At 36.5% G+C, this 70541-nt stretch overlaps 6 protein-coding genes across 6 annotated transcripts in view; 4 read left to right on the top strand and 2 right to left on the bottom strand.

The window, feature by feature from the left end:
* Nucleotides 1–5719, bottom strand: part of fosl1 (FOS like 1, AP-1 transcription factor subunit) — an 8958-nt gene extending 3239 nt beyond the window's left edge. The window contains exons 1-4 of the mRNA XM_005799485.2: nucleotides 4375–5719; nucleotides 3422–3679; nucleotides 1008–1115; nucleotides 1–906 (exon numbers count right to left, since the gene is read on the bottom strand). The exon at nucleotides 1–906 is cut by the window's left edge and continues 3239 nt beyond it. Of these exons, the coding sequence (XP_005799542.1) occupies nucleotides 376–906; nucleotides 1008–1115; nucleotides 3422–3679; nucleotides 4375–4491 (1014 nt within the window). The 5' untranslated portion in view covers nucleotides 4492–5719 and the 3' untranslated portion in view covers nucleotides 1–375. The remainder of the gene's footprint in view (nucleotides 907–1007; nucleotides 1116–3421; nucleotides 3680–4374) is intronic.
* A 4470-nt stretch (nucleotides 5720–10189) lies between these two features.
* On the top strand, nucleotides 10190–19828 carry yif1a (Yip1 interacting factor homolog A, membrane trafficking protein). The gene is made up of 9 exons (XM_005799484.3): nucleotides 10190–10285; nucleotides 10641–10689; nucleotides 12726–12970; nucleotides 14281–14385; nucleotides 15963–16041; nucleotides 16124–16181; nucleotides 16269–16424; nucleotides 17109–17202; nucleotides 19049–19828. Exons 2-9 carry the CDS (start codon nucleotides 10659–10661, stop codon nucleotides 19205–19207), a joined length of 927 nt encoding a protein of 308 aa, XP_005799541.1. The 5' UTR covers nucleotides 10190–10285; nucleotides 10641–10658; the 3' UTR covers nucleotides 19208–19828.
* Nucleotides 19829–20570: 742 nt separating this feature from the next.
* On the top strand, nucleotides 20571–27663 carry LOC102220151 (forkhead box protein N2-like). Its single transcript, XM_005799546.3, has 5 exons — nucleotides 20571–20713; nucleotides 22410–23003; nucleotides 24216–24337; nucleotides 25952–26007; nucleotides 26384–27663. The coding sequence occupies exons 2-5, from the start codon at nucleotides 22422–22424 to the stop codon at nucleotides 26722–26724; spliced, it is 1101 nt and encodes a 366-aa protein (XP_005799603.3). The 5' UTR covers nucleotides 20571–20713; nucleotides 22410–22421; the 3' UTR covers nucleotides 26725–27663.
* Nucleotides 27664–28682: 1019 nt separating this feature from the next.
* LOC102227330 (atlastin-3-like) lies at nucleotides 28683–43610 on the top strand. The gene is made up of 14 exons (XM_014468933.2): nucleotides 28683–28851; nucleotides 31213–31417; nucleotides 32363–32497; nucleotides 33780–33884; nucleotides 33960–34010; nucleotides 35171–35227; nucleotides 35333–35425; nucleotides 35501–35639; nucleotides 37073–37200; nucleotides 37277–37333; nucleotides 38486–38557; nucleotides 38646–38837; nucleotides 40791–41030; nucleotides 41804–43610. The coding sequence occupies exons 2-14, from the start codon at nucleotides 31214–31216 to the stop codon at nucleotides 41864–41866; spliced, it is 1536 nt and encodes a 511-aa protein (XP_014324419.1). The 5' UTR covers nucleotides 28683–28851; nucleotide 31213; the 3' UTR covers nucleotides 41867–43610.
* Nucleotides 43611–46313: 2703 nt separating this feature from the next.
* Nucleotides 46314–53554, top strand: cfl1 (cofilin 1). Its single transcript, XM_005799482.2, has 4 exons — nucleotides 46314–46463; nucleotides 50992–51302; nucleotides 51377–51453; nucleotides 52593–53554. Exons 1-4 carry the CDS (start codon nucleotides 46329–46331, stop codon nucleotides 52703–52705), a joined length of 636 nt encoding a protein of 211 aa, XP_005799539.2. The 5' UTR covers nucleotides 46314–46328; the 3' UTR covers nucleotides 52706–53554.
* A 2555-nt stretch (nucleotides 53555–56109) lies between these two features.
* On the bottom strand, nucleotides 56110–60842 carry LOC102219887 (serine protease 23-like). Its single transcript, XM_023328168.1, has 2 exons — nucleotides 60612–60842; nucleotides 56110–57540 (listed from the first exon to the last, which is right to left on the bottom strand). Exon 2 carries the CDS (start codon nucleotides 57527–57529, stop codon nucleotides 56396–56398), a length of 1134 nt encoding a protein of 377 aa, XP_023183936.1. The 5' UTR covers nucleotides 57530–57540; nucleotides 60612–60842; the 3' UTR covers nucleotides 56110–56395.
* Between the last annotated feature and the right edge of the window lie 9699 nt (nucleotides 60843–70541).

Below are 70541 nucleotides of genomic sequence, written 5' to 3'. Positions count from 1 at the left end.
AATATTATGACTTTATTCTCGTAATATGTGATTATTCTCAAAATTTAATTCTCTTATTTTCTTAGCATGGCCCTAATACTCCGTCGTACTGTTGTATGTGTGTTTGGGTTCATGTGATTGAAACTTTTCTGAAACTGATCTCTTGTGTGCGATATTTGTGTTTTAAAATCGATGTAGGGGAGATATTTGTTTTATAAAAACCCGGCTACGTGTGCACGAGGCCTTGAGAGTCAGCTGAGATCAGAGATTAAATAACGAAGCAGCTGATCGTCTTGAAATGCCTAAAACAGTCATCGTCCTTGTTTCCATCAGCGTTTCGCAGAGATCCTGCGTTTGGGCTGGAACCGGAACCAGTTGTAGTGTTTCGTCGGGCGATCACAGGGTGAGAATGGTCGGCGAGTGCAGGGAGTGATCCGACTGGTCGCCACTGCTGCTGCTGCGCCGATGGGCGACTCCGCAGGGCTGCTGGGCCTGAGGGTGCAAGGCCTGATGGGACACGGCGGGCGCTGCTGCTTCTGACGTGGAGGACGGATACGTGAAAACCATGCCGGCGGAGAAGGACAGCAGGGACGGCGTCGATATGAGGACCGGGGTGTGGAGCGACTCGGACTCGGAGGCGACGACCGAGGCGGTGGATGCCACCGGTTTGGCCGGGATTATTATCTTCGGTTTGGGCTTCTCTGCCTTTTTTGTGAAGGGTCGCGGAATGATGGATTCCTCTGGTTCCAGTTTGATGGCTCCCAAAGAGGAAAGTGAAGGCGTGTCATCAGAATCGGAGTCAGAGTCGTCTATTTTGCAGATGGGACGGTGGGCTTCCAGGACCAACTCGAGCTTCTCCTTCTCCTTCTGCAGTTCAGCTATTTCTTTCTGCAGACGTGACTTCTCGTCCTCCAGCTGATCGGTTTCCTGCTCCGGAAGGGAGGACAATCAAGTTCATTCATGCCTGACTCAGGTATTTGCACTTTTTAGGAATTAAGTGTTATGACACCTGTAAAATCTTTACTCACATTTTGTAATGAGTCAGTCAGCTCACGGCGGCGATTGCGACATTTTGCTGCTGCCATTTTATTCCTTTCCCTTCTGATCCTGCGTCTTTCCAGTTCTTCAAGTGACAACTGTGATTAAAAAGAGAAGTACAAACTATTACATATCAGAAACTAGGTTACAGAGTTGTTAAAAAGTATTTACGCCCTTTCAGGTTTCTTCTGTGTTTGCTTTTTTGTATCACTTACATGTTTCAGACCTAAACCTGGCTGACATCATTTAAACTTTTAAAAGATGCCAACCTGGTTTTATGGGTAAAGTATTTACCTTAAAAGTGTTTTTTGTTAATAGAGTTAAAACTGGACGATAACATATCACGGTATAAGAGTTTCAAGTTGATATGAATAATTATTGATTAGTTTTTTGTTTGAAATATAATATACATAAATTACTCTAAAGTTGTTGTACTTATTTTCTATTTTCACTCCGCTCCATCCTTTTTGTTTTTGTTTAAAAGTAAGAACTGATAGTGACAAAACCTTCAACTGCTGCAAGATGCTCAGCAAGTTGTTGCTAGGTAACCAAAGAGCGAGTGAGTTGCCAGGTAACCAAAGAGTGAGAGAGTTTGTTGATTCCACCAACCTTCCTTGGCCATTCAGAAGCAGATTTGTTACGTTTAAAGTCATAAACTGATTTCTGGACAGAATATTTCCTAAAACTCAAGATGAGAAGAGCTTTGTCTTTTGGTGCTGTGGAACTTTACTAAAATGCCATTTGTGACTTTCTTTTTTTTCATCTAGTTGTGATTTTTTTTTTTTTCTAGATATTTTATCCTAGATATTTTCTTATAGGTTCCATTTAGGTGATGATACTTTTGATTACAAAGTAATCAGGTGTGAGTTGGTACAGAGAAATTAAACTCAACTTTGTAAAACTGTGGCAAAATAGCAAGAGGAGCAATTGCTTTCAGTGCCAAAATTGTCAAGTCAAAAAATATTTTTACCTACTCAACAATAAAGTAGTCAGATTTGTTCTAAATTATTCTAGATCCAAAATTTAAAAAGGGCTTTGCAGGTTTGCCTGCAAAAATTTAGCAAATCTTCTAAGTATCAGTTGGAACAAAAATTAGCTCAATCTAGTTAATTCTAATCAATAAAATCTGGATTTTTCTGTGAGAAATGCTTGCTTGTTTTAGCCAAATTTTTCAAATGAATCAAACTCAGATTTGGGTGCAGTAAAGTTGCTGGATAGATGTGGAGAAGGCAAAAAGCCTACTTATTTAAAGACAAGTAATTAGTGTTGTTTCCAACATTTTCTATAATCAGAAGATTTTAATCTGAAACATTAAAATGTGACAAAGAGCAAAAACAGAAGAGCTGAATGATGAGTTGCATTTTCTTGCTTCTGTATCATATAAGTGGAGAATTACCACCACCATGTGTGGACTCTGAGTCATAACAATCATGGCGGCTGAATAACTCAGTATCGTCTTCTTTTTGTGCTTGTAACGTGACAAGTCTGGCTTTATCCGACACCCTACTGAATAATTACAGTTGCACCCTATATTTCCTGCCCTTTTGGGTCCATGACTCACGCTCAGACCCCTAGGGTGAGTCAAGATGAGTCACAGAAAATGACTTGCCCATGTGAGTCACATGACTGTGTACTTCCTGTACCATAAAATCGCGGCTCTGTGACGTGGATGTGTGCCAATCAGCAAGTGCCCGCTGAAAATGAGAAATTGCTAAATGAATGAAGCTCCAAGGGTTAAAAGTTGCAATAAGAGGGATCCACGTTTTAGATTTCCTCTGACATCTGGAAGCTTTTTGTTTCACGTGTAAACAATAACCATAAAGTAAACAGAGGATGTTTACATTAGGGAATAAAAACTATTCAAGAGCTTAGAGATGTTCTCAACAGTTTCTCAGCCAAATCTATTTCTAAATTACTGAAATTCAGAAAAAAGTGACTCTGTGTGACACAATGCTACAGGATGTTACATGATGGTTACACAGAAATGACTGAGTCACTGGTCACACCTCTGACCTCCTTAACTCCCAGATATCTTATTTTTACTACTAATTCAATACATAGCTGCTTTTACATTACAAATATGTACAAAACTTTGTCGGAAAACACAATTTTGCAATTGCAGTGTTTCCATTAAAAATCCGACATGAATAAGTCATTAAAAACATAATGAGCTATGATCCTCCTACCACTTCCTGTTTTCTTCTTCTCCGTGGTTTGTGCCAGTAGCATCAGCCAGTTGTTGATTGTGTGATGTGAAAAAAGTGTTTCCATTGTAGTTTTGTGTAATAAATCAATTTTGACGCGGTCAAAAAACTAATTGATTTATTTTTATTGGTGTGTTGAAAGCTAATTTATTATCAAATGTACAGCTAAATGCTGTAGTTTCTGACCGTCTCAAACCTACCTGCTCATCATTCCTGCGCCTTGTGGCCGGTGGGGTATTAGCAGCTGCCCTTATGACCCCGGGTCTGATGAGATGGGACTGGGAAAGCGGCGGACCCATTGGCCGGGTCCCCACGATGGATGGGTAGGGCGGTACTGGTGAGCGCGAAGGTCCTGGAGGATGCATGAGCGAGGGCTGGACCAGCCACTGGAGGTCCTGGTTTGTCGTGATGGCATTCAGGCTTGGGACAAAGTGGCTGCTGCCTGCCATTGTAAATTTCTGGAATAATAATAATAATAATAATGAATAAACATGGTTATGTAGCAGAAAACTAAAAACAAAGTGACAAAACAGACTTTGTCACTTTGTCATTATACATAAAAATTGCTATAGTCATCACAGGTGGGAAGTATAACTACTTCAGCATATTTTTACGTAAGTAAAAGTTAAAAGGAGCCGTCCAAGAAATTGCTCAAGTAAGGGTAAAAAAGTATTTGGTAAAAAGTTTACTAAAGTAAAAATATCTCTCTAATGCTATAAATTATTAATCATTTAATATTTAAAAATGACATAATCAGACAGACAAAAATAAAAAGCCAAGTGGAAATTAGAATGAAAATATCAATAATTAATATAAGTAATAAAAAATAAAATCAGGTGAGAGAACATTTTTCCAAATCAGTTTCCTTCAATAGAAAACTTATGAAACTTTAACAAAAACTTCAGGTGTGTGTCAGAGAGTCTAGAAATTGTACTCAAGTAAATGTAATTGAGTAAATATAACTAACTAGTTACTACAAAACTCTGATAGTCACACACTAAAATTACAAAACATCTCTCTGTTATATATTGTTTTTTATGTAACACATTAAAGAATTTCTACATTAAAAGTACTTAAACCTCTAATTCCTCCTGTATGTGTAACCATGTTCAACCTCTGACCTTGTAGCCCAGTTTGGTGAGCGCACACCTACCTGCTCCTGCTGTGTGGTGGAAGTGCTGGTGCTTCCCAGTGATGCGGAGTTTGACCCGGACAGGTTGCCTCCGTACACCGGGTTGCCTCTCCCTTGACTCTCGAAGTTTCGATACATCCTCTCCGGCTTTCTGTGAAACGGCAACCTAACCCAATCCCCGTTGTGTGTATATATAACCTTTAGATCGTAGCTTTCGGGATGAGTCTTGTAGGTTAATTCAAACTCTGGGGGCAAGCCCACTGTATTGCCGTAAGTCGGTAGAGTCCAAACGAGATCGACCCGAAGGGGAGCAAGGAAGGGAAAAAGTGTTTGACTTTTGTTTAAATCGAGCTAAAACGTCCGAAAGTTGTCCAAGCCGCACCTCCCGCCTCCTAGTCATCTATGTAGAATCGGAAGTCTGGGAGTAATTGTCAAGTTGTAAACCCTTAAAGCCGGAGAATTGGTTTGCCACGCCCCTCCGCGCTTTACGGGAAATAGTGTTGTCTGGAATCTCTCACGAACTCAAGCCACGTGGGGCTGACGTCACTCCCCATATATGGTGAGTTTCCTCCCCGCAACTACAAACAGGGATTCCTCAGGCGGCGTCACCTCATGGTCAAAACTAGCTGTTTTGTTTCTCCTGTTATCAAACGTACAAGTCGAAATGTTATTATATTTCCAGCTGCCTTCTGCTGTAACCGGCTCACACAGGAAACAGCCAGTTTCCAAAGGCGAGACCAACTGTTAGTGAGTGAAAGTGAGATGATATGTTAATTTAATAGCTTTACATGTAGCTAGAATGCTGTAATTTAAAAAATACATCTGTATATAAAATTTTCGTTTTGAGTATTTCTTGAGGTTGTTAAATGGGTTTGTTTTTCCTTCAAAGAGAGACATTTACATTCTTACACAACATGAGTAATTTCTAATTTCCTCCTAAAACTTTTCACAAGAGTGCTCCTATATTTTTAACAGCCTTAGGGTACATTTTTATCATTTTCTTTCTCTTCGGAAATCCACTCCATCTTGTTAGCTCATGTATACATAACACAGAAAAATACATATGTATTAAAAAAAAAACATATATATTTACGTTATTATGCTGAAAACTATAGAACATTAAGGTAATGATAATGTTTGGACACAAGTATAAACATGTAAATGTAATGTATTAGTATAAATATACCCTATAAATACATATAAACAAAAAATAAACAGTTAAGCTCAGAAATTATTCTTGTTTGTTAGTGTTGTGTGGGAGATTACACAAGTATAATCCAAATTTTAATACAGTGTTTAAATTAGCAACAAGAGTAATATAATAACAACAATATCAATATTTCATTTAATTTTAATGGCTATCTTGTTTTTCTTGATTTTTATTTGTAATCTATATTGTTTTATTTTAATATTATTTTTAATATTTATTTATTTAAATAAATAAATATTAAGTTTATTAATCTTTGTCTTTAACAAAGACAAAGATTTTTGGTCCATAATAGAGGTAAAAAAAATTAGGAATAAAAAAGGTTAATCTATTGTTATCATTATTAAATATTAACTTGTAAATTATTATAAAGCATTTAAAGTTAGTATGAATTTATGTGGATTCATGTGAGGCGCGGTGCAATTTTAAACATGTAAATACTCATCATGTGAACAACATATATGTGATAAAAGGTTCCCATAATGTCATAAATAAACCTATATGTGTATTTTGACTGAATCCACGTTGATCTGAGACTGTACAGTCAGGCAGAGAGCTGAGCACGTGCCTGTAAAACTTCAGTTTTTTTGGCCGCCACTTTCACTATAAACCACATCAATAAGCACACATTCTTGTGGAAATGAGTCACCCAAATGGCGCAAAGCAGCTCAGTTACTTCACCACTGGTTTTACCACATTTCCCTTTTTTTAAAATACATGTAAGCATGTTATAGTAGCTAGTAAAGATTAAAATTTTGCAAACTGCAGATTTGGTAAGCTTAGTCTGTCACAGCAGCTGCTGACCTTGCAGTCCCTCAGGGACAGAGTTCCCGGCATCGGCTGGTCTGACCTGTGGTTGACTGCTGCACTCATGTCTCGTGTTACTATTAACTCCAGTCCTGCAAAGTTCGAACAACAGTTGTTAATATTTTATGCTGGAGTCACATTTTTTATTCTTTACATTGGAAACAACAAGTGGGACCTGTAGCTTTTTGTCTCTGGGTTAAAAAGTTTCAGGTTTAAACATTGTTAAATCAGAACATGCAGGGTGATTTGTTTGTAATATGCTGAAAGGTGTCATAAAAAGTAAAATAGGGTAAAGGTGAGCGTAAGGTGAGTCAGCTGTGAGGAATTCACTCATGAGACATGTGAAGTGGTGACATGCCACGACATGTCTTTTTCCTATTACACCTATTACACCTTCAGTTTCCCTCTGGTTTTATCCACTACCCTTAATTTTATTAGGAAATCCAGCTCTAACTTCCTTAATTAAATGTTTAGGTTTTTAGGGGGTGAAACTCTGACTAACTTCCTTATTCTTTGTTTCTGTTTTGAGTTTCCTCTAAAAATTTAACATGATCCGAGGTGGAGAATAAAGGAAGCTTGGATTCCTTTGCAGTTTACTCATCTAGAAATCTCTGCATGTTGTCACATAACTCATCCCACACCCACCCACGCCTTCATCCCACCCACACAAACATGCTGCCATGCCACAGATTAATTTATTAAGCAGGATAGGTGTCTAAAGTCACGCCATGCCACCTTTATGCTTACGCATTACAAAGAAAAAAAAGATTATCTGTAATCTTAAGGTGAAGTCCGAACATGAATATACTGACTGTGCCTTAAATCTACATTATTCACAATGTCATATTACACTATCTAAAATATGACACACTTTTAGTTTATAGAAATATTTATGCCAATGACAAGAATAAATTGGATAAAATTTACAATAAACTGCCCCAAGTAGCAAAGTAAGACTTCCGAGAAGCCGTAAGTTGAAACCTAAATTTAAAGTAGCAAAAATGAAACTGTCTTACTCTTGAGAAAAAACCTCAGCATCTTTCCAGAATTAGCCGCTGCGCCAAAGTTGAAGCTTGACAAAAAATTTCCAGCTGCCTGGATGGACAAGAGGAAAAACATCTGGATAAGAGATTTATTTGAGATGATATAAAGATTGAGCAATTTGACCACAACTACAAGAAGTCTTGCATATTTCCAGGAGTTTAAAGTTGAAGCAAAGTGATGGCAGTGTCATGCTGTGGTGGTGTGTTACCAACATGGCTGCTGGTGCAAAGAAAGAAAGTGGACCGAATAAAGAAAACGATTCATTTTAACTTTTTCAATTTCATCTCAAGTTTTCACTGCAAAAACACAAATCTGACCAAATATCTTAGTACCGTTTAAATAATAATAATAATAATAATAATAATAATAATAATAATAATAATAATGATAATAATAATAACAACTTATTTAAACTTAGCTTTCAAGCAACTTTTCAGTAAGAAAGAGGAGCTTGTTTTAAGTTAACAAATCCTTAATTTAGATGAAAAAGTTCTAGTTTCACTGGCAGATTTTTTCACTTTTAACTGGGAACATTTTTGATTATAAGTGACCTAATCTGCAATTCAAACTAACAGTTTTTAATTTTTTATTGGCTTAAAACAAGCTGCTATATCTTGCTGAAAAGTTACTTCTAAGTTAATTTTGTTATATTTCACTTGTGCTAAGATATTTGCACTAGAAAATAGACCAGAAATGCTTTTTGAATGTAAAAACTCTTATTTGTCTTTAAAAGCTTTGTACTGGAAGCCAAAAAAAAAATTTAAATTTTGCCAAGACTAAACATCGAGTGAATTAATCCAGAACTTTGTTGATGAAAATAAAAAGTGTGATGTCAAAGTGCAACGTCCTAAGAAATGTTTTATAAAGTATTTATGAGTATAAACAGCACCCTACAAAAGTACTAGAGTCTTTTCAATATTTACATTTATGATATTACAACCACAAACCTTAATGAATTTAACTTTAGTTTCACATAATAGCTCAGAATAAAGAACTGTATAATAATATTTAAATGTTTTAATGAAGTTCCAGTTTGATTCTAGTTATCAAATAATGCAACAATTAATTTTATTATCCAAACTGATTAAAAGGTTTTCTATCAAATAAAACCCAGACGATTGCAGCAAGTATCAGGTATCAAAAGTTTAGTAAATTACAATTTGAGGCTGGATTTGTGGAATAATAAAAAATATGAGAAAAACAACTTGTTCAAATAAATTACTTAAGCTGTTATTTGCCAGTGAAAGTGGGTGCAAATATTTGCCTTTCTGTCAGTTAGTTTGATGGAAAAGTCATGTCCTACGTACTGGAAAATGTTCTAATTACATCCGAATGAAAAGTGGGTGATCCATTTTCAATTTCCCCATTTCATCTTTGTTCCTCTCACTTTGAAGCTCCTCTCTTTACCTTTTATTGCATCGCTGTTAGTTAAATAGTCTGATTCTTTCTCCCATTAGTTGTTTTCCCTCAGGCTTTAAAAGCTGCAGTTCTCAAACCACTGCTGGAAGAGAACAGTCTGGGCAAGTCGCTGTTCGAAAATTACCGGCCAATCTCCAACAAAGTGACTGGAAAAACTCTGTTTAAAGGTTTGACTGGTGTCAGTTGGTACATTAAATAGAAGGGGTCCCAGGATTAAACCTTGGGTTACTCCTGCTTGTTCCAAAGAGTAGTTATCTACTCACACAAAGGAAATAGGCAGAAGTCACATATGGAGGATCCCAAGGTTCAAACCTGGGACCCCTTCTATTTAATACCTACATGCTCCCACTGGTTCAGGTTATAACAAATAATAAGATTAGCTAATATAACTATCAAGATGACACACAGTTCCACATTACAATGTCACCAGGAGACTATGGACCCATTCAAGCGTTGAGCTACGTAGAACAAATCAATACATGGAATTGCCACAACTTGTTCCAGCTGAACAGAAACAAAACTGAAGTTATTATTATTGGACCTAAAGAGGAACAGCCGAGAGTCAGCACACAGCTTCAATTATTACAGTCAGAAACTACAAACGGGAATGACATCTGGGTGTAATGATGGACTCAGACCTGAACCTTCAGCGTCACATAAAGACGGTTACAAAATCAGCCTTCTATCACCTGAAGAACATTTCTAAACTTTCATAAACTCATACGTGTGTTTATCTATAGTCACATTGATTACTCCAACAGTGTCATGGAGAAGCGACATACAGTATTCATGTTTCTTTTATCTGGAACAAACTTCCAGAAAACAACAAAACAGCTGAAACACAAAGCTAAAAATCTATTTTTAAGAGTTGCCTTTGTTTAGTAGAGGTTAACACTGATTATATATTTGATGTAAATTCACTTGATTATTTTTAATGATGGCATTTGACAAACTGTAATATTTATCACTTGTTTTATAATCGGTGACTACTATGTTTTTATGAACTACCTACCTACAAATAAATTTGACTTCCATAAAACTGGAAAACTGCTGAAACACAGAGTCCCTTTAAATCAAGACTGAAGTGCTGTTTGATTAATAACAACTGGAAAACTGAATAATTTTAGCACATTTCATTATTTATTTATCTTTATTTTGTCACTGTAATATCATGAAAGCAGCATGCCTTGTTCTTTAAATGTGCCAGATACAAATAAACTTGAGTCTCTCCAAATCTTACATTACAAAATGTGCGAAAGGTCCACAGGACGCTACTTTATGTCCCGTACCACTGAACACAGAGTTACATTAGATGTGTACTGTTGTTTGTATTATTCAGTGGGGAGTTGGATAGTTTCTGCCACGCAGGCAGACAGATGTCAACCAATCGCAGTGAATGGGAGGGATTAGCTCCGTTAGCCACGTAGCTTGTAGCCTCTACCGTTAGCTTTGCAGGTAAGTACTCCTCCCTGCCGTGCAGTCTTTTTTAATACTAAATAATTTATTTAAACGTAAACTACGCTTTTATGAACGGTGCTGATGAGGCTTACTCACCCGTCTTCTCGGACGTGAAATAAAAAAAGCGAAGTAATATGACGTTAATATTAGCTTGTCTGTTAGCATCCACTTTCAGCAAGAACAAGTTCGGAGCAACACGGAAAATTAATCATATGTACATAAAAAAATAAGGTTGTGTCGGTTTAAAAGTCGGAATTAAACTCTTAACAGTTAGATAACCTACAATTCACCTGGAGTAAGTGAGAAAGGTAGCCTAGCTACTAGCTAACGTGTTACTGTTTTTAATTTGAAGCTAACGTCTCCTGGAGTCATGGATCTGCCTCATCAAGGCTTCAGAGCAAGTAAGTGGAAATCTGAATCACCGACTGTTGTTTTACTTCTTTGCAAGATTTTACTGAAAAATCCAGTCATAGTATCTACTTCCTTTTTAACGTGTGTTCATTTGAGTAATGACGTATTGCTAAAGATCAGTTTTACGTAATTTTTACCGCAAGTGATGCTGTGGATGGTAAAGGTAAAAATGTATAGATATACGTTTGCAGTTTGCACATGATCGTCATTAGGGCGAAGTTTCCTGCCTTCATGGAAATGGTTTGAGACAAATCATGTGTTAAAATCTAAGCAAGTGATTTCAACATCTTTTGATTTAAACAGATGATTGAATTTCTGTTAAAAAACTAAACATAAATAAATAAATACATAAATGATATAAAGTTTGTTGGATATATGAGCGAAATGTAGCTATTTGAAAACTTAGACTTCCTTCTGTTAAAATTAATCAACTATAGCCAGTATTTAATAACCAATCTAGACAGATTTTGTTTCTTTTTATAAATTTAGCATAATTTAACATCTGAAAGCGTCTTGCAAGACTTCTTCTCGCCACCATGAATCATCTCGTACCCTCTCACCAGCTAACTTCACAGTTAGTCACAAAAAGATCCATTTCCTATCAATAAGATGCAACACAGTCTGATCATAAATGACTAACAAAAATGATACTGTCAATTTACTGTATAAATGCCTTTGTTTGTTGTAATTTTATAATTATGTGTTACAGATAATGTTGGGCGATACAGACTTAAAGTTTTATCTCAATATTTTGCTATGGGATAACAATAAAAGTGACAATAAGAACTATTTATTTCTACTTTTTCATGACTGTGACTTTGTGCCACAGCAATTATAGTCCCACAAACATAATTACTGCTCTTGTAAAACATTCCCTTTTATTGGTAATGCACTTCTCTGAGACACCAGTCACATAAAAAAGGGTGATTTGTATCACTCAGCTGCACACAGTATTTTCAAATTTATTGGTCTTTATTGATGTTTTTTATTGAACAAACAGTGGAGAAAATAGAAAATCTATGAATCCTGACAAAAAGTAACATTTTGGGAGGTTATAAGCATCATTAATTGTGAGTTATTGTAACAGTGATAAATCAAAATTTGGTAATTTATTTGAAGGGGTGTGCAAAAGACTGACAAAACACCTGTTACAAACATGAAGGAGTCTTCATCAATGTCTACGATTGCCTCCATGAAGTGTTATTTGGTAAATAAAGACACTTTTAATGTAAAGTTGACATTTGTAATCTACTTTTAATGCAAGTTTTAATGGAAATTTGCATTAAAAGTGCCATTATTTACTGAATAATGCAAAGTTGACACATTTAATGGACATTTAATGCAACTTTTGGTGCAACTTTGCATTAAAAGTGTCATTATTTACCAAATGACGCTAGTAACAGCCTTATGCACACCCCTTCAAATAAAATGTTACCAAAAATTTCTATCATGACAACAAATTTATCACAATAACTGATACACTTCAAAAACTCAGTCTTGTCTTGAGTATTTTTTTCTAGTTTTCTAGTACAAATATATTAGTACACTTCAAGTAAAACAAAACTAACTTACAAGTAACTTTTCATCAAGAAATATGGGCTTATTTAAGGTCAATTATTCCTTAATATTGATGAAAACGTACCAGTTCCATTGGCAGATTATTTCACTTATAACAAGACATTTTCCCATATAAGAGAAATAATCTGCTAATGAAACAAGTATTTTTTTTTGTTAATGTTAGGAAAAGATTGACTTAAAATAAACTCATTTATCTTGCTGAAAAGTTACTTAGAAGTTAGTTTTGTCTTATTTCAAATGTGATAAGATATTTTCACTAAAAGCCACACCAAAAAAAGTAAATTTTTGAAGTGTACAGATAATAAAAACTATAAATTCTGTATCATAAATAAGCATATGCTGGAGAAGTTATTCCAAAGCTTTTATTGCACCTGAGCAGGGCCACGGCTGATCTATCAGCGTCTTAGAAGAAGGAAAACTGAACTGCGTTGTGTCCGTTTGTCTACAGCGAAGCAGAGAGCGCGTGCAGCACCCTCTGCAGGAGACGCGGTGTTGTTTGACGACACCAGCTCAGCAGCGCCTGGAATGAACAGCCAGGGCTTCTACACGCCCGCTTACAACATGGCGGGACCCTCGAACGACCTGCAGGGAGCGCCGGGAGTCAACAACCTGTTCGCCGACCCGATGGCCAGCGCCGCCATGATGTATGGCTCGTCCTTAGCCAATCAGGGGAAAGACATAGTGAACAAGGAGGTGAGGGACGTCAGCATGACTGATTCAGCCGTTTATAGCTTCAGAGATTTTACTGTTTTTAAAGCTTCTATGTTCTTCATTAATCTGCTTATTATTTACATTGGCAATATAAGGCAAATAAAGTTTTAGTTTCCACTAAGAGCATGTTTCCCTATTTTTCTTTACAAAAATATATAATGAATCCAAGTGATTTTTGAGAATTTAGACGACTTTCATAAATTAGGAAGACGATACTTTTCTTCAAAACTGCCAGAATGATGTATTCATTAAACTATAGATTACATCCATTTCTTTAGAGGTGACTGGATTATTATTTTTTAAATTAAGTATCTTGGAGATTATGTAGTGTTCTTAAATTTACAGGTAATAAAAAGTTTTTTCATGCTCTGTTTCCATTGGGACTGAAACTATTAATCAGATTAATTGTGAAATAATCATAAACTAATTTAGTACCGTAATAGATTACTTGTTAACTGGGGTCAAAGAAGGGTAATTTACTGAAAGAACAGAATATTCAGAGCAGCTATTTGCCCAAAATTATACAAAAATATATACATTTTTTAAGATAAAAGAAAAAATAGTCTGTAATTATTTTCTACCTAAACTCTTCAAGTGGCTTAGACGTAGCTTCACCTGGTTCTTATTCTGTAAAAAATATCTACTATTCAGCATTTTTTTGCTATCCAGTTATCAATCAATTAATCCAATATATAATCACCGGATCGTTCCTCCACCATACTGATGTTGAGTCAAACAGAAATGACTTTAAGTATTATTTTTAGCTAAAGATTCTTCCTTTGCTACAAATTATCAGGCTATTTTATTGTATTTTGGGCAATAAAATGTTTATTTTTCTATTTAAAAAAGGAACCATTTTGTTCTTATCTAACTAATTGTTGGAATAATTGATAGATAGATAAATAACTAAAATAATGGCCACTTGTTTCTCTAATCCCCATAGAACTGTGAATCACCATAATTAAGTTCCTGAAATAAATTTGCTCTTCAGTAGTATTATTATATTTATTGGATGTATATTACATATTAGTACAACCAAAAGTAGTTTCATTTTTCTGAGTTATTCAAAGGACAGCTGATTTAAAAAAGAAAAAGTTTGTTAATATTTACCTAAGGTTGAAGATAATGGTTGAACCTTCGTGATTACTTTAAACCTGCGCTGTTCTGCTTGGTTAGAAGTTTAAAAGCAAAGGAGTTTACTTCCTTTTGTTTAAATAAATGACTCATTTCTGTCCATTCATCTCTGCAGACTTCCAGTTTGTGTTTGTTAATGTTTACACTCTGCGTTTCAGATTAACAGATTCATGTCTGTGAACAAGCTGAAGTATTTCTTCGCAGTGGACACCAGATACGTCCTGAAGAAACTCATGATCCTCATGTTCCCCTACACACATCAGGTAATCTGATTACACCTGGCCGCCCTCCACGTCACGCCCAGCGATAAAACAAAACGCTCAGTACTTCGTTATCCAGGGTTGTTTTATTTTTCAATGTTTATTACACTGAAACTAGACAAGACAATCTGCCTCCTTATCACTGCTGTTCATGAACATTTATGGGATGCGATTATTGAGTATTTAGAAGCACTCAGAGTTTATTTATCCTTATTATGAGACGTAACATTTTATAAAGTATAAATGATGCAAACTCTTCTGAAAAAGACAAAGATAAAATGTTTTCTGCGTCTTTTAAAACGTTACAACAGAAGTTTAATCAAATGTGTATTAAAGATTTCATGAACTTCTGCTGATATTTCTGATCTTCATAACTGCATTTATCTTATAAATCTTATAAAAAGTAAAGATTTACTCCTGTAGCAACTTTTACAGACATGCAGTTGAAACCAGATATTTAGATGCACTGAATAAAAAGACTTTTTCTTTCTGCCAGTCTGAAGTTAAATCAGACCAAACTTTTCTTGTTTTTGCTTAGTAACACTCAAACAGATTAAAAGACTGAAAGATTAAAACGTTTGTAAACTTTTGAATTAGAAGAAAATTACAAAAAAATTATTAAAAAATATTCCCGCCAAGTTTTCTGGCATTTAGCAAATAGAAATAATTTTGGTAACTCTAAGATAAAACAAGAAAAGTTTGGCCTGATTTAACTTCAGACAATGACAAAAAATGTGTGTATTTTTATTTATTGTATGTAAATACCTGATTTCTATTCAGACACTTATCGTACAGCCGTAGTTTAATTATTATTCCCGAGTTCAGTTTATAAATCTCCACATGGTTAAATGTTGTCAGCAAACAGATTATATTTTACATTTTTATGTTGATTTCAGACTAAATAATCTCCCTTAAATCTGCTCTTTTCTCATAAATTGATATAAAACACAATAATTGCAGTTTTGAATAGGAATGCCCCAAACTGAAAAGGTTGGGCCGATTTTTAATATGGCTGTTATAGCAGATAACCGATATTTACTGATGTTATATTCATTACTTACATTTTTCTGTCCTTTCAAAAGTGAAATAAACAAATAACGGGGTTAGATTGTAGATAGATAGATAGATAGATAGATAGATAGATAGATAGATAGATAGATAGATAGATAGATAGATAGATAGATAGATAGATAGATAGATAGATAGATAGATAGATAGATAGATAGATATTAATTGGGCTAAACCTAAATGAGTCTGTTTATTATTCATAAATTGTAGAAATGTTGGTTTTGTATTTAGTTTATGGAGAATGCTTAAGAACACAGTGATGTATCAAACATAGCAGAAATTAGTCTTCACAAATACGTTTCTGCGGTTTAGTTAATGTTTAAATTAATAAATAAAATATTACAGAAAAACAAATAATTACAAAAATAATGTGCTTCAAAATGTTTTCCTTTTTCAGCAGAAATCTTCAAATTGCTTTCAAATATGTTGTCTTGTCAACTAAAATCACCTTTTATTTTTCACATCGTCTTGCTAAATTAAGTTTTCTTCTTCTGTGGTGGTTTTGTCTGTAGGACTGGGAGGTCCGGTACCATCGCGACACTCCACTCACTCCAAGGCAAGACGTAAATGCGCCTGATCTTTACATACCCAGTAAGTTGTGTGTAAACACACAATCAGGACCAGGAAATTCTGCGATGTTTGTTTATTTAACATTTATTCCTCTTTCTCACAGCCATGGCTTTCATTACTTACATTTTACTGGCTGGAATGGCTCTTGGTATTCAAAAACGGTGAACATTTCTCTCTTTTTTTCACTGTTTTTATGCTGGTTTTGTGTCAGATGAGCTTAATCAGGATTGTCTGTTGACTGTGTGCAGGTTCAGTCCAGAGGTTCTGGGACTGTGTGCCAGCACCGCCCTGGTTTGGATCATCATTGAGGTTCTGGTCATGTTGCTGAGTTTGTATCTGCTGACCGTACACAGCGACCTTTCAACCTTTGACCTCATCGCCTACAGTGGATACAAATATGTTGGGTAAATACACATTTTAATGCTCATATTTTAAATGTATTAAATCAGGTATCCATCAAAACGCTATTATAACCTCTTTTATAGTCACATCTGAAACGATTAATCGATTATTGAAATAACTGTCAACTAATTCAGTTATTGATTAATCGATTTTTAACTGCGATTTGATGAAAGAACAACCCACTCAGAGCCAAAACTGTACAACAAAAGATATATTTTGGATTTAAGAGAAAGAAGAAAAAAGACATTTTTCTGTAAATATTTTCCTCCAGTGGCAAAGTTTTAGCTTCACTCAGTTTGAATTCTGTAAAACAAAAACACAGAAAAAACCTTTTGATATCCAACATCAGTCAACTAAAAAATGATGTTAAGTTAAACATAAAGGCCTAAGCTAAAGGAAAGCCACAGTACTGAATAAAATATTTATTTCCTTATTTTAAAAAGAAGTTGAATTATTTATTTATTTGCATTTTAATTTGTTTCTAATATTGTATAAAAAAAACCTTAATGATAAATTAAAAATTTGCAGAACGTACCAGTTTTAAAAATCGGATTAATTGATTAATCATCAGAATAATTGCGAACTAAAATAATCGTTAGTTTCAGCCCTGGTTCTATTATTATTTCTATTTCTAGTTTTTATTTCTAGTTAATTAATTTGTCTTTGTGTGTTTGTATTTTACCCAGAATGATCTTCACGGTGATGTGTGGCTTAATGTTCGGCAGCGACGGATATTATGTTGCCCTTGCCTGGTCCTCTTGTGCCCTGATGTTCTTCATTGTAAGTATTAATACCTGCATTTTCACCTAACACACCAAATATGGCCTTAAACACTAAATACAAACTTTATTCTATTATTTTAAGTGTTTAGAAAATTAAAACAAGTTGTAGTAAGTGTTTTAGTCTCTTTGTGTTGTTTACTGCAGTGTTATTACATAATAATAACACAGAAGTTGTTTAACCCGCCAACCAGGCAATAACTGAAAAATATCACCAAAGTGGGCGGAGCCAAGAGACACGGAGGGGCGTGGCCAAGTGAGACGTGACAAGTTGAAACGTTGTAACCAATTGGAAAAGTTAACTGCAGGAGCCATCCCTCAACCTATAGACTGCAAAATCAAGACCGTTTTCATGCCAAATTTACACAAAAATGTCACAATTTGCACAGAATTACAAAGATAGAACTCTTTAACAACCAATATGGACAGTTTATCTGAAATAAAATGTTGATTTGTGGTTTAGTTACTCTTTAATATTTGGTGTCGGCCAATCTCTCAACATGATTTTGCTAAACTTATTTACTTTGGTCACATTTATTGCATTTTAATATGACTGAACGTACTGTAAAGCTGCTTTCCTTCACTTTCTTGTATTGTTGTCAGAAAGCAACTAAAACATTGATACTTAGAAAAGGAAAAAAATAATAAAATTTCATAAATGTTGGTTGGGAAAGTGATTGTTATTGTCTAGCATTATGCTGAACGGCTTTTGATTTTTTTTTTTTTTTGGCAGACTCGGGTTAGGTTTTGTGACTTGGCATTTATAAAGGGTGACAGATGGAGTCCCGCAAGGCTCCATTCTTGGGACACTTTAATTCTTCATGATTTGAATCTAAAATGCAGTGTACAAATACAGTCACTGTTCCTTTAAGACAATGCTTTCAACCCCGGTCATTTTCAACTGATAGCATTATTTTAAAGGCATCTGCTGATTTTTAGTTAGATTTTCATGTGAGATTATCACAAAAATACTGTAAATGGCAGCAAGAAATACAAGAATATACAGACTTTTGTAACAGAACGACAACATGAAGGGCAAAGCTCCAGAGTTTGTCCTTTAGGGTAAATAATTTGCTTCAGGTTCAAGTTTTTATTTAGTTTACAAAAGCACCCACATGCCATTTTAATGTGCTTAATTGCACTTTGGATAAATCCATCGACCTCTGGACAAATTCGGTGCATCTACTCCCTAAATGTTGTCAGCAGTTCTCTACTTCCCCCCAGCTGCACTTTTTCTGTTTTCTGTTTTACATGGATAGGAAATCTGTGTCCTCTTCTGGCAGCTTCAGGTATTGCATTTGTATATTGATTAAACCTGCTTTGAAGGGATAACGTCAAAACTGAGCACTTGTTGAGATCCAGCCAAGCTGGTTAATGCACTGTAAAATATCAAAGAGCTTAAGTTTCTAGTGATTCTTTGAGAATCTAATCTCTGCTTTGTGTGAAATAAATTCCTTAATTTGTAAGAATCTGGGCAAAAGTCTTAAGGAATCTTATTTCCAAATACAACTCTGGGTTATTATTGAGTAAATCCAGAAATTTTACTTTAGGAAGAGTAGCAATACTTCATAACAAAACTACTCAAGTGAAATTAAAAAGTACATTGTAGTAAAAAATACTCCTAAAAGTAAATTTTTTTTATATCTACTCAACTGTGGGTATGATAGAACTTTACACCAATGTGATGGTTAAATAACAGATTACATACAATAAATTTATTTGTTGTTTAGTTTATATGTCTATTTATTTATTCAACAATGAAGTAGCAAAAAGTGCTTTTGGATTAAAAGTGCTACTTACTAAAAGTGTTTGATTAAAATGTGATTGATTAATTACAAACCCCGCAGGTTCGATCTCTGAAAATGAAGATCCTGCCCTCCATCTCCTCGGATTCGATGGGAATGGGATCGAACTCCAAGCCTCAGCTCCGCCTCTACATCACCGTGGCAACCGCCGTCTTCCAGCCAATCATTATCTACTGGTTAACGTCTCACTTAGTCAGGTGACCGCGAGGTTAGAAGGTTATTGACTGTTTGTGCTCTCGCCCTTTTACTGTTTTTGTTGGTAAACCGAGAACATTTGTTTGGTGTTGAGCTGCAGCGTGTTTACGAAGCTTTTCCGCTTCATCGAAACGAGCAGAACATGTGAAACGAAGCGCCTCTCTGTCTGCTGCGTGGTTGTAAAGTAACGCTGGTAAATTATTGGTATTTTTAAACACCTAACTAAAAGGGCTCCAAGGTTTTAACATCAGATTTGATTGTGTGCAGATTAGCTTTCATATCATGTCTCTGGACATGTTTCTCAGTGTTTAAACCGAACGGTACGCCCAGCTCCTATTTTTTTTTATTTATCTACATTTGACTAAGTATCATAAAGTTTGGATTTTGTGTGATGAAAAAATAAACAAATATATGGCTTTGTGTATCTAGTTTTTTTTTCTCTTTGTGGTAAGATTTCTCCTGTAAAGATGTAATAAAATCAGATTTGATTTTATAGTGCTTACAGGAAGTGACAATCCAAATTAAGGGAAGGTCAATGGACGTCCTGGGATTTGTTCTCCACTCATCTGAAAACCAAAAACACTCAAACTAAAGGGAAAGGAATAAATTGTTTCGGATTAGCGACAACAACACTGAGTCCAGTTTTCCTTCTGCTTTGAGTTCAGATTGCAGTAAATATTTGTTTGTTTAAAAATGTATATGTTTTATCAACTTTATCCCTTTTGAAATAAAGAAAAAAATAATTTTATTTGTTTTCTTCTGACAAACTCAACATTTTTAGCTGGACGATTGTACTTCATCCAGCCTCTGTATTTTTTGGATTGGCTGCAGGAACAGCATGTTTGATTCTCTCTTAAAATTTTTTTGATGTATCGAGTTATGGGAATAAGGATCCAATTTAGTACCACATATGAAAGTGTCGAAAATAAATGAATTAATCAATTTAGACCACCCTGAAAGTCACATTCGTCCTCTGTGGCTTTGTCACTTTTGCTGTAACCCTGATTGCTGCATCTACACCTGTTTTCTTTTTCTTTTTCTTCTTCTAGAAAATCAAATGTAATAATGTAAGTTACAACATTTAATTTCTCTCCGGGATTAATAACTTATTTTTGAATTAAAGGATTACTTTTACTTTTAGATTTAATGAAAACAAATCCCTTCCATTTAAATCCGGCATTTTGCAGAAAAGAAAAGAAAACATTTCTTTTCTTGTTGGGGTTGTATTATGACTCTTCCTACGGTTTGTAGCCATATTTAAAGTTTTTTACACGTTTTTTTTTGTTTTACTTGCGGCAGCGTGATTATGCTCGGGGTTGCGCACGGGAGCGCGCAGAGCGTTCTCTGCGGTTTCCATGGTTACGGCAGATATCAACAGGGCACGGAGGAAGAGGTGTCCGGCTGCGACTCTTCACGTTTTGACCCGTCCGGGTTCCTCCTTAAATATTCCTGCCGAACCCTGGACTTCGGATGAGAGTCGAGCTCCGGTTGACTGATCTTTGTTGGTATCTGGTGAGTAAAAAATTATTATTTTTTGCTTTATAAAGAGCGAAACGCACCGACAGGGAGGGGGGGGGGGGGTTACCTGTGGGGAGAAAGGCGGCTTTCTTGTACAGCTAAATGAAACTTTATATTGTTCCGCCATTTGCCTCCTGCCCCACAACAGAGCCATGTGGCTTCATACAAAGTTTTAGAGCGTCATAAATGCAGCTTATCATAGTCGTGGTTAGGCTGAAGCATATGAGTTTATTTTCGCATCATCTTTAAAGTTCAAGGTTTAAGTTGATGGGAACGTGAGTCTGGACTTTGGCCAAAGAAAGGATGCTCATCAGAGGGGAACGGCTGGCCATCATGTTACTGATCCAACCTGGGAGGTCAGAAAATTCTTAAAGTTGTACTTTAATGTAAACTACAGAAGATTTTAGGTGCTAGAGATTAACACAAAGTACTGCGTATATATATAATACATTTTACAAATAGAAATCTAAAAAAAAAAAACATGCTTTGCACACCTAGATAATAGACAATGACCTGACCAGCCTACCTGTGCCTTCAGAACAAACACATCCTCAAAGCATAATGCTGCCACTACCATGTTTCACAGTGAGAATGGTGAAACATGCTCTGGTCACATCTTACAAATCTCCTGGAAAACTGCATGTGGTTTCCACTAAGTCATCATTTAGAGATGTCAGAAAACAAATGCACACACCACACTTTTCAACTATTTTTTGTAAAATAGTTGAAAAGTATTTAATCTCACTGTTATGCTTTGTGTTCATCTATCATATCAAATTCTAACAAAATACAAACAGGTTTTTTATTATTTGGTATTGTTTTTTTATTATTGTTTCAGGCCAGTAAAAAACATTACTGGCCTAATTTTGTTGATTTTAGCTGTGTCTGCAAAAAAAAAAAGTATTGTTTTTACATTTATTTCTTCATTGAAGAAGATGACTCTTTATTCATTTCTATGACATGAATATGATTCTCAGCATTTTTTAAGAGGGTACTATGGCACCCCATTGCCCCCCCTTGGGGTCACCACTATTTATAGATGTAATACAATTTAATAAAAATATAGAAGTTGCCACATAAATGTAATTTCTTTTGTACATAAGACTTATTGCATTTGGAACTTTTAAAATGTGCTGTTTACTGCAGGTGAGCTTTGAAAAGATGCACAATGTACATACAAAAAAACATATTCTGTATTTAAAATCTCCCAGATGTTCAAGTTTCTATTTAATTTTATTTTATCTATTGTTATTTTAGTAGTACACAGTTGTTTATATTGTTTTTATGTATTTTTAATGGGTTATATTTTGTTACTGTGCTGCTGTAACAAGAGAATTTCTGCACAGTGGGATTAATAAATGACTTTTTCTTTCTTTACTTCTCTTTTCTTTCCTCTTCTTTCCTTTTCTTTTCATTAATATTCCATTGGCTTGATACCTGTTAGTTGATTTTTGTTTTACCATATTTGCTTAAGCCGTCACTGAGTAATTTTATGAGATTATTTTAGAAAAACTGAGTATCTTTAGTCAGAGGCTACTTCCAATTTGCTGCAATACAGACTGCTGCAGGAGATCTTTCCTGCACACTACCATCACCATCTACAACATTTATTTTTAATAATTTTGAATTAAAACTAGCTACAGCAACATGTGGGATCAGTAAAGTATTTCTGAATTTCTGTCTTTTGCAGCCAAGCAGCTGAATGAGTCTGGATCTGACAGAAATGAAGAACGGCTCTCACACGCTGCCACCTTTCTCCTCGTCTCTCGCTGCTCTTGGAGGCTCTCTGACCTTGACCTCCTCACCCCCGTCTCTCCCTCTGTCACCCGTCTCGTTCCCTCCCTCCCCCACCTCTCTGTCTCCGGCTGCAGCAGAGTCCGCTCGTTCATCGTCTCCTGTTTCAGACCTTGCCGCCTCTCAGTGCCTGGGACAGGGGGACACGTCCGACCAGGATGACCTGACCTGTCTGAGCTGGCTGCACCAGAGGGGCGACCTGCTGCCCCTGCAGCCTCTGACCAAAGTGACCACGTTACCCCAGCGACAGCCCGGGCAGCTTCCTCCTCCTGTGGCAGCCTCCTCCAAGCCGCCGTACTCCTTCAGCAGTCTCATCTTCATGGCGATAGAAGATTCTCCTCAGAAGAGGCTCCCGGTGAAGGACATCTATGGGTGGATCGTGAGCAACTTTCCGTACTACAGGACGGCCACCGGCGGCTGGAGGAACTCGGTGAGACACAACCTGTCGCTGAGCAAGAGCTTCCGTCGCATTCAGAGGGACAAGAGCCAGGTGTGTGCACAATTTCCACAAAAGTCAGCTGAAATTATATGACTGAACCCAAATGTTTATATTATATAAAAGTAAGCCTGTCGCAAAAAGCTCTAAATCAATGAACTGCATTGAAACTATTTTAATTTGCCACGTCTTTCTCTCTTTCTACTAAAAACTGGATTAAAAAAGTCTTCAGTCTGATGGATTTGTCTCAATTAGATCATTTTTATGAAGGAAAATTTTGTTTACAGACTCATAATTCACTTTATTAGTTGTTTTGTTTGCTTATTTTTAATATTTAAAATGTTTTCCAGTTCCAATGTTAAAAGTTCCATTAAAATGAAAGTTTATTGATCTTTGAGAGGTTGAACTTGCATTATTATGTAATTATTATTTTGTTACTTTAAAATGGTCTCAAGACGACAATATTATCGGATATCATCGGACAATTTATCATCCAGCAAAATTTGTTATGGTGACATGCCTAAGGGCAATTTAGTTTACAGAGACATCTTAATAATTTTATTTATAGTTTCAGGTGTGTTTTCTTTTTTTTTTCATTTCTGTTTTATTTATTGTTTTTTGTTGTCATGTATTATTTTGGTGATTTTAAATATCCTCCAGTTCCAGTGTTTAGTGTTCTCTACTAAATTAAAGTTTATTGCTCTTTGCAAGAGTAACATTTTTATGCCATAAAACATGATAGACATGTGATCAGTATCAACAGATTGTACACCTGATAGAATATTCAATATTCAATACATTCACTGAACCGCACAGCATTCTGGGGGATGTAGACAGAAGAAAAGCTTTAGCTGCTCAACCTCCAACAGCTAGCTAAGCAAGGTTGGTGGAATCAACTAAATCACTTGCTCTTTGGTTACCTAGCAACTCACTTGCTCTTTGGTTACCTAGCAACAACCAGCTGAGTAAGCATTGGGCCTCATAACTGCTTAAAAATAAAAAAAAACAATGATGTAGGTGAACAGGAAAGGTCATATGTATTTCAGATATTTCAAATAAAAAAAACTAATCAATAACTAACAGTTATCAATACCGACTGATATGACACGCTTATATCATGTGTTTTTCTGCCATATTGTTCAGCTGTAAGTATTACTTGAAAATGATCTCAAACCATCAATATTATTATTTACCACAATAATTACTGGAAAAATTTATCATCCAGCAAAATGTGTTATGAAAGTGTATGTGTGTGTTTCGCTGCAGTCGGTGGGGAAGGGGTCGCTGTGGTGTGTGTGTCCAGAGTATCGGCCGGCACTGCTGGAGGGTCTGAGGAAGACCCACAGCTATCACGGCACCAGCAGCTGTCTGATCAACAAGCCTGCACTGTGAGTTCAATCAAAACATGAGTAATTTAGGGCTGAAACAATTCAGATTTATCAGATTAATCATAAATCTATTACTGAAATAATCAACTAATTTAATCTTATTGATCATTAACTGGAGTATAAGGACTCAAAAAAGAGGCAATTGGCTGAAAGAACAACACAGAGTGGCAATTACACCACACTGATTAGAAATATTTCCATCCATCCATTTTCTTCCACTTTACCTGGGGTCGGGTCGCGGGTTGCAGCTTCAGAAGGGAGGCCCAGACGTCCCTCTCCCCAGCCACTTGTTCCAGCTCCTCCGGGGGAATCCCAAGGCGTTCCCAGGCCAGCCGAGAAACATCGACCCTCCAGCGTGTCCTGGGTCTTCCCCGGGGCCTCCTCCCTAATATATATATATGTATACAGTATATGTACATTTTGCATTTAATATGAAAAACCTTTGTAAATATGTTCTACCCAGAACTTCTCAAAAGTAGTTTTATGTTCACCTAGTTCAAATTCCGTAAAAATAAAAAATATCTCATAATATTAAGCAGCTTTTTTTCCCAATTATTAACTGTTTGATCAAATTTTAAAAAAAACAACAAATCATTCTTAAACTGCAGTGACGTTAAGTCAAGCAGAACGGACTGAGCTTTTCACCTACGGATGTTAGAAGAATTTCTTTAGCTGCAAATGCATCCAAGCAATAAACTACAAATGATCAACAGTGATGCTGTTATTACATTTTAGACAATAAAATTTTAGGAATTATTAGTTTATTTGCTTTTATTAATGTACTTCGAACATTGTATAAAAATGCTTTAGTGGTTAAATGAAAAATCTGCAGACTGTGCCAAAGTTTTTATCTGATTAGTCGTCAGAATAATCGAGAGAATAATTGATTTCTAAAATAATCGTTAGTTGCAGCCCTACTGTAAATGCCAATTGATTATTTATTCATTATATTACTACATTATATTATTCTTCAAATTTGTTTAACATCAGAAAGGGACTCACAGTTCAACTTCAGTCAAGTTTCTTCAAATTTGATGTAACACAGACTGCAACAGGAGGTCTTTCCTGCCAACAGCCATCACTTCTACAATAACTCTTCGAAGAATCTGAATTAATATGGAGTTAGAACATTTTATTTTCCTTTGGGATCATTTCATTATTTTTGAATTTGAATAAAGAGAAATACATGGATGAGTTACTCTTGATGTTGTTTGGTCAGTAGTCCTTTAATCTTGGAAATATTCTCCAGGTGATAGAAGACCGACTTTGTAACTTTATGTGTCTGTGAAGGTTCATTTTCTGAGTCCATCAGATTTCGGGTGGTAAGAAGGGTAACAAAAAAGAAAACCACAAGAGGGCAGTTTGTTGCTCTATTTTATTTAGTGGTTTCAGAGTAAAGTGGTAAACTTGTCAGATTTGTATCAGTGGAAAACATTTAAAGTTATAATTATTGAACTAGTTTTCAAAAGTATTTAAAAGTATTTTTAAAAACATAAGCTGTTTTGTTCCCCATCGTCACTCCCTCCAGGTACAATCTGAGGACTTTGTGAGTAATTTTACACCAACCAGCTGTCGTGTTTTTATACCTTTTTTGTCTTGCCGTTTCGTTTGCAGGTTAGATGGAACCAGCTACGAGGTGCCTGCAGTGTGCGACACGGTGGAGATCTCAGGTCGGTACCGACACCAGGGTCACGTTTCTAAGAAAAGACACGGACCGACTCGTTAGTGTGCCTTTCCTAAAGCCCGGAGCTCTCCGTCAGGGAAGAAGCAGCTTTCTCTGGCATTTTTATGGCGCCTTTTTTTCAGCGCGCGCTATTGTTCCCGTGTTTGTTTTCTGTTGCTGTAGCAACCGCCTTTCTTCGCCTTAGCAACGGGCTTCGTCATTAGTCCGCATTGTTTTACGCCTAAATCTCTGCGGTTTACGCAATAATTTGCTTCGTGACGTGTTTAGTTATTGCTTTGTTAATCATCCTGACTCTTAAATAGATTATTGATGTTACGGTTTTAGTGATTAATCCCTCTTATTTTTTTCTTTACCTCCCACAGACTCTCTTTCTCACGCCCTGCTCCTTTCTAGTTCCTCTCCCCAAATGCACACGCCTTTCTCCGAAGACCTGCCGTGCCCTTTGACCCCGGATCACGAGGAGCTGGTCACCATGGAGCCGCACGAATACCAGCTGCACGAAGTCAGCGAAGACACCGAAAAGGACCCGCTGTCCGACAGCGGCTACATCGAGCTGCATTACTACGAGTCCGACCAGTGCCAGTACCTGGTGCTGCCCAGCGAATCCGAACTGGACCTGGAGACTGTGGAGATCCTGCAGCTGGACGTGGAGGCCCAGGAAGCTGCCGGGTCCCTGTTGGACCTTGCGGGTGGCGTATATTAGCTCAATTAACCCAGATGTTTCAGTCATTAACATGCGTTTCCCCTTTAGACTTTATTGTATTATGAGATATTAGAATGGAAAGGAATGAAGTAAAAATCCTCCTGTATTCTGGCACTTTGGACGCCCCAACCTGAACTCTTATGGAAACAGATCAGAACAAATGTTTTTAAAACTAGAAGTATTAAAATGTCAGTTTTATAGTGTTTGCTGTAATGTTTCTAACAGTTCGAACTAGGGGTGCACCGATTGCATTTTTCTTGCCAATCATGATGTTTAAAAAGGCTTGACCTTCTCATACCGATTTTTTTTGGTCTGAAAAATCGCTGAATATTGTTGGCAGCAAGTATTGGGCAAAATTTAAAAATCTGGTCCGATTCGGTGGTGCAGCCCTATTTCGAGCTCAACAACCTCAGGGGTGGAAAGAGCGCTTCCAAACCGAGACGACGTACTGTTACTATTACGTCTTGGTTAAAGTTTCTTATAGTCAACCATGAAGTTTAACAAATAAAACCACATCAAGACACAAACACTTAGTTGAAAAATTGCATTTTCTAATATACAGTTGTAATAAATTTATGTTTTTCTGTTTTCTTTTCTGAAAATGGTTTCTAAAAGTATTTGGCAATAAAGTATATTTAATTTATTATGTACTTATTACTCATAAATGTACTGAGGAATTATGGAGAAGCATTAGAGGAAAAACAGTAACGTATTGGTAGCAATATTTATATAAATAATCTCTTTTCTTTTATCTGATCCTGTTTGTTAGAGATAGTTTAATGTTTTTGATGTCATGTATGTTTTTAAATCCCAGATTTCCTTTCTTCTTGATAATTTTAAGACTTTTAAGCTAAATTGTCATTAAACAGCATTAGTTTCTTTGTGAGTTTAATACAACCACTGCCATTTAGTTTAAAAATAATAAGTTGGGGTAAAACAGATTTTTTTTGTTTGTAAATTCAGTGTTTCTCATTTTCTGTTCTGTGAAATAAAATCTTTATTTTGTTTGGTCAAGATAATATTTTTGTTTTCTCTTTTTTCATAATTTCAATATTTTCCCAGAAATTAATTACAGATAGCTTGTACAAAACCACCAAATTAACAAAATAAAAAAGACTTGAATTCATGTGTGATTTCACCTTCTACAACTCTCCTTTTTAAAAGTACTGTACCTTTTTCTAAAACACTATTTCTAAAAGTATTTCGGTAATAAAACATATCTATTGTTACAAATTTATCCAGGTAACAAACATTTTTAGTTGTATTCAATTTCAAATATTCTCTTTATTTTCTATTCAATTTGGCATCTATTCAAACTATTTATTTTAATTCACTTAAGTATTAATTTTCTATTCCTGTTTTCACTAATGTGTTCTCTAATGTCGATATTCCTTTAAAATGTCATTTTTTATTTTTCTGCTTGTCAAAGATATTTTTAAGTTACTCTAAATTTAAATGTGAATTTATGCAATAGGAAAATTTTGTTTTTTGCGTTTTTTTAAACAATGAACAAAGAGACTTTATTTCTAGTCTAATGTTAACAATGCAGTTAAAATATTTATAAAAAATATTTTTTGGATTACTTAAAACAAGCGGGGGGAAAAAATCTGAAGATTTATGATGTGTCGTGATGAATGACGTCACTCCTACGTTGGTTAAATTAACAACAGCAGAGGGCGCTGCATCTACGTCACAACTGTTTTTCTCTTCAATCGAATTCCGGTTGCTAGGATACCGCATCTGTCACCTTTCGGAAGTGATTTGGATAAACGCAAAGTATCCGCACCTACTTTACATTACCTGCTCGGTCGTTGCGTAAACATCGCCCTCCCTGAATAAAAACTACATTTCCCATTTCCTGTCGGTGAATTTCACTCGAAGGGGCTTGTAGTTTTCACCAGAGCTCGAACGGGGGAAGGAGGTCACACAAAAAACTACATTCCCCATGTGACGTTTCGCGGACTGAAGCCGGAAGTGGGCAGTGTAGCTGTGGAAAAAAGTTCTCATGACTGTTTTCGTGTCAGTGTGAAAAGTTGTTCGTTTCTCGGTTCTCCTGAGTGTCCGGAGACGCTTCTGGAAGACTCCACAGACAACACGGCACCGTGAGACTTCAGCTAAAACAAACACGTATGTTCCTTTTTCACTCATGTTCCTGTGAACGCAACATTGTTTCTGGATTTTTTTTCTAACTCTGCGCTCATTTAACAGCTAGTTCTTTGTTTTTGTCTGAACTCTCGCTGTTTTAACCGCTGTGTTAGCTCAGTTGTGCAGACTCGAAAACGTTCGCGTTAAAAGTGGATTTCAGCTCAACTTTACTGCGCCAAACTCACTCTGCTAGCTGTTGATGTTGCGGAAAAGCAGTAATAAATTCTGATGGTGCTAATTTCTTGCATCCAGTTTGTTCTGAACATTCATTGCAAGGAAATGGCTGGCATGCTGCTCATCAACGCCACACCCTCAAGGTGCTTGAAAGTAGGGAGTGACCTCCTTAGTTTGATGACGCATCGTCTCACCTTCTTGTCCTAATGGACGCCATGGAGGACATGGAGGTTTCCCCATTAAGTCTCGTAACAATGCGCTCCTTTGATGAGGAAAGAAACATGGCCAGATTATTGGAGGGCATGCTAAATCCATAAGCTGCAGGCAGAGCAGCATGACACCATATGAACAGCCTGCAGCCACATCCACACAGAGCTAAACTTTGTATTGGTTGACTTACTGGAATAGTATTTTAATGCCCGCAGGGTGAATGACGGAGAGCTATTAGCAGAAAATGTTGAAACATGTTTCGATCTGGACAGAAAAATGCCCTATGGTGGGTTTTATTTAAGATAAATTATCTCTTCTGCTAGATGTGCTGACTGGAAAACATTCAGTTTGATTCAAAATTTCTCATCGTTCAACTATCATCAAAGTTCATTTTTGAAATAAATGCTTAAAATTAAAAATGATATGAGTGATTGCCGATTATTTGTCCAGGCATCAAATTCAGGCACATTTTTTCATTGATTCATCAAATTTTGATTCAATTTGAATAAAATAAACATATGGTTTTATGCACTGTGGAGGATAATGTTGTAACCATGTAAGCTGCTTGTTAAAAGCACAAAATTTACATCCATGCTGTACATTTTCTCACAATGAGATCTAATGAAAACTTCAGAAAGTTTGTGGAGCTTTAAAAACCACGAAAGCCAAGTAAATGAGACGGAAATAAATTATTAAAATTTTTTGTACAGTATTGTGGTGCACTTATAGGCCACTTTTACATACATACAACACTTTTATTTTGTTAAATGATAATCTATTGTTTTCTTGATTTATTTTCTGAAAAATAAATTACAAATGACAGAACATATTTTCAAAAAGTGGCTTTTGTCAAATCTTCTGTGAGGTGTATGATGGTGTATTAAGGCCTGGCTGTAATTTATTTATTTTTGTTGTAATTATTCAGTTATGAGAGTGTAGTTGAGTTTTAGCAGAATACAAATGCAAAAAATTACAAGAAAAAATAGTTTTAATGATATAAAAAGCTTGTGTAGAGTTATCATGATCTGATGTGACCACCTCAGTTTGTGTAGTAATTTTTCTTTAAAATAGACTCAGTCATTTGCTCAATCATTAAGTAAAAAATATTAGCCTGACCTTTAAATTGGGTTGACCTGTTGACCTTGTCATTCAAAGTGTAAATATTTATTTTAAATAAGTTTGTCAAACAAGATGGCGGCTCTGAGTGTGCTCATATCACTCCAAATTAGGGCTGAAACGATTAAGCAGATTAATTACAATTAATCGGTTATCGAAAAAAAACATCGATTAATTCAGTAATCCATTAATTGTTAACTAAGGTGTACAAACCCAAAAAAGGCAATTTGGTGAAACAAACACATCACATTTAGAGCAGTAATTGCATCAAAACTGTACAAAAATATGTAATTTTGAATTTAAGATAAAAATACTTTTGTCTGTAAACATGTTTTTACCCAAAACTCAACAAGTTGCATAATTTTAGCTTCACCTGGCTCACATTTACTGAAGGAATGCTGTGGTGTTGCATGTTAGGCTGTAAAATGTATCTTTTATTGTATTTCCAATATTGTATAAAAAAGGTTTAAACGGGTTAAATAAAAAATCTGTATTATGTGCCCATTTTCTAACCCATTGTCAAATAATCAATAGACTAATCAATAACAAAAATAATTGTTAGCTGCAGCCCCAGTCTGAATGATGAAAACCTCAGGAGTGCATTGGTAAAGAAAAATGCAGATTTTCCAAAAATTACATCTTCAAAAACTTTATTAACCAATAAATCACCCAGCCCTAATGTTTATTAGCAAGAATTTTATTAAATGAAACCTTAAAGAAAATATTTAAAATTTTTAAAGGTGGTTGATGCCAAATGTTAGTAAAGTTTTAAGCTTGTTTAATGTTTTCATGTAGAGCTTCGTAAAGCTTTTATTTGACGATAATGGTTTTGTTTGTTTGCAGAATGGGGAGTGATGCACGACCGGTTCAGATTGTGGACGTAAATAAGGACGATCACTCCTTCACGTTGAACACCGAGGCGTTAGCTCAGGTTCTGCTGGATCCGGAGGTCCGAGACAAACATGTGGTGGTTCTGTCGGTGGCCGGCGCCTTCAGGAAGGGGAAAAGCTTCTTACTGGACTTCATGCTCCGCTACATGCACAGAAAGGTGAGCCCGAGGTGTTGCCATGACGACACCTGTCGCAGTAAATCAGTTAATCTCATGGGTTGTAATTGCTGCGACATAGCTGCAGCCACACGGTTAACTAAAAAAGTAATAAATAATTCTTATATTGTGATAATCGTGATAAATATTGTGATAAAACTTTACGTCCACATCACTGACCTCTCTTCATTTTATTTGTTGTTTCGGTTGTTTTGTTTATTTTCAATATTTAAAATGTCTTCCACTTCCAGAATTAAATGTTTGTCAAAAATTAAAGTTTGACTTCCATTATTACGCCATCACCATTATATTACCTGAAAATTGAAATAAAAACAATCATTTTATCATTTGTCATGATAACTTCTGGGACAGTTTAATGTGTCAGGTCAGGTCATGATCCGACTGGTTTCTCCAGAATCTGGGAGGCATCGATGCATTAGCACAGCATAAAAATATGCATGTGACCAAACCCGTTTGCTGATGAATAATAATTTAGATTTTTGTTGCCAGGTTTCATAGGAAGTTTAATCAGCATGTACTACAGTAGTTCCCCTGTTTGTTTGCATGCGTCCAACAAGCATCACTCTTTGAGATTGCGATTGATAAGTGCTATTGATTTTTTAAAATTTTTTCTCTCTCTCTTCCATTAAAATGTTTCCTGTTGCCCCACTTTAAATTTTAAACCTTAGCTTCCAGTGGACAGTAAAACAAGCTGTTCAGTGTGGAGCTAATCAGAACCTGAGAGCTCTGCTCTCCACTTTATTTGTTATAAAACACTGGAGATGTCTATTTATAGCACAGGCTGTAATGATAGTTGGAGCTGCTGGCAAAATGGTGGGGAAAAAAAACCCAAAACACAAACCCTGAGGGAAGCTGTTTCTGCTCTAAAGTTTTATCTGAATGTCTGCTGCATGTTTGGTATTTACGGTTTAACTTGTGTGTCTGCAGAGCGACAATAACTGGCTGGGTCGGGATGACGAGGAGCTGACTGGGTTCTCTTGGAGAGGCGGGTCGGAACCAGAGACGACAGGCATCCAGCTGTGGAGCAAAGTTTTTACAGTTCAGAAGAGCGACGGGACGGAGGTACTGACGTCATCTAGAGATACCAATTTACTTCTCATCTCTGTAACAAACAGCAGATGTCACTTAAAGTTTGATTTTTAGATTATAGCACACATTAAAATGAGCAAATAGAGAGAAAAAACATTTACTGTTAACACGAAATGTTGAATTTAAAAAGAACATCGCAACATTTTTCTTTTTGGGAAAAATAAACAATAGTTAAAATGAATAGAAACTTTATCTCAGGATTGTTCTCTGTTGTACCTTAGTACATGTACATTTTATTAAATAAGAATATGTATGAAAGTGAATTTATTTCAGTAACAAGTAAGTAAGTAAAGGTTATTTATATAGCAACTTTTACAGGTCATCTTGAGGCACCTTGAGCTTTTTGTGTTCTTTTGGTTTTAATGTTTCTAAAGTTTGTGCTTCTTTTATATATTTCAGCCAGTTAATTATTAACTATTATTAATTATTAACTGTGGCAGATTTAAAATCCACTTAATTAGAAATGAACACATGTTCTGTTGGGAACATCCTGAGGAAGATGTTTCCTTTTAGTAGCAGAAAAGTTGAGATGTTGCTGGATGAGTCTGTACATCTGTGTGCCTTTACCTGGTTTCTGCAGGCTGTATTTAGTTTGAAATGAAGTTTCCCTCTGTTTGGGTTTTTACCAGAACCGCTATGGCCGTTATTGTTTTGAATGTTGTTTCTAAATGTTTTACATTTATGTATCTAGACTTTATTAGTCAGACTTCCTTAGAGCACAGAGCCATGAATCTATCAACTCAGCTTATCTCAACGAGCTATTTCTGAGATTTATTACACTTCTTTTTTACTAGTTCTTCAAACTAAAGACCTAGCAATTTATTATTTTACTTCAAAGTCAGCTTTTTACATCTTTATTCTTTATTTTGTGCAGTAAACAAGCACAATTTTATTAATCTAAATTGACATTAAATTCAAAATCAATTCAAAAATACTTTCCAAAGGGAAACTAAATGTTGCTGTGACTCCTATTAATTCAAAATTCTTCAAATGGGGATAGTATTGTCCACGAAGATGTTTTTATAGTTGGTCACACACTGAGTCATGATGTCATTCTCCATGTGGCTGGCAAAGAGCAATCCAATCAGCAGCCTCAAAATAACCCTGCAGGGCTTCTTGTCACCACTTTTTCACAGTAAATAAATATTATTAAATAAATACAGTTTATTTCTTTACTCTAAAAGTAAAAAAAACAACAAAGTCAGTTATTACAGAAAATAACAACGTCTGCTGCTGTTCCGTCTCTCTCCTGTAGGTGGCTGTGGTGTTGATGGACACTCAGGGAGCGTTCGATGACCAGTCCACAGTGAAGGACTGTGCCACCATCTTTGCTCTCAGCACCATGACCAGCTCAGTCCAGGTAAACATCTTACTCTCATCATTACTGATTAGTTTGTCATTGTTGAGTTTTCTGACAAGAATTCTGGTTTGGTAGATCTACAATCTCTCACAGAACATCCAGGAGGACGACCTGCAGCAACTACAGGTCAGTCTGGGTTTGTGTTGTTATTTTTTTTAACTTAACTTTAGAGATGAGTCAGTTTCATAAAAGCTTTTCAGAAGGAACAGCTCGTCTTATAGTTCCAACCTAATTTTACTATTTTTATTCCCACCTGGATCTTATTGTTGTAGGACTGCTGTAATAAAATAACAGCTGTGTTGTGATTTTAAAGACATCTGTGTATATTTTGTTACAGAAGCTAGGAAGCTAACCACCATGTAATGAAATAAGATGCCAACCGTACAGTCCAGCCTGCCCTCCCTAAAACATAAGGGAAAGTGGAGGTTGGCCTTCGCAGTTTAAATTTATCTTGACGCCTTTGTAACTTTGTAATCAAAGGAGAACTATCACGCAAAATTCATATTTTGCACATTTTTGTGCTTCCATTTGACTCTAAACTGGATCTATAAACAGTCTAAACACTTAAAAAACAAACCCATTTAGTTTTTGGCAATAAGTTGGCATGTTTTTTGATGTCATTTCAAAATCCTCCCGATTAAGTCACATTCCATAGGGACTGCACTGTTACCTAGCAACCCCAGCCGAGCTCAGCCCGTTACCTAGCAACCCAAGCAGTGTTCCAGCATATTTAGTCTGCTGGTTTTACCTTTGTATACGCTGTACAATGGCTGCTGGAAAAGACAAGTGCTTTGTTGTTGACTTACCATCCATAAACCACTTGGTGCATTTTTGTTGCGCAGGAGGCGCCACTTCTGCTTTTCAAAGATGCACAGTTGTATAATCACGTGTGAGTTTAAGCGTTGAGTTGGGGGGCGTGGCCAACAGCAGCTTATTTGGATTTAACCAGAGAGTTTTCCAAAAACCAGAGAGTTCAGTTTGGTTTCAGCTGCTGGAACCAAAGTTCAGTCGGCTTTTCTCACCAGTAATTTAGAATATCATCAATAGAGTTAATTTATTTAAATGATTCAATAAAAAAAATGAAGCCCATTATACACAGTAGATTCAGTAAACATTGATCCATGTCAGTGTTTCTGAAGATTGTGGCTTTTAGCTAAAGAAAACCCAGAATTTTCACATAATACCGTTTTTGTTTTTTTTAATATTAAAAACAGATTTTTATATTGAAGCATATTACTAAAGTTAATTGTGACATTTTGCATCATTTTGGTGTTTTCTCCTCTCAGCTGTTCACAGAGTATGGCCGTCTGGCCATGGATGAGATCTTTCAGAAGCCGTTTCAGGTACCATGAATCACATTATCCAACACACTAACTAATGCTAGTGTGGTTATTGTTGCTAAATATAGATATGTTTTTTATCTCAACACTGTTCTTTTCACCCCACAGTCGTTGATGTTTCTGATCAGAGACTGGAGTTTCCCCTACGAATACAACTACGGCTTCAAAGGTGGCAGCGAGTTTCTGGAGAAACGGCTGCAGGTGCCAGTTTAAATGTTTTTAAAATGATTTTAAAAGTGCTGCAACATTTCTAGAGTGCTGTGTGTGTATGTTCAGGTTAAGGAGGCTCAACATGAGGAGCTGCAGACTGTGAGAGAACACATTCATTCATGTTTCACCAAGATCTCCTGCTTCTTGTTGCCCCACCCTGGTCTCAAAGTTGCCACCCACCCCGCTTTCCGGGGACAACTGAGCGGTGAGACGGGTTGAGCTTTGATTTTAATAGAGAAAATCCAAACGTTGCAGATTCTGCTGATGAGTTTTGATAACAACTGGAAGTAAAGTCTCTAAAAATGTTGAATAAATAGATATGAATCGTATCTATTTAAGTTATTGCGAAGAAATCTACACTACAGACATTAACTATTCTGCAAATCAATTAATAGCATAATAAAATAACATGAGTGTAGTAATTTCCAGTTGTTAAAGAGATACTAACTTTTAATATCGTTGAAAAGCCGCCATTTTGAGAAATTCTGCAAACATTTAACACCCAGTAGGACGTATTTAGTTTTCACTACCTGCCCGTTTTGCCTGTTTTCCCGTTTTAACTGAATGATTATTAGTATTTTTTTAAATGCAATTTTGGTTACAGAGACTTTATAATCACTTTTAAAGTTATTGCTTTGTTTATTTTGGATGCTTAAAATGTCTAAAACGTTTTACAGGTCCCGTGTTATTTTTGTTTTTTAGAAATGAAAGATTTTTACATGCATTCATAAGCCTTTACAATTAGTATATTAGATGAAAATAGTCTCAAAATAACAATAATATTGTTTATCGCAATCGTTTCTGGGACCCTTTATTGTCCAGCAAGATTTATTATCTTGACAGCCTAATAAGAATAATCCATAAAGTAGGATTTTTAGAAAACACTAACCCTATTTATTTATCACATTTATTGATATAGTGAAACTATAGACAACTCTTAATTCTTTACAAAGCTAAAAAAAATATATATGTTTGGAAAAATATTCAAAAATTGTTTAAGATTAAGGAGCAAAATGTATAATTTAAGGGAGAAATCACAGTTTAAAATTTGCAAATTCAGAACAAGTAGAAAAATGTTTCAGTAAATGGAGCCAAACTGTGATAATTTAAATATTGAACAATGAAAGCAATGATAATTATTCCAACTCTTTTAACAAAACCACTTCAGTTCCAGATTTTAAAAAATCTAAATAATATGCATATATATTTATATATATATTCAGAAAAGCAAAGTGTTTCACAAATAGCTTTAAAAAAATGCAAATATAAACAACATTACAATAGAAAATTTACAACTCGGTAGAAAAATTTTATCTCAATCACACATTGTCAACGAAAAGACATAAAACTGTTCAAATTATCATATAAACATGTAATTACTACTGAATATAATATTGATTGTTGGCATTTTTGTTACTGATGTTTTTTGGTGAAATTTAAAGAAATAAAATCTTCATCTGCTGAAATAAAAACTAAATATTGATTGAATATTACTATATTGATTAGTTGTTTTATATATGCATTATACATTAATAAATGTAAGATTACTTGGTAGATAGAGTTTTTACATTATCTTTCATGCTGTAAGTATTTTTTGCACAGATTAACTAAATATCAAAACGTTTAATTTGTTTCCAGATGTTGCCGTTGAATTCAAAACGCAGCTGCAGGCTCTGATTCCCAAACTGCTGCTTCCAGACAACCTGGCTGAGAAGGAAATAAACGGGAACAAAGTGACCTGCAGAGGCCTGCTGGAGTTCTTCAAGGTGAAATCCCCCGGTTCTCTGCAGTTCTGCTGAGGCCCGCTCCGTTTTTCTTACTCCGTCCTGCTTTGGTTTCCAGGCCTACATTAAAATCTACCAAGGAGAAGATTTGCCTCAACCAAAGACGATGCTCATGGTACGTGTCGACATGTTGGCAGGGTTTGTTTTCTGCTGGAAATCCTTGAAAATGCCTGAATTTCAATTAGGTTTTCAAGTTCTTGATTTCTCTGTGAAGACCTTATCTTATTTTACATTTGTTAGAATTACAAAAAATATTTCTACTTGCTAAATGCCAGAAAACTTTTCAAGAATATTTTTAGAAATTGTTTTTTTTTTGTTACTTTTATTGTGTTTTAGCTTTAAAAATCATTTACCTTAAGATTTGTTTGGATTGTTTCAGTTTATGTAAAATGTATTATTCCTAGTGGCCCAACTACTTATTGATTGTTTTGTATGCGATTGATTTCTTGATATTCAAACTGCACAGTTTGTCTAATCTGATATTTGATTAAAATTCTAATTTTGCAAAACATTAATTATAGCTAAAACCAGATATTTGAATAAAATAAAAATACTTTTTTATTTCTCACTGTCGGAAGTTGAATCAAGCTAAACGTTTCTTATTTTATATTTGTCAGAATTACAAGAAATATTTCTATCTGCTAAAAACATCTGGAGGACATTTATTAGACTTTCTTTGTGTATTGTGTTTAAACATTTAATTTGAGCATCAACGTCATTTACTTTAACACAATTTGTTTGGATTGTTTTGAATAATGTGATTAATTTCTCTATAAAGTCCTTGAAAGTGATGGATATTCTGATTACACAGTTTGGTGATAAGGTGCAATACAATGTTTGATTAAAAGCCAAAATTTGGAAAATGTTATTTATTGAAATCAGATATTTTCATACACCTTATAAACATTTTTGTAACTTTGTCAAACCAGTCAGAAGTTTAGGATGTGTGGAAGAGAGACATTTCAACACATAAAAATTAATTATTGTTTTATTTTTCCATGTTCCTGCTGTAGGACTGTAGAATACTATCATGAGACTATTAATAATGATGGTAAATTATATAAAATAGGGTCATTTTTTTAGTTACTTTGTATTATTTTTATCTTCAAAGTCTGGTGCTGAAAAAGTTTTAATTCTTACCTTAAGATGATTGAATTTTGCTGTGGGAAAAGTGTACAATCCGTGTGTTATGGAGCTGAACAGGCAGTTTGAATTATTTTGTTTTTTTTTTCACTATGAGCAACACATGTGTTTATGATTTTACTAGGCCACAGCAGAAGCCAACAACCTGGCAGCTGTAGCAGCAGCTAAAGATCAGTACCAGAAGAACATGGAGAGGGTGAGTTTTCTGCCACGCATGAACCACATCATGCATCTCTAAGGTTCCGGTTCTTTAGCATGTGTTTTGTGTTTTTATCCCGCCTTAGATATGTGGAGGAGATCTGCCGTATGTGGCTCCAGAGACGCTGGAGGAGAAGCATAACTTCTTCCATGGAGAAGCCATCCACACGTTTGCAAACACAAAGAAGATGGGAGGACAGGAGTTTTGCGATCGCTACCAGGCTCAGCTGCAGAGGGAGCTGGGCGAGATGTGGCAGTCGCTTAGCAAGCACAACGAGGTGAGACTTGTTCTTTATTCTGCATGAATCTGAAACCGCTAAATGGAAAGTTTTATTTTTGAAGTCCTTATCTAGTTTTATATTTTGTTTTCAAAGGAACCTGCATTCCCTTTTAAGTGACTTTTAATGTTTTTTCTTTGGACTTTCCCTGCTTTTCAACCTGATTTTTTTTTTTTAAATATTAGTTTACCTAAGGGTGTTTTCACACCTGATTTGGTTTGATTTAGGATCAAAATTGCAACATTTGTTGCATTTTCAGCTGCTGCGGTTCGCTTTCACACTGCACTGTCTCAAACTAGCCAAACAAATTGAACAACCTGTTCCCCTCCTCACCTGTGGGGGCGCTGCACCAAGAACCACTGAAGGAAACGACACAAAAACCTCAGAAGACACTGAGCACAACTTTCTTCTTTACAAAATGTAAACAAAGTGGAGTAGAGTCAGATTTTAGCGTCTGTTGGATTTTTCTTTTGCCTCTGGTAAAAAACCACAAGCCATTTCTCCTGCCAGCGCTAGACGTGCGTTTGTTTTGTTGTATTTACCCAGAATGCCCTGCGCGATAGTCCACTTTCTGCTTTTGAAAGTGGACTATATTTTTGAAAGCTATGAATTCAAACCGCACCAGAGTTCACTCTTTTGGTCCACATCAGTGTTTGGTTACTTTCACATCTCTGCAAACGAACCAGACTTTCTACACAAACAAACGGGAGTTTGATTAAAACGGACCGAATGCGGCAACAGAGACATCGAGCGTGGTCAGAAACAGCTAGAAACAGAAACTATCCCTCAAAATGACAGAAAACTTTAAAGACTATTTTCAAACTCATTTATCATCATCAGCTGCAATTAGTAGAGAAACATCCCCTTACCGAACTTCAGTAATAAAAAATAAAAACGTGGAAAACAAAAACTTGTTGCAGTTTGTTCTGCCGTGTTACCATTTCACCCCCTTTTATTCATAAACAAAACATTTTGTGAGCTTAAATCATTTTGGGTTTTTTTTCATTAAATTTTATTCTGTGCGTTCCTTGACACTTTATAAAGGCTTCAACAGGGAAATAAAGAAAAGAAGACCAGAAAAAAAAGAAATATCAAATTATGGGTCATTAATGGCAGGTCTCCAGCTAACTTGGGAATTATCTTATGACATTATCATCTCTGGTATCTTTTTTTTCCATATTTAAGTCATAAAATCATAATAAATTATTTATTTGTGATCTCCTGAAGTGGCTAGAAATCAGGATATAAATGCTTTTTTACAAATGCTTCAGTTTTAAAGCCTATTTAGGCCAAAAGGATTATTACTTGTGGAGCGATCAGAGGTTTGTAGAGCACCCAAAATTATACTCAAGTAAGAATAGCACTACTTCAACATATTTTACTCAAGTAAAAGTAAATATTGGCCATCCAAGAAATTACTCAAGTAAGAGTAGAAAAATATTTGGTAAAAAAAAAAGTATCTGATCAAAACATCAATCATTTCATATCTAAAAATGACATCATCAGACGGACCAAAAGTTACATGGAAATCTTTGTATTTTAAAGACCTAAATGAAAATAATTCATATACAAAATCAGGCAAAAGGAACAATTTTCCAAGTCAGTTTATTTCATTATAAAACTCATAAAACTGGAATAAAAACTGCAGATCAGTGTCTGGTGGATTTTTTGTTTGTTTTTATTCAGTGAAGTTACTCAGTGGATGGATTATCCAGAAAGTAAGAGTAGAGATGCTTCATAATAATGTTACTCTAGTAAAAAGAACAATGTAATAAAAGTAATTAAAGTGTTACTCAATGTAACTGAGTAAATGGGTGTTACACATAAAACGTGTAAAAATCTGAAATGAAAAAGGAGCCAAAGTCAAAATGATTCCAGAAGACATGAAAAACTTTGATTTTGATTTGGTTTTGTTTCATAATGTGATGATTAAATATTTTCTTTGTTAAAAAGGCTAAGAACCTCTTCAGCGCCTTCCGGACTCCGGCGGTTCTCTTCGTGCTGATGTGCCTCCTCTACGTCGTGTCGGGCGTGTTGCTCTTTGTCGGCCTGACGACCTTCGCCTTGGTGTGCGACTGCGGCCTGGGGCTGCTGATGGTCGCCATGTTGGTGTGGGCCTTCATCCGCTACTCCGGCCAGTACCGGCCTGTGGGCGGAGCCATCGACCAGGCTGCCGGCGTCGTCCTAGAACAGGTTTTTGTTTTATTATTGATTGGTTGATTTTTATTTAGAAAACATACTTGTTTACAAATAAAAATCAAAGGATGTGAAATGTATGCGTAGGTTGGTGTGAAAACAAAAAGCAAAAAGTTGATATTACATACATGACAAATTTATTATTTTATTTATTTATGAGGACTTGGAAAAATGCTCAACTTTAAACCAATTCAAAATAAAAAAATATTTACGTTTTATACACTTTTGAGTTAATGAGGAGATAATTTAATGTATGTGGCCATGACAAATTTATTTTATAATTATTGAGAAAGAGGCAGATTTCTACATGATTGTCTTCTTTTCCTGCTCTCTTTCCACTCAGGTAGAGTCAGTGTTATAAGAAAATGTTTGTACATTAATGATGAAATTTGTTAAATCGAGTGAATAAACTAATTATTGATTGTTTAGCTCAAGTTGATGTTGGAAGTATTTTTAACTGCAAATGCATCCTATGGTCAAGCATACACTCTAAAATAATGGTGTGTTGTTGACTTTTAGGCAATAATGTGATTTATTATCTGTTTGTTTGTAGTTTTTTGTATATTTCTATTATTGTATAAAATAAGTTTAAGTAGTTAAATGAAAAATCTGCAGAATGTGAGAATTTTTCATCTGAATAATTGATAGAATTGTTAGTTGGAGCCCTAATCTCCATCTTTGTTTCACTGTCTCTTTATCTCTATAGATAAATAGATAGAAGGTGAAATTTCATCCAATCTAATAAATAATCTTTGTGTAATTTTTTTAAGGCTACGGAGATGTTGAACAAATCGAGAGGAGCACCAGTGAGCGTCAAGAAGAAATCCAGCTAGAGTCCCAGGGGTCTCTAATCCAGACAGATGGCACACAAACCCAAGCACACTTCTAGCACAAAAGCCTTATCATCATCATCATCGTCATCATCGTCATCATTGTCATCGTCATCATCATCATCATTATCATCATCCTCACTGGCCCTGGGTGACGAGTGTCCCATCCTGACTCACCAGCATCAGACACAGCCTGTTAAAGTGCAGGAACATCCCAAAACAAAACCCTCTCTACAAGTTTACAGTTTGTCTTAACAGAAAGGTCAATGTTTACCTTCACACCTCATGGAAACATTCAGTTTTTTAAGCTTTACTGAGCTGAGCAACGTGGGTCCACTTTGTAGTCCGTCTTAAAGATACTTCAAAATGCAGCTTTAAAGCTTTTACATAAAGCTGCTTGCTGCCTGCTTATGTAGCTTATTTTTTATTTTATCTTCCATTCCTCATAGCCTCAAAAATATTCTGGTCTCCTTGTAGATTTGCTTTATAGATGTTACAACCTAGCATTCCTTGGAAAGATAAACTAGCAGAAAAAGAAACGCACTTTCTTGGGAGATTTGTGTCATTGACACTAAGTTTTATTTTTATTTATTCTTTTGTCTGTTACACCCTTGATGGAAACATGCTGGGCGCTACAGAATAAACCAGACGCAGCTTTTTCAATCTAGCTGAAAAAGAAAAACAGTTCTGGAATAATGAGGTCAAATCACCAGCATACGAAAGCAAACGATTTGTCAGCCAAAGAGTTAGCTTTAAACGTCCTAATATAATGAAACTATACTGTTTTGTCTTCTACGAGTTGGTATGATAATTTACCTGAACACAAAGCAACCACCGTCTTTAAATACAAAAACACAAAATAAAAATTCTGATAGTTGCAAATCTTATCATCTTTGCATCAAACGTTGTCAGTAATATTTATGTTCACACGTTATAATCTGAGCTTTCAGGGAATACTGAGGAACAACTCTAGCAGGTCTCTGTGTTGGTATTTAAGCTTTTTTAAGCCTGAAAGTTTCTTACTCATAAAAACCGATGTATTTACAGCTTGAACGGTCTGTGTGAAATGTCCTACATGTGGAGCAGATGAGTGAAACCGACAGGCTTCATTGTTCTACATTTGCTGCTTGTCTGATCAGTTTTGACTTTCAGTTCTCATAAACTGGATTTACTTGGTATTTTTGCAGCAAATCAGAAGGAATTTGGTGGCGGATTAAAGGGCTGCTATTATTTGCAACAATGTCCTCCATTCCTGAATAGATTAAATAATTTTTTAAGTATGATATGATTAGAGAAGTGAAATAGAAAGCATTAGGTATTTTAAAAATATCCAGTGTCACGTGGAATGGGGGCCATAATGTGCACTTTAACACCTGATCATATTCTGTGTAGACAAAGATTGAAACTAGGGCTTTATTCTTAGTGAATGCATGAAATTATATATGCAAGTCTGAAGTGTTCAGGGCCAAAAGTGACTATTGAGATGATTTTTCACCATTGTGTCGTTCTTTGTGTTTCTCTTTTCGTTTTTGTCCACTAGAGGGAGCTTGTGGACGTCTTACAGGCAGTTATTTTTGCACTTTTCCTCCTCTTTGGTGCTTGTTGCACACAGCTCATTCCAAATGTGGGAAACAAATGCATGCAATATTGTAGTAACGGCAAATGTAACAATCTCCTGCATTGATCTGATGACCATGACTTTGACATAATGCCGTTTTATAAACAATAAACAGAGGTTCACACAGTTCCTGCTGTTTTGTTAGCTTATACCTGACCTTATTTACGCTTCATTTGCACAAAAGTCAAATACAAAAGTGTGATTTGTATCACTAAACTGCACAAAGTAACAGCATTTAATCATATTTTGAGATTTATTTACATGTACTGATATTCTTACTGGACAAACAGTGGAGAAAATAGTAAAATTAACATCTTTGGGGGATTTTAAACATCATTAATTAGAATTTATTGTGACAACAAGTCAAAAGTCTTCTAATAAACCCATAGAGCAAATGAAAACTTGTATAATTGAAGCCAAATATTTTTATTTTTTTCTCTTTCTGACTACATGCTTCCTGTTTAATGTTGGAATTACAAAATATATTTGTTTGCTAAATTCAAAGATAATGAGTGAGAGAATTTCACTATTCCCCACAATTTCAGGAGTTAACTTATACTAACTTTAAAATGAAAATAAAAAGCTCAAACGATAGGTCTAGTAAACGTTTTGTCATATGGACCAAAATCAAGAAGCCAAAATGATCCACAGATCAAAAAAGGACAAAAAAAATAATTAAAATACTGTTTTTTTTAATCTACTCAACAATAAAATTAGTTGCAGTACTTTATTTAAATGAGAAAAGCAGTAAAAATTTTTGTGTAAAATGTAGGGGTTATTTATTGTATATCCAAAACTTAAAAGTACTTACACACCATAAAAAGATTTTTCAAAACTAAAATCACAAAAACATTGAGATTTCTTTTAGTGCCTGTTTAACAATAAACTAAGCAAGAAGTATTTTAACTTGACAAATAACGCAGTCACATATTTGAGGGAAAGAGATGTGTGAAACTTTAAACATTGTTTGGTTTGCCTAAGACAAAGGCATTCAGTTGGTAATTTATTCTGGAAAAAAAGAGTCTATTCTCAATAAAAACAGGCCTTAGGCAACTCTTTCTCCTGAAACACCTGCTATTCTTTGCCAAGTGTGATAAATTAATTAAAAGCAAGTTTTAATTAATCTTTTTTGAGAAAGTCATTTGATAGATGCTATTTAAATTAAATAAAAAGTAAAAAGGCGAACACATTGTTATTAATGGGCAAATACTTTTGTGTTGTCCCTGACATTTTCTATTGTAAGATTGGAATTTGCTGGCATAAATAAAAAGCCTCCGTCTACAGAAACCAACCGTCACTTAGGGCCTGCAGAAAATCAGTCCACGGACCACAAATGGCCCCCGGACCGTCCTTTGCACAGCCCTGATTTATATAACTTAACCTTGTGTTGGCGTCAGTCGACTATTTTGTTATCTGATGTTAACGGTGCACTCTTGGCCCACCGATTTCACTATTTTCAAGCTTAGTTAGCTAAAGGGGTTTTATGGTATTTTTTATACGTTTCCACCCAGATAGCCTTCCAATAATTTATTCTGCTCAGGTCCCCAGGATGTTCAAGTGTTTGTATCCGCTCTACAAATATCTGAATTTCGTGAGTCATCCATGTTTTTTATCATCCGGCTCCCGGCTTCCTCCGCTGCTAGGTATCCACCTCTCTCAACCAAGCGCTGCCTCTCTCCCTCCCTCCGCCATTCGATGCTCCACAAAAATCTCGTGCAGAAAATTTCGTGTCCCTTGTTTCCTTATATGGTGTTCGGCGCCGTTGCCCGGCCCTCCTCCTCTGCGCCGTGAGTGAGGCGCGTGCACCCGACCGCCGCTCATCGTTCGATTTCCATATTTGGAAGTGAGTTCAACGAAAACCGCGCAAAGGGGAGGAGAAAGGAGGGGCAGCGGAGGGTTTCCTCCCACTGCTAACATGCTAACCGCTGCCTAGCCCCGGCTGGCTATAATGACAGCAGAGAGGTCCATTTAAATATCAGTCAACCCCATCGCCATTAATGAGATAGTTAATTGCACGTATTCACTTACGAGAACAGTTATAATGCTGATTAAACCAACAGTTACACACATAATGCGTAGTAAGATTTTATAGCGAGTAAAGAAAAAGCAAATAAATAAAAAACAACTAGGGAGTACATGCTTACTACTACTACCAATAATAATAATAATAATAATAAAATAATAAATAATAATAATAGTTGTTGTTTAACACATAAATTGACATTTTTACATTTACTAAAATAATTTACTACTTACTTGTTTAAGTAGTATGGGTTATATTTGCTTTATCACAAAGTCCGGGAAATTATCAATCGATCAATCAATTAAGTTTATTTGTATAGCGCATTTTAGCAACAAGACAGTTCCAAGTGCTTACATCATAAAAATACAATTTTTTAAAAATAAATCATAAAAACAACATGCAGTCACCAACTGAGAAACCAGAACAAACATTACATTTTGTCGAGTGTTATTATTGAAATGTATTGAATTTAATGCATTTCAATTCAGTTTATTTATATAGCGCAAATTCACAACAAATGTCGTTTCGAGGCACTTTATAGAAATATAAATAATTATTCAAATTAAATCGTACCATACATACATTTTGATTGATACTTAAACAGTACTGTAAGCTAAATTAACAGCTCAAAGAAAGTAGTTTAATTTTAGTAGGAAGTAATTTATTGGGAATACAGATGCAAAATAAAAACGCACGTTCAAAAACAAATAAAAATATTACAGGAATATACACACAAAAACCCCAGCTGTAATAAATGTGTCAGTATAATAAACATCAAAGATCAAACTCCAGACAAAGCTGTCAGATTATAGCCATTAGTACGCATGCGCTCACGCGTCGTGCACGCCGCTACTTCCGGGAACGCGCTTATACGCGCGCTCCCGCAGTGTATAAAGTCGTTTCGTCATCGATCCATTCAATTTCTCTCCGACGCTGAACTGTTCGCTGCTCTGACAATGGTAGGTGGTTTTTTTTACTGCTTTTTTTTTTTTACTGGTTTTGTTCACGTTTTAAGTAACGTCGCGGCTCCCGTTCCCCATTTGAAAGTACTCGGTGTTTTCTTCTTTTAACAGGTCAAATTTGTGTTTACTGGTGTTTTTGCTGGTTTAGCATCACACTCTGCTGACCGGCTGGCTGCCGCAGCAGCCACAGAGCTTAGCTTACCATAGCTAATGCTGCCCTGCTGGTTTAGCCGGTTATGCTTTACCGAAACAGTCACATGTGTTGTTAACATTTTTTTTCCGCTTCAGTGAATAACCCCAGCAGGATACTTTCTTTCTGCCGTAATTGGGAAGATAAAATACCAATTGCCCTGAAACTGGCGCCATTTCGGCAGTCTCGGTGTGTTTCGCAGGGAAAGGTCTGAGGTAACGTTCGCGGCGTTGCCATGACACTGCGCCGGTGTTTTCACTGCATCGTGTTTCTGTTATTGCACCTCCAGACTCGCCTCGCTGGCAGGTGCAGCGGCGCCTCATCTAGATATAACCGTGGCGTTAGCATTCCTAGCTACTGGTATGACTGGCGCTAGCTGAGATTTCTCCTTCTTTGTCTCTACTCCGCCTCTTCACGCTCAGTTTCTGTCACCCCCGCGCTGCAGACGAAGCCAATTTGAGCCAGTTTGTTTCTAAGTAAAACATACGGAGTATTCCTTAGCAATGTTGAATAAATAAGTGATATTTGACAGTGTGTCTGGGTAGTTTTGCCTTATATAGCAAGCTAGCGCTCACATGTGCTGCGTTCATGGCCCCACCCTGAATTTGGTGCAAAGACCATTTTGTCTCCCACTGCTTTATAACGCCACTCTCATCTTTTCCATGCTCTTTTGCTCGCTGTGAGCATTTTTTTTTCTGTTTTCTTCTGAAATGACGTCCAAAAATAATCTAGGTTATGTAACATTGGTGTTAGCAGAGGCTAAAGCAGACTGCCGCATCTTGTTTTGTAGCTGCGCATCCTGCCAGTAACATGAAGGCCCACCACATCATTTTTACCAAAATAGAGATGTAGGTTTATAATGCATGCTGTATTAAAGGGATCAAAAGTATGGAGTTGAAATTTTACCTTACGGAGGTGGGATGAGTATACAGAAATTTTACTCAAGTTAGAGTAGAAATAAATTACTCAGTACAGCTTAGTAAAAATACTCCTAAATGTACTTCGTTCCCCCCCAAAAAGTTACTCAAGTAAATGTAACTAGTGACTCAAAGTGTGAAAAACCTGACTTATTTTTTATTTTCTTAAAGATTTAGTTCTGATCTTCTAATGATCAACAACTCGCCACCCTAAATGTAAACAAAAGATTGACTCATTTCTGTCACCCACTGGTTAATTTACCACATCAGGCTTTGAGTGTAAATGTTTCATCGTCTTTGGTTTCCAGTTTCCATCTGAGAACCCACAGCATTACACAAGGCTGTATATTACAGGGCCAATTGTTGAATCTATGCAGAACGTATCTATCTTGTGAAATAAAAACAAGTTAGACGGGTTGGTTTGGTTGTAGCTGCAACAAGGCTGGTTTTAACGACTATTGCGTCCTGCCAACTGGTCTGTAAATTCCTCAACCACACCTGATCCTTTATTTTTGTTTCATTGTCCTTACAAAAGAAAATTGGAATCAATTAAAAATGAAATTGGCAGGTCAGACCTCAAAACAAACTCAAATTCTAGCAAATTATGTTCAGATTTGACCATTTCTCAGATATAAAGGTTTTGTTTTTATTATATGAAGGGAAAATATTCTAAATGTCCAAATTGTCACAATGTATTTTGGCAGATCAGATGCCAGTCTCTCCTCTGATTGTAATAATATTGTAATTAACTTAAAATATAAACTACAACACACTTATTCTTTTCAGTCAAAATGGGAAAAATAAAATAAAAATCCAGGAAATCTGTATCCGTCTGGAAAAGCTTGATCAGCAAATCTAAGTAATGTGTGTTATTTAGTTTCAATTCAGTTTTAATGCTTAAAAATCATTTTATACTTTTGAGTTTTTGTTGCAGACGTTTATAAACGCTGACTCAGTTTAACTTGTTTCTCTTCTGAGTCTGACATGAGCAGAAATGTTGAAAATGCTCGGTGTTGAAGGTGTGAAGGCCTCATTTTAACTCCAGCAGGCGATGAAGGCTTTGCACACTGGGACTGTGGATCTTGAACTTTGAATTGTGTAATAAATGGTTAAGATTAGATAAGCTGAGACCAAAGTGAAGCTCTTTTGAACAGAGAAAAGCGTCATGTTCACTTTTTTAAAAAGGGTATTTTCTTAAATCTAACAAAGCAGATGAGTAAAAAAATATGGAAACTAAATAAAATGCTAATTTTTGTGTGGAAAAAGTCAGTTTTATATTTAAGCTGCCTGATAGGAAGATTCTTATCCCTTTAATGAAAAGTTCAGGAAATGGGGGAATGTCTGCACCTGGATGATGTAATAAATATTCAGGAAGTGTTTACTTATTAACGAGTCTGCTGGTTAATGATTCCCACTACGAGCTTTTAACACTCTGAGCAAACGGAGGCTTGCAGCAGTCTGCTCCGCTCCGTCTTTCCTGTCCTACTTCCTCCTCTTTGTGTTTTTTCCACTGATATGTTTGTCGTCTCGGCCTGAGACGGCGGTTTCTCCACATGAAGTGGCTAAGCAGAGTCAGGAGACTTGACTGAGTGTCTTTATGGGCCGTTTAGGACTGATTTGGATTCGGGTTTTTTAAACAGAGGCTTTATTGTTGTTGTTTTTTGTTTTTTGAGGGTGTTTAATTCCCGACTGCAGCCTCTCACACATGGACATCTTTACTGCAGGAATGCATGACACAAAGGAGCTTATGTAATGTTTTATACCTACCGGCCGACTGGGAGTCACAAACTTATTCAGATTTAGACATTAACTATGTTGATTTATTTATTATTATTTATTGATTAAGTTGTTTGTTTTTGTTTTTAGGTTGCTTTTACCCACACTACGTCTGTCTATGTCAGAGTTTGGTAGTAACTAGTTACATTTACTCTATTACATTTACTAGAGTAACTCTTTAAAAAATGTACTTTTATGAGTAATTTTATCATGAAGTATTTTTACTCTTACTTGAGTAAAATTTCTGGATTTTCTACTCACTGAATGAAAAACAAGCCTGTTTTAACCAAAAGTTCATCAAACACAGACACACACCTGCAGTTTTTGTTAAACTTTCATAAATTTTTCTCTTTTTTTTTTTTTTTTATTGAAAGATTTGAGAAAATTTATTTTGCCTGATTTTGCTTTTTTTTTGTCACTTGTATGAATTATTGTCATTTTCATCCTTAAAATACGAAAATTTCCACTTTACTCTATATTTTGCTTCATCTGATGATGTAATTTTTAAATATTAAATGATTGATCATTTGATCAGTTATTCTGTACTTTGTTTACTTGAGTAATTATTTGCTACTTTTTACTTTTGCTTGAGTAAAGACATGTTGCGTGTCTCTCCTCTTTCTGGAGTATTGTTTGGGTTCGGGTCTTTCTTGGCGCCAGCTCTGCTAACGGCTAACAGCCCGTCGTGACCACAACTTTTGCTGCTCCAGTCTGTCTTATCAGTCGCCGCCGTTGGGAGGATTCGTGCCGCACGTGACGGTCACATGTCGTCCTCTCAGGTTCCTCGGCTCAGTCGTCTCTGTTCGGTCACAGCTGGGAAACGTAAACCTGCAGCAAACGCTTTAATCAACACAACTTCCCAGAGTTTCTATTTTTTAAAAGTTATAAGATAGATCTCAAGGATCAAAGAAAGCATGTCTGTATAAATTAACTCACCAGGTTTAAGGTTTTCTTCAACAAAATATGAATGTTAGCATTTTTAAGGATTTAAACATAACAGGTTCCTTGATTGCAGTAGTTTTATCTCCAGCAGTAACAGCATCTAATCATATTTTTGAATTTACTGATATTAATTTATGCTTTTGTGAAACAGTGTTATTGGAAATGTTGGTTTTACCATTTTTTCTATTTTATTTTTTTAATTTATCAAGACAATGATACATCAAAATTCTTGCGACGTTCTTCACTGTAAATAATAAACAATAGAGTAAATGGGTGATTTAAAAAAAACAACATTTTCCATATTTTATCATTAGAGGACAATAACAAATTTACTGGACAACAAATTGTCCCTGAAGTTATTACAATAAGTGATAATATTGTTTTTTCCAAGTGTTCATGGTATTAAAGTAATAATAATGCAAGAACACATTCTCAAATGTGAATAAACTTTAAATTAAAATGAATATTTAACACTGGAATTGGAAGTCATCTTCAATGTCCAAAATAAATAAAAAATAGAAATGACAAATAAAATGAATTATGAATTCTCTGTGAACAAAATTATCTTTAAAAAAGCCCCAGACTGAAGACGTTTATCATTATTTTGGTAGAAGGAGAGGAATCCTTCTGATCGATCATGCGATCAGTTGATTGATCGCGTCGGGTCCGGCTTCTGTTAAGGTGTCTTCTGTTGACGCAGGCCTCCGGTGTGAAAGTCACGGATGAAGTGATCGCCGTCTTCAACGACATGAAGGTCCGTAAGGCTCAGGCGAACGAGGATGAGAAGAGGAAGAGGAAGAAGGCCATCCTCTTCTGCCTCAGCAAGGACCTGAAGAACATCGTTCTGGACGAGGGCAAAGAAATCCTGCTGGGCGACATCGGCAACACCGTCATGGACCCGTACCAGGACTTTGTGAAGATGCTGCCGCCCGACGACTGCCGCTACGCCCTGTACGACGCCACCTACGAGACCAAAGAGACGAAGAAAGAGGACTTGGTCTTCATCTTCTGGTGAGGATTGTTGTCGCTGAAATGTTTTCAGAGAATCGTGGCGGTGGATTTAAACCTTTCCTCCTCTTCCTCAGGGCACCGGACAGCGCTCCGCTGAAGAGCAAGATGATCTACGCCAGCTCTAAAGACGCCATCAAGAGGAAATTTGAAGGTGAGCAGCCGCGCGCGGCGGGAACTTTATCCGGTTTTACTTCTGTCGAACGGTTTCCAGGATTTTCTGGATGTTCCTACTTTAAACATGTTTGGTTGGTTTGTGATTCTGAATTCATGGTGTTCCGAGTCGATTCCTGTGTTTATCCGACATTCGCTCCACTTCAGTCCATCTGGGTAACGACATCAAGCTAGCTGAAGGTTTAAAAACCGTCAAAATGTTTCTGTCGGAAGTTTAAAGTTCTTGGTTTTAGATGCCAGAGACAGTGGGGTTTTCTAGAGATGTGGGGCAAAATTATTTGTTGTTGTGATGATGATGATGATGATGATTCAATCTATAGGTGCAGGAAAAAAAATTGACATTATGAAGAATTGTAATTCTTAGTTCTGGGAATTATGAATAGATTCAAAATGCTCAGAAATAAATTTTTAAAATGCGTTAAGCTTTACATCTTTTCTATTTGCTAGTTTTTATTTTTAACGTATATATTTGTTCTTTTATGATTTTGTTTGATGTACTTGCTGTTACTTGATTACTATAAAGTGTTTACAGAAGCGCCATGAAAATTTATTTATTACTGCGTAATACTGCATTAATACTAAAGTGTCAAGTATACATAATACTTCATTATCACTATTTTGAATTATTCTTTGATATTTGTTTAAGAAAAAGCCAGGCAGCTAAATTTTGATGGTTTTAGTGGAAATTTACTCCTTTTCTTTTTATGCTTTTTTCTGTGTAAATGATACGCTTCGTTTTTTAAACCCAGTTTAGTTTCACACACTTGCAGGAAAAACATTTGAGTTTAAAAAGTTGAAAATTTGTTAGAAAATTTTCACCTTTGTTCTAGAAATTTCTAAATTTTTTTGAGTTTCAAAAGTAAAAAATTTTCAGCCTTTAAAACTCAGAAAGTTTTTGAAGTTTTTTGGTGAACATTTACTCCTTTTGCTTGTTTAAAATGGCTGAAATGCGTCCTGTAGGATTGACTGGTGCATTTTGTTTTCAATTATCTTGGGAATCAATAAGTAAAAATTTTTTAATCACAGAGATATTAGTCAGAATAATCAGGTGAAAACCTCGCCTCTCATTAAATGTTCCCAGTTTTTGACGGGTCAGTGTATTTTTTTATTTTTCTCCAGGCATCAAGCATGAGTGGCAGGTGAACGGTTTGGAGGACCTGAAGGAGCGACGCACGCTGGCGGAGAAGCTGGGCGGCTCGTCGGTAGTCACCCTGGAAGGATCTCCTATATAAACACGCCTTTCCTCCTCCTCCTCCTCTTCCTCCTCCCACGGCTTCGGTCGAAGCCTCTCAGACACATCTGTTGGGTTTAGCTGTTCATTCCAGTCGGGTTGGAGAAAACGGGGCAAAAGGAGAACCAGCGTCATTTGTGGGACTCCTGGGGAGGGCGACCTGGGGTGGGTTTGGGGTCAAGTGACAAAGAAAAGCAAACAAAAAAAAACAAACAGGCAGACTGTTGTTCCAGTTCATGCAACATAAGGATTATGAACAAAACACACCTAAAGATACTAATGATGAAGGGTGGTGATGAAGACGATGACATTTAAATGCACTTACTCACGTTTCTGGACAGGGTTTTGTTCTTTCCACTTGAAATATTTCAGAGAAAGGGACAGTTCTTAAAATCATGAAAACTATTCCAACTGCATTTTATTTTATTTTTTTTGCCAAACTTCTAGTTAAGTTTTGTGTGTAGTTGACACTAGGCCTAGTATGAACTAATTCACTCTTGTTTGCACAAGACGGATGAAAACCTTCTCTGGGGGAACACGGTTAAATATTGTTTTGTTTTTGTCATTCCATTTGGTTTTTGGGGTTTTTTTTTGGTTTTGTTTTCATGCAATCCCTAAAACTTGAGTGATTCCGTTTTATTTCCTGCTGTGTCGGAGAACTCGGCATTCGATGTAGTGAACATAACATTCCTCGTACTTGTTAAAAAAGGTTTCCTCGTTTTAAAAAGCTTTGTGGTGTTGTTGATGGTCTGACGCGGCGCGATGTGTAAATGACGGACAAGCAGACTGAAGCGAAGGGTGGATGTTTTGTATCGTCTCCTTATCTCTAATAAAAGCACTAAACTACTGACTTCTTCTTTTTGGTTCTTTTAAACTGGATATCATTCACTTAATTATTTAAAATACATTTTCTATTTGTGCTGCATATTGTGTAGAAACTGTGACAAAAGATATTTAAGTGTTTTGGAAAAATCCATCTATTAATCAGTTTGGTTATCAATCAGTCATTTTATCATTTGTTTTCAATCCCATCTGTCTTGTTTCTCCGTCTGTCCATCCAGTTCATAAATTAGTTTGTCCTCCCATTTATGCATCGTCTTAAACTCTACACGCTCATTTTTACTAAAGAAGGAAAAGCAATACCTTTTTCAGTTTGAAAAATAAGAAAATTTAGATTAATCTCAGAAATTTATAGAAAAAGAAAATTTCTGAGTTTCAAAAGTTTTTTTTAACTAAAATATATAAAGTTTAACTTTTGAAACTGAGGTATTCTTGTTCTAGAAAATTAGTCTTAAAATGATCTTTTCTATATTTGTACATCTGTAACTGCAACTAATTATTTTAGTAATTGATCTATTGATTTATTCTGATTAGTTGGATTGAATTCTCTAGAATTTCTTTTTAACTGAACTAAAGTCATATAATAGAAAAACATTTCAAAAATACAAATTACATTTTTAAAATAAAATAGAACACATTAATAGATGCAAATAAACTAATGTTATTGCCTAAAACTCAATAATGTAGCATTCTTTTAGAGAACACTTGATCATAAAGATGCATTTAAATGTCTAAAATACTTTAAGACCAACGTGGAAAAATACAATTCAAGGCTGATCTGTGTATTTTTGGATTAATCAATGAAATGATAGAAAAAGGTAGTTTTTAAATTATTTTTATTACATAATTTCATCTGGGTAAAGCTAAAGTTATGCCACTTGAGGAGTTTTGGGTAAAACATTTTTAGAAAGGTTATTTTTTGAGTCTTTAATACAAATGTTTATGGGGGGGAGGGGGGTTGTACAGTTTTGCCTTTATTACTGCTCTGAATATATTTTTCTTGGTCTTTTTTTACTCCAGTTAACAATTAATTACAAAAATTAGTTGACAATTATTTCAATAATCAATTCATCACGATTAATTGTTTCAGTCCTATTTATACGCTTTACCTACTGTCCCAGTCCATATACCTCCTGCTGTTTATACATTCATCCTTCCATCTCTGTGTATTCATATTTCTGTTTATATTATATCATATTTCAGTCACAAGAGGAGTGACTGTGGTTAAATATGTTTTAAAGCGTGTTAATTCTTTACAGGGAAGCATTTTTAATCGATTAATCTACAACATCAACGATGTTCGTTCACACTTGAGAGCTGCAGTATTTATCATGGCCACATGGGGGCAGTCGAACTCCACTTTACACCAAAAGGACTTCACACAATCAATTAAAACTCTGTTTATTAAAATATCTCAAGCATTCGTGAAAAAATAAAATTAACATTCTGTCCTCAGTCAACTATGAGAAGTCTAAAGTGTCCGCCGAAATGATAGGAAGCAGTTTTATTGTTTATTTACTTTTCAGATGCGTGCAGGAGGGCGGAGAAGGAGCTGTGTTATAAATGGAAAATTGCCAAAATCACCAAAGCGGGATGCAGATGAAAGAGGAAGGGGGATTATAATTTATCCTCGGTAGATTACAGTAATTGACACGCGGTGCTGCTGCACCAGGGGAAAGTGTTTTTTCCTTATTGAGGAGGTTCAGCTATTATTGTGGAAACACTGACATGAATCTGACCGCGGGCAAAAATCAGAGCTGTGATCTCACTGGCAGATTTATTTAACGGGCGCAGAGGTTACCAATTAAACACAGGAGAGGGAACATGGAGCCAAATGTAGATTTTTCCCTGATGTAAACACAGACCTCTATGGAAATATTTCTGCGGCACTCAGATGTTTATAAGGTGCGTTTGTAAAGTTACACTGTCAAAAATTAACAGCAATAATCTGGGTTATTTAATCTAAGAGAAAGAAAATGAAGGTTCATGTTTTCACCATGATAATCATTCATTTATAAATGTCAGTTTCAAACTAAATATTAGCTCACTGAATATTTAGCTTACTAGCTAAATACTTAGCTTGAAGCTAAATACTTAGTTCAGCACTAAGTATTTAGCTTCAAACTTACAAACTAAATTGCCAATTTCCCTCTGAGATTAGTAAAGTATCTTCATTCAAATTCTTGGTTTGAAACTAAATATTTAGTTAGCGCACAAAATAATTTGCATCAAATTAAGCATTTAGTTAGCAAGCTATTTAGTTTGAAGTCAAATCTTTAGTTGGCAAGCTATATATTTAGTTATTTAACTAAATATTTAGCTCCAAACTATGTGCATAGCTTGAAGCTGAGTGTTTGACTTAACTACATGTTTAGTTAGCAAGCCAAATATTTAGTTTTAAATCAATTATTGAGTTGGCAATCTAAATATGTTTAGCTAGCAAGCTAAATATTTAGTTAGAAGGCTAAATGTTTAGCTTCAAAGTATTTAGTTAGCAAGACAAATATTTAATTTTAAGTCTTATATGAGAAAGCTCACAAGTTAAATATTTAGTTTGAAGCTAAATATGTAGCTTGCTAGCTACATATTTAGCATGCTACCTAAATATTTAGTTTGTAGCTAAATATTTAGCTTCAATGATTTAATTATAAATGATTTAATGACATGATGAAAGTATACAACTTCAAATATCAGATCATTTCTTTGTTTTATAACAGGCTAAATAAAACAAATTTATTGCTGTTAAGTTTTTACTGTAACTTTGTTAACATCACCCTATGGATGTTTTCTGCAGTAGCTAACAGTAAAGGTCACCCTGTATTATTTTTAATTAACTTCGGCCTCGGTTGCTTCAGTCCTGCCTGCAGTCCAGCCGGTTCCCGTGAACCCAGTAACAGATCTGGGCGAACTTCAGCGGCGTGATGCGGACAGCCACGTTGTAATCCCGGTTCTCTCCGTCGATCTCCAGCCACTGGTGTCCAGAGAAAATCCCGATCACCTTCCTCTCCCAGTGCTCCAACGCGTCGTCCCACACCCGGCCGTACACCCCGGAGCCGCTGGCCCCGGGCCGCGCGTCGCAGTGCTGGTAGATTAGTTCGCTCGACTCCTCCTCCACCGGACAGAACCGGTACACCAGCTCCCCCGGGCGGTCGCTGTCGAACCCAGAGAAGTGAATGCGGTTCCCTGCCAGGTCGTCCGAAGAGGGCGCTACAGAGAGCCGCATGAAGGGGCGCCGGTGAGGCCACCGCAGCTCCAAAAGGGCGTAGTCAAAGTCCATGCTGACCTCCTGCGGGCCCTGGATCCAGCCCCTCGGCACCCGAGTGCGCTTCACCCGAACCCAGCGGACCAGCGGCTTCTTGTTGGGAATCAACCCGGCTTTGGTGCCATTTACGGACGGAGGAATCAGGAAGCCAACCCTCAACTTCTGGGCTCCATGAACGTAATCCTTCCCGTCGTGCACGCAGTGGGCCGCGGTGAGGACGTGCTGCTGGGACACCAGGACGCCCGTGCATCCGGTGGAGATGCGCACCGCCGTGGAGAAGGGATAATCCATCAGGAAGTCGTCACCCTGGATGTTAAAACGCCCGTCCGCTCCGTAGATCTGTCGCTTCATCCTGCGCTTCAATCGTCTCCTCCATCTCCACTCGGGCGCGTGAGTCGGGTGAAGAGCATCATCATCATCATCCTCCACCTCCACCGTGGTGAGGGTGCGGAAGCCGTCCGCGTACAGCGTCTCAAAGGCCAGTTTGTCCGTCATTTGCTCCTCCTGCTCCGCTCGGTGGAAGCAGCTGGCGTTGCAGCGGGTGGTGAAGTCCAGCTGGGCCTCGGCGCTGAAGCGCGAGCGGGTCAGAGGTGTCGGTGCGTGCGGGACCAGGGTGGGCACGTGCACGGGTTGGTGGTGGGGAGGCTGGAGGAGAGAGAGGGTGAAGGGGAGGAGGTGATGGAGGAGCAGGTGAGTTGAGATGGTGATCTCACGTGGCGTCATAGTGGAAAACACTGAAAAGATTCACAAAATGATCATTTAAAGGGGCAGTGTTGTATTTTCCGAACACAATGGCATATATTTATAGCATAATCAACTGTTGACTTCAGTTGTGTGCGTATATATATATATATATATATATATATATATATATATATATATATATATATATATATATGTATATCAAACATGACTTGAAAGAAATTTGACTTCATAATTTAACACCTTCAAATTGGACCGCTGACTCTTTAAGAAACTTTTTCTCTTTCCTACACTCCACCTTTAGTACATGTCATCAAAACGTTTCTCCATTAACCCTTTAAGAACAAGTCAGGGTTTCCCCCAGTAAACTTGCTAAGCGCGGAGGTTGAGGCGTTAGGGCAGTCACTTATTTATGGCCTGCTGTGTTTTTGAGTTAAAAAAATGTTTAAAGTTGACAGGAAATTTGAAAATATCACTTGACAATTATGTGTCATTGGAAGATTAATACTTGAATACTGACTATAAAGTCTTAAAAATGCAAACATAAAAAAATTAAGTTAAATAAATATGCAATGCTAAGCCTGGTGGGGGCCCAAGTAAAGCCTGGTGGCCCGCCAGACTTATAGTACACTGGGGGAAACCCTGCAAGTAACTTATATGATAAGCTCAGAAGATGCACAGCTCCACCAGGTGTTTGCTAATTGCTGCTGCCGCTAGTCTGAAGGAGCTGAGTGGAGCAACTTGGGGGAGGGAGCTCTTTGAGAGCCATACTTGGTAAAAGCAAGCGTTTAGGCACTCCCGAATGGTTGCCATGGGAGATTAAAAGATTTCTCAAACATGTACTAAACAATCAAGGCAACAATCCAGGTAGGTTTTTGATGAGGGAATAACATTGTAACATGATAGAAACCTCAACAAAGTTTATTTGACATAATACTGCTCCTTAGCCATATTAACAGAAAGTTGAATGTAAGGAAAAAATATGAAAACAAAACACATTTACAAGGTGCATCTGGCCTTGCAAAAGTGATTGCAAGCCTTGACCTTTTCCATGTTTTATGAGTTAAAACCACACATTTGTAAATAATCTAATGTAATTGTCATGCTTTTGTTTTCTGACCACTTTACTTTGGTCATAATTAAAATAGTACTGTAATTATGCAAAGAATTGCACAATCAGGCTCTGATGCATTGGAATGTTAGAAATTGATGTTTTTTATTGTAACGACAAAATCTGAATAATTTAAACCATTTTTTTTCTGCATGTTCAATTTAGGGCTTGGTAATAAATCAATAACAATACATATTGTGATAGATGATCAATATCCATAGATAATACATCTAATAGTTTAGTCAATATTCAATACACAGTTTCCACAAGTCTGAACCAGAAGTTATCTGCAGCACTGAACCGCCATCTTGGTAGCCAAGTGCCGCTTCAAGACCAGCAAAAAAAAAAAAAGGATTTAAAAGTAAGTTTAAGACTTAATAGTTGTAATGTCTTTTATTGTTTCAAATTTAGATACAAATGAGGCAAGAGCTAGTTCTGAGTTTGTGGCTTGTTGTTGTCATAGCTTTTACAGATACCTATCAAGATGGCTGTCAGCTACAAAGTTACTGGAAGTGTGGCATCATATGAGAACTGTGTATATTCATAATGAACATAGTTCTCATGTGAGGAACCAGGAACTTTGTAGCTGACAAGCTGCCATCTTGGTAGATATTCATAACTACCTGTCATCACAGTTGCTATGAAGTAGCTATGACAACAATAAGCAAGCCACATTCTCTGCATCATACGGGTCGGTCCCAACAGCAGCAAAAAATATTTCTGTCACACATTGGTCAAGAGTATCAATATACTTTCTTTTTGTTGATCTCGAAGCCATGGTTCATCTATGCTTTGTGCTGAATTTGCCTACCAAGATGGCGGTTCAGATATGTATTCACTGTACTTCAACCCAGAACTGCACAGCATTCTGGGAGATGTAGGCAGAGAAAAGACCTTAGCCAACCTCTCACAGGCAGCCAAGCAAAGTTGGTGGCATCAACTCACTCACTTATTTTTGGTTACCTAGCAACTCACTCATTCTTTGGTTACCTAGCAACAACCAGCTGAGTAGCAGCAGTTTCAGGTTTCACCACTGTGCCTCATAACTGCTTAAAAATAATTAAAAAAACAACATCATATTTTTTAACATTTCAGATATTTGAAACAAAAAAACGAATTAATAATTATTGATTTTGACTCAGCCATATTGTCCAGCCCTAATTGATAAACTTCTGCAAGTAGGTGCAGCTCACACGTTTCAGTGTTGCAAACCCGGCCTGAAGTTGGAGCGGCGAGACAACAATGACCCTTTTGTTCCCCGTAATATAGATTACCAGGATAATAGGATTTCACCCGATGGAAGCAAACAAGCGTTTTAATGTCTGTTTGGCTCAACAAGCAATGAACAAATTCCAGAGAAAGGCCTGTAATAAAGAGCCGACCAGGTAAAAAGGGGGCCATTCATTAACAGCGAGGCTTTCAGAGCAGATTAACAGAGAAAGGAGACACTCGATCCCCGCTGTGGATCCCTGGGCTCGCATGGCATGACTATAGCAGGTGTGCAGAAAAGTAAAAAGCAGCAAGTCGAGGCAGGGCGGCAACACAGATCATTACTCCCGAAACAAGACAGGGTGGGGCACGTCCACACACCTACGAGCTGCCACACACAAGCAAAAATTTTAAAAAAATGCAGATTTTCTTTTTTCCCCCGGGTATAAACTGATTTCTTTCGCTTTTGAACTGACAGAAAAAATGTCTTCCTTATATTTTTACATTCACATGCTGATTCTGTTAAAAATATTTTTGATAAAACATGCAGCGAAAAAAAAAAAGAAACATGAATTTGGTTTGGGGTTAAATTTGTGTCATAAAGACGAAATGAGCAATATGAAGCTCAGTTTGACTAGGAATGCAAAATAAACGACAGCAATTTGTTGTATTTCTCATGTATGATCTTTTTTTAATCTCTAAAGAAGCAACCAGCACCGGTTCGGAGCATAAAACTTAAAGCTGATTCTGCTTTAGAGTAAATCGTTTTATTTCGATGCCTACCTGCTGATTAGAGACTGTGGATCGGTTCACATCCCGGTCAGGTTCTCCTCTCCATCAGGATCATTTCTCCAGGGTTCCCTCATTATATCCGCAGGAAAGTTTCTCCTCTTCCTCCCTTATATTCCTACTCTCTCTTTTCCTCTTTCCTTTTTCACTCTGAGCGCAAATGAAGCGCCAGGTGCGCAGTGAACGTGCGGAGCTCCTCCGCAGTCTGTGCGGTTCAGTCACTGATGCGCGTCTGCATGATCCGCTCTGAACACAGGCGGGTTTACCCTGACCCAGACCCTCCCCATGGTCCTAGCGCCCCTCTTTTACATTTGACCCGTCAGTGTCCACCTGGAAAAGAAAAGACTTTATTCAAATATTTAATTCAAGCTTATATTTATTGCGATAACTAGAAATATCGGGAGTATTGATATTAAATAAGGGGCCCCAGGATTTACTCCAAATGTGACTTTTGTCTTTTCTATTGTTGACACAAATGTCTTGCCATACATTTGCTCCTGATATCTGAGTATTTTTTATATTTAGTTGTGTTACAACCAACTTAAGTGAATTTTATTGGGATTTATGGCGTAAAATCAAATAAAAGTAATTAGTCACACTGGGTTTTTTTAAACAAATATTCTCACATAAGTTCAGTTTAATCTATTTTCCTTAATAAATATTTTAAAAACTACATTTTCTCATTTAGGTAATTTTTTAATTATCTGTAAGGGGACAAATATTTTTTCAATCTGAAAACTGATATGTTTATGTCAAATTAAAGTTTTGACATTAACTTACTTTTAAATGGGTGAATAGTTGTAATCATGAACTTCACAACACATTTTTTTGTCCTTTTAGATTTTAGGCTCATTCGTTTCATTATGTCAAAGACTTTTAACCTCAGTGTTTATTAAAAATCCCCAAAATATTCCAGGCAGATTAAGATTTTCCATGATTGTTATTCAACCAAGAAACTCACAAAGACCAAAAACAAACTTAAAGTCAATTTAAAAAGGAGCAAAAGTGCTAAAAAAGGATTTAAAAAAAATGTTTGGTTACTTTTCAAGAGAAAAACTTCATGTGAAGACCAGTTTACTTTTGTCAATAATCACTGGCTAAATATTTATTGGTATCACACCAAACTTTTTGTATGTTTCTTCTTGTGTTTTAATGGTTTAACTTCCCTTCTTCACCCTAATCTTTTTTTTCTCCCACAGATTCATTGTCTGGACTCTGACTCCTTCCATTAATTAAACCTTAAAATCCAAATAGAGAACTTAATTATTCACAACTTTTGAAATCATTACATTTGTGTTCCCTCTGTAAAGCTCCAAAGCGCTGATTTGACATTTTTACTTGTGGAAATGTATCTTTACTTGTACATCGGAGGCATTGAAACAGAGAGAGTTTCACGTTCGCATGCCTCAGTAACAGATTATATGTATTTGTGATAACAGGCCTTTGGCATTTGCTTTGATAGCCAACAGCTACACCCAAGCAAGAAAAATCTTGTTTCTGGCACGACTGAGCTTCAATTATGGCTCCCGCCAGGAGCTTTGATAGATTCACGTTAAAGACCAACTGTAGCAGCTCAGAGATCATTGCAGCCTGCAGGCAGAGGAGTGCTGCGGCACGTCTGCTGCAGCACTCACCCCGTCCTTTGACCTTTAGTCACCTGAGGTCTGATTGGTCCATTCCTCTGCAGAGTAAAAAGGCTCTGGGCGAAACCTGTGCTCAAGTAAGAGCAGAATTACTTTAATGTATTTTTACTCAAATAGGAGTGAACAATAGTCATTCAAGAAATTAAAAAAGTAGGAGGATCCAATTAAAACATTGACATTGTTGATATCAGTATTGAATTAATACTTTACAGATTCCATCTTGCTTTTTTTTATTTTACTGTAGATTCTCATCTCTATCTCAAAAAAGATTCAGCTTTGATTTGGTTTTCTATTGTTTTATTGTCTTATGGGTTAGTAAAGTGTTTTGTAAACATATAAATTCTGACCTAATTCAAAGGAAAAACAACAGAAACATGTAAAGATCAGCAGTTTGATGAAACTTAATCAGTCGCAGCAACATTGGCCCTAGACTTGGTATTGCATCAATAGCACAATGTAAAATATTGAACATCTCTAAAGTAGGAGATGAATGGTGTAATCAGACTGATAGAAATATGAATATATACCCATTCAGGTATTTTTCCAAATAAAAGAAACATCTTTACAAAAAAGCTAATTAAGGCAGAGGAAGCAAAAAAAAAAAAAAAAGAAATCCAAATATTTTTTTTAATTATAAAAAAAGTTCAAAAGTTGAACTTATTTTCCAAATTATTTTTTTTCACAACACAAAGCTACAAAAAATTACACAAAGAAATTTATATATGTTAGAGTAAACGTACTTCAAGAAGAAAGATGGATGGATGGATAATGGAAAAAAAAATTATATATATATATATATAATTTTATATATATATATATATATATATATATAAAGTAACTGTATATATATGACACATGACAGAACCTTTGCAGTCCATCTCCCTCAGTTCATCATCCTGTAGAAAGCGCATACATCCCATCTGTCTCCTGTCTGTAGGTCGATTAGCAGTTCCTTGTCAAACTCATGTTTCAAGGTTCATTCTTGGTTCACTTTTCATAAGAGCCACCTGTGGAACGTAAAAAAAAGGGTCTTAAACCTGTTAAATAAACATCTGTTGGTAATATTTTTTTTCATTTCCGAAGCGATTTGTTCTGCCTGTCAGTCTTAATTCAAATGTTCAGGCTTTACCTGCTCAGTCTTGTTAGGGGTCACTGGCTAGAGAGCAGAAGCGAGCTCCCAGTATGCTTTGGTGGTGTGAAAGTGTAAACAAAAGGTTTGAGAGGAAGCTGATCTCAAATCACATGGTGGTGGAATGTGATACGGTGTAATTATAACACCATTAAGGCAATGAATAGAGAAGAAAACAAGCTTGTCTTACCAGCTCAGCTGAAAGTCTGATCAGTTTAAAGTTCAAGATCAGTTTGAAGGAGTATGGTACTTTAATAATTCTCAAAATAACAATATTGAAATCTCTGGAGTGAGATATAATTTTAGTTCACGGTCACAATGAAGGCAAGGATGTTATGCATCCAAAGCTAACGGTTAAGCTAACGGTTTAGCTGTTAGTATAACCATTAGCTTACATTATTCTCAGAGCAGGGTTGATTCAAGAGTAAATTTCCACCATTTAAAACGGTTCAAATATAAAACATTTACCCACCTTCACTTTGCTTTGTTTAAACAGTTCATCCTAACCGGTGTCCATTATGTTAACTGTTAGCTTACATCTTGCTATGAGTTCAACATTTAGATTGAATTCGTAGCCAATACTAAATTTACAGTTAGATATTACATTTACAGTAAACAAGTTCACAAGTTTGAGATCTTCTACTTCTCCAACAATTATTTTTCTCATGCTGGCCTGGTGCTCTTGGGGGGCCCCCTGGTGGTGTGGAGAGCCTAAGCAGAGCCGTTTAACTTGCACTTGCCTTGGCCAGGCTCAGCTTACCAGGTTTTAATGTCCATGCTTTCAAGTCACTTAGACAAAATTATATTGCATTTTCTTTTCTTCACAATTGCAGATTTATTTTGCTTTTAACTGTGAGTCACAGAAAACTCACCAAAGCCATTCAGCATTTTGTGAAATAAACAAATTACTAATTGACTGTGAAGCAAAAAAAACGAGGTGTTAAAAATAAATAAAGAAAACACCTGCTGTATCCTTTATTTAGACGACTTATTTTGTGATGAAGGAGATTATTTTGAGTAGAAATTATCTTGATTCACACTTAAGAGTCGAGATTTTTTGAAAAACGTCACAACTATGATATTGTTGAAATAAAACCCATTTACATAAAACAGGCTTTATTTTAACAATGTAATTGTGAAGTCTGTCAAAAAGTGTTTTATTTATTCTTCAAATTCATGTTCTTTAGTCAGAAAGTTACTTCCTCCTGACTTTTATTGTTTCCTAAGTTTTGCTTCGTTGCGCTTGACGGTTGGTGGTTGCCATGGCAACAGGTAACGGTCAGTTCTTTCCCTGTATTCTGTTGCCGTCCGTGTTTTCTTTACGAATATACTTATTTTAACATATATTTTTTGACAGATTTTATTATATGGGTTTCAAGTTTAAGTTTGCCGTGTTTTGTATATATTTTTTTACTGTTATGACAATGATTGCTGTGCGTTTTAGCCGTGTTTAATTTTACAACTGTCAATTGTGTCAATTTTTCATTGGGAGCCATTGCTCTGTAGTCTGTTCAGGGTTATTTATTGTGTTTTATTTTATGTTATGACTGATGTTAGCTACCAACTTGATTTTTTTTTATTTCTCTGGACCTTATAGATAAACAATGAAGGATTACAGAGTCATTTGGGCTCTTATGTCAGAGCAGATTCTCACTTGATACCAAACTGCACTTATTTTGCACATCTGAGGCTGTAAATCTGCCTCGCTGCCGTGCCTCTGGTACCAAAAATGATAGAAAATCAACCCAACTGAGAACATGTTGGCTCCAGATGAAAGGAAATTCCTGGACCAAGAGATGATCTTATGACACAGATACACTTCTGCTCCGATTTGATGGCATATTTCCCCCCCAGTGCTCTGCAGATCAAAAAGGCCACGTTATAAACTGTGTTTGATGTGACTCCAGGTAGAACCGGGGTTCTGTTCGCCATCTTTCACTTCATCAGGTTGACACACTGTTAGAAAGTTTATGACAGGACCACACGTCGGAGAACCAAAACACATTCAAAAATAACCGAGGACAGACTGAACTTCCCCAGGAATGCGAGTAAACGCTACCGCAAAGGTGTTTCATTTGATGAATTCTCCGTCTGATTGCTTGAGACGTGGAAAATAATTTGCCAGGAGAGGAAAATGTTAGCGCTACCATGACTCCTGTGTCTTTCCCACAGCAATGCATCCTGATGCAATCCAAGTGTCGGGTTTGCTGCTCATCCAGGGGAGTGAGAGCACTGCCATTAATAAAGAGAGGGATCAAAAACGCCATTCAGGAGCAGATTGATCCAGCAATTCAGTCACAGTTTGGTCACAATCGCTTATTTTCCACCATAATGGAGCCTTATGTTACAAAATGGCTGAAAGATCAGCCATATTTTAACCTGCAGTTGGTTTTCAAAAGAGGCCCATAATTTGACATATTGATGGATTAAAAAAAGTGTTTGTGGTTCTGTACACTGTCTATATCCTGTATTTTTATTTATATTAACATTAGTAATAGCACAAAAATGTATTAAGACTAAGAAACTAAAAAGAAACAATAATATGATAATTCAGGGCCTGCATCCATATGACACTTGGAGCGCAGAATACAAGAGTTATGAATTCAAAGGCTTTCACAGAATGGAGACAAACCATTTACTTTAAAAACCGACAATAATAATAATGTTGAAAGACAGTGGTAATAAACTTAACACTACTTACTACTAACAACCACACTATTTGAAAGATTTACACTTGATCCTTTTACTCAACGGCTCACTATAAACCCTGAGCTGTTTATGCCTTTTTCCAGAAGTTAAATATAAAAAATTCTGGTTCTATGATTAAACCAAGACACAACAATTTGATTTCTATTTTTAGATGTTAGAAAAAAGAGAATTCGCTTGAATTCTCTAATTAAATAAAATATGAAAAGCATAATTAAAAAGCTACTATGAGGAAAATGCCCCCAAACACAGAAACACTGCAAAAACAAGTCACTTTCAAGTTAAGTTTATTTGTATGACACGTTTCGGCAACAAGGCAGTTCAAAGTGCTTCACAACATAAAAACATGACTCACCAATTGTGAAACAAGCATTAAACATAACATTTTATCAAATACCATAATAAAAATCACAAATGCAAACATCAAATATCTTGATCAATGTTTAATTTACTCTAAAGAGGTGGGCTTTCAGCCTTAATTTAAAGGAATCCAGTGTTTCAGCAGCTTTGCAGTGTTTTGGAAGTTTTTTCCAGATGAGAAGAGCATGAAAACTGAATCTTGTTTCTCCACGTTTGGTTCTGGTTGTGGGGGTGCAGACCAGATCCAGATTTATTACCTAACGTAGGCATTTGGAGTCTGCAAACACTCATTTAGAGTGACGCAAACTCCAGAACACTAATACAACATAAAAACGCTACAAACAAAAAAATGTTGCAATCACAGAACATGGGAGCAAATGCCTACAATTAGCAAGACAAATGCAAACAAAAAATGCTGCAACCACAGAAAAGAGAAGCAAAACGGGAAAATTAGTTGCAAATATGAAAAGATGCAAACTTGCTCCACAAAATGGAAGTGCAGAATTTTTGTGTTTTTTTGTACTTGTATGTTTTCGAGTTTGCATCATTCACGTTTTTGCTCTGAGTTTTGCTGTTTACTGTGCATCATCAAAGACAAAGGATTTCCAAAATGGCTGCCATCACTTTGCGGTGAGTCTGGTCTTCAGTCAATGGCAGATCTGGTGATCAATATGTTGCGTTTGAGATCATACTCTGGATATGATCTTGGTGTTTCAACCCAGAAGAAACCAATTTCAAACACAGATCTAAAATGCATCTATTTTGTTTCCTTCAAGCTAATTCCATCTTGTTTGTGGAGAAGTGGCCCAGGGGAGACGATGGGCTACACTTTGAGACAAATCATCATCAAAATTCATTTAGTCTTTTAACAAGAGTACTAAATGGTGAAGCATTTTTCTTCTCCTATCAAGATTTATAGCTTAAAACCCAACCGAGCTGCCTCTGGGTACAGTTTGCCTATTTGAGCCTGGTTGAGTTTTTGGCTATAAATCTTAATTTGAGGCAGAAAATGCAGACGGCTTTGCCCTGTTTTATCCTCCAGGACTAGACCACACTTTGTTTTAACAATTGGAAGCCAAAAGGTTAGCAGACTGGCATTTTTCTTTCCTGAGAGACACTTTAATAATGTCTTCTGTTTGCAGCTATCTCACTGATCATAAATGATTTTGTGGTGCCAGTTTGTGGATGGCATTCCTTTTAAATGAGACACAGCGGCTTTCCACCAAAAGCAGATGACAAAATACCAAATTAAGCTTGTGGTGAACAGCCAACCACAGCAGAGAATAGTGATTCAATGATAGTTACATTGTACCACATCTTCTGCACGTTTAAAGCCCTGAAGGTTCCTCCTGCTCCAACCCAACCATCCTCAATGTCACCACTTTCACTGGCCCATATTCTTTCATTTTCCAAGATTATCCCTTTAATAAAGCCCGCTGAAGAAACAGCTGCCATGTTCATTAACATCTGACCACTTCTCAGAGAGCTGTCTAATTAGTCTGTCAGTGGTTTATGAAGGAGGAATGGAGGAAAACAAATTATGGAAACTGGAAGTGTTTGACTTTCCTCATACTGGTAGCTGGATTCCAGATACTATGGATTCCAGATTCCATAGTATGTACAAGTGAACATACATACTATAAAACTTACACAGGGTGGGTTCAGTGGCTATATTTATGTATATTATATTGCCAAAAGTATTTGCTTACCCATCCAAATTATTGGAATCAGGTGTTCCAATCACTTCCATGGCTACAGGTGTATAAAATGAAGCACAGAGGCATGCAGACTGTTCTTACAAACATTTGTGAAAGAATGGTTCGCTCTCAGGAGCTCAGTGAATTTCAGCGTGGAACTGTGATGGGATGCCACCTGTGCAACAAATCCAGTCATTAAAATTTCCTCGCTCCTAAATATTCCACAGTCAACTGTCAGATGTATTATAAGAAAATGGAAGTGTTTGGGAACGACAGCAGAGCGGGGTTAGCAGATGCTGAAACGCGTCGTGCGAAGAGGTCGCCAACTTTCTGCAGAGTCAATCACTACAGACCTCCAAACTTCATGTGGCTTTCAGATTAGCTCAAGAACAGTACACAGAGAGCTTCATGGTGGAGCAGCTGCATCCAAGCCAAACATCAAAAAGTGTAATGCAAAGCGTTGGGTGCAGTGGTGTAACGTACGCCGCCACTGGACTCTAGAGCAGTGGAGGCCCGTTCGCTTCTTCATCTGGCAATCTCATGGACGAGTCTGGGTTTGGTGGTTGTCTGACCACATTGTGCCAAGTGTAAAGTTTGGGGGAGGGGGAGGGGGCATTATGGTGTGGGGTAGTTTCTCCAGAGCTGGGCTTGGCCCCTTAGTTCCAGTGAAAGGAGCTATGAATGCTTCAGCATACCAAGACATTTTGGACAATTCCATTCTCCAAACTTTGTGGGAACAGTTTGTAGCTGGCCACTTTCCTCTTCCAACATGACTGTGCACCAGAGCAGAAAGCAAAGCCCGTAAAGACATGGACGGCAGAGTCTGGTGTGGATGAACTTGACTGGCCTGCACAGAGTCCTGACCTCAACCTGATAAAACACCTTTGGGATGAATTAAAGCGGAGACTGAGAGCCAGGCCTTCTCGTCCAACATCAGTATGTGACCTCACAAATGTGCTTCTGGTAGAATGGTCAAAAATCCCCATAAATACTCCTAAACTCCAAAACCTTGTGGACAGTCTTCCTAGAAGAGTTGAAGCTGTTCAAGCTGCAAATGGTAAAACAGCCTCATATTGAAACCTATGAATTAAAACGTGAGTCAAGGCAGGAGAGCAAATTCTTTTGGCAATATATATATATATATACAGTACATATATATGTATATATATATATATGAAATCATGCTAGCTCAGTGCTCTTGGGGCCCCCTGGTGGTTTGAGGGTCCTAAGCAGCTGCTTAAGTCTCATATACTTTGGACTGTTTATTCAACAGGACTATGATCTGAGGCACACCTGAATAGCTTAGAAAGGAGCAGCCTAGTCAAAGTCTGGACTCAAAGCTGATTGAGGTTGAGCAGGTTGTCTGAAAATAATCCAAAGTGACTGAATGAAAACAAATGGGCTAAAATGTGGCTCACCATTAGACATAAAAAAATGTTTTACGGTTGCTTTTAGAAGCTTTTTTCCGTTTTTAACTTACAGCTTTTTGTATTTACTCAGAATATCTGGCTTTGAGTAAAACTTTGTTTGATGTGAAACTTTTTCACGGACCATTAGAGCTCAATTGGTGTCGTTTTCATGCCAGTGAGTTGGACCAGTGATGAAGAAGGCCTTTCACACCTGCTGTGAGGGCCCCGCGACCGTTTCTCAAAGCAATTTAGCGATTTATTAACAGGATCACAGTGTTTTTCTCTGCTCTCTTTAATCGGATAATTGGCTTGTGATTCGAACAAGCCGTTTTGGGTTTTGAAGAGGTGGAATGAATCTCTCAGAACGACCCGGTAGGTCTTGACCTGCTCTCGGCTGGAGCCTTTCTGTCACTTCAGGCTGGACTTTTCACAGAGCAGCTCAAAGAATGTCCCCATTCTCCTCTCCAGCTTCAGCTGCAGTGTTTTATGTCCCCCTTTTTTCCATCCAGATATATTTATTGCTTCTTTCCTTTAATTTTTTCCATCCAAGACATCTGATCCCATCTGTCTGTCCTAAGTTTTTTCCTCATCTTTGAGTCAAAACAGCATTTTTTTCAGTTTTTGCTTGACAAAGTGCTTCACATGTGTCAGGAATGTTCTATGATGAATACTTCCTCCTTCTGGTGGGTAGTTTCCCCTTTCTGCCGTTGCTCCCTGGTCCTCCTGCAGGTCCTCCTGGGTATGTTTTCAGCATAACTTCCCTTCAGCATGATGTCATATTAGTTTGGCTTCATGAGCTGTGAGAGGACAAGGGGAAAAAAAGGAGGGAAAGCACGGTTTGCAAAAACATGAACTCAGGAATGCAAACTGACTACGATGAAGTCCATGAGGAAAGAGGAGGGGAGTCTTTCCGTATCTTTAACCAGTCAGGGCAGGAAATCAGAGGGAGTCTTCTGCAGGAGTTGGGAAGCATCCCAAAC

Source organism: Xiphophorus maculatus, chromosome 23, assembly GCF_002775205.1.
Source record: "Xiphophorus maculatus strain JP 163 A chromosome 23, X_maculatus-5.0-male, whole genome shotgun sequence".
Classification (NCBI taxonomy): Eukaryota; Metazoa; Chordata; class Actinopteri; order Cyprinodontiformes; family Poeciliidae; genus Xiphophorus; species Xiphophorus maculatus.
Note: the sequence above shows the minus strand (reverse complement) of the source record. Positions and strands in the feature narration are given on the sequence as shown.

What these genes read in the sequence shown, in the direction of transcription:
- LOC102227330 (XM_014468933.2), top strand. Translation starts at nt 31,214, where the DNA reads ATGGGGAGTGATGCACGACCGGTTCAGATTGTGGACGTAAATAAGGAC. An exon ending in AGAAGAGCGACGGGACGGAG is followed by an intron (nt 32,498 to 33,779) that starts GTACTGACGTCA and finishes TCTCTCCTGTAG; the next exon opens with GTGGCTGTGGTGTTGATGGA. An exon ending in CGCTTAGCAAGCACAACGAG is followed by an intron (nt 38,838 to 40,790) that starts GTGAGACTTGTT and finishes TTTGTTAAAAAG; the next exon opens with GCTAAGAACCTCTTCAGCGC.
- LOC102220151 (XM_005799546.3), top strand. Translation starts at nt 22,422, where the DNA reads ATGAGTCTGGATCTGACAGAAATGAAGAACGGCTCTCACACGCTGCCA. An exon ending in TTCAGAGGGACAAGAGCCAG is followed by an intron (nt 23,004 to 24,215) that starts GTGTGTGCACAA and finishes GTTTCGCTGCAG; the next exon opens with TCGGTGGGGAAGGGGTCGCT. An exon ending in CGACACGGTGGAGATCTCAG is followed by an intron (nt 26,008 to 26,383) that starts GTCGGTACCGAC and finishes TACCTCCCACAG; the next exon opens with ACTCTCTTTCTCACGCCCTG.
- LOC102219887 (XM_023328168.1), bottom strand. Translation starts at nt 57,529, where the DNA reads ATGACGCCACGTGAGATCACCATCTCAACTCACCTGCTCCTCCATCAC.
- cfl1 (XM_005799482.2), top strand. Translation starts at nt 46,329, where the DNA reads ATGCGCTCACGCGTCGTGCACGCCGCTACTTCCGGGAACGCGCTTATA. An exon ending in TGTTCGCTGCTCTGACAATG is followed by an intron (nt 46,464 to 50,991) that starts GTAGGTGGTTTT and finishes CTGTTGACGCAG; the next exon opens with GCCTCCGGTGTGAAAGTCAC. An exon ending in CATCAAGAGGAAATTTGAAG is followed by an intron (nt 51,454 to 52,592) that starts GTGAGCAGCCGC and finishes ATTTTTCTCCAG; the next exon opens with GCATCAAGCATGAGTGGCAG.
- yif1a (XM_005799484.3), top strand. Translation starts at nt 10,659, where the DNA reads ATGGATCTGCCTCATCAAGGCTTCAGAGCAA. An exon ending in TGTTCCCCTACACACATCAG is followed by an intron (nt 14,386 to 15,962) that starts GTAATCTGATTA and finishes TTTTGTCTGTAG; the next exon opens with GACTGGGAGGTCCGGTACCA. An exon ending in GCTCTTGGTATTCAAAAACG is followed by an intron (nt 16,182 to 16,268) that starts GTGAACATTTCT and finishes GACTGTGTGCAG; the next exon opens with GTTCAGTCCAGAGGTTCTGG.